At 42.2% G+C, this 71,930-nt stretch overlaps 1 protein-coding gene across 1 annotated transcript; it reads left to right on the forward strand.

Annotated features, from left to right (window-relative positions):
- Positions 1-12,568: 12,568 nt before the first annotated feature.
- On the forward strand, positions 12,569-59,254 carry AFTPH (aftiphilin). The gene is made up of 9 exons (XM_084262529.1): positions 12,569-12,605; positions 24,011-25,814; positions 37,184-37,335; positions 37,872-37,998; positions 38,321-38,377; positions 40,966-41,088; positions 46,864-46,924; positions 52,484-52,607; positions 58,026-59,254. Exons 2-9 carry the CDS (start codon positions 24,042-24,044, stop codon positions 58,168-58,170), a joined length of 2,562 nt encoding a protein of 853 aa, XP_084118655.1. The 5' UTR covers positions 12,569-12,605; positions 24,011-24,041; the 3' UTR covers positions 58,171-59,254.
- The last annotated feature ends 12,676 nt before the right edge of the window (positions 59,255-71,930 follow it).

A 71,930-nucleotide genomic window follows, 5' to 3' on the forward strand; every position in this document is an offset into this window, starting at 1 on the left:
AGCGAAGATTTGGGGCTAAAGGCTCTGATGGACTGCAAAACAGAGGGATGATGATATGCTCATCTATTTTTTTTTTTTTACCTGAAGGCTTCAGAGATACAAGACTTTTCATTTACAAGCATTTTGTATTGTTATTGGAGTTCAAGATAATAAGGCCTTTGGAGTTTCAAGATTCAGAGCCTGATTTTTTTTTTTTTTAACTTCTGCCTATTTTATACTTATCCATTTTAACACACCCCAAGGAAATGAGGGGAAACCCCTCAGAATCCTAACCAGGTTAGGGCTATACTAAACCTTACATGGGCAAAGATTTAGGCAAGGATGGTCCTATTGTGGCAGAGTTTCAGCAATACGGATATAACGGAAGTCAAAGCAGGAGATGTCAAAGCGGGACTGGGACAGTCTTCTAGGTTTTAATTGCAGCTGGCTCCTCTGTAGTATCCTCTGAAGGAATTTTGTATGTGAGTAGTCCATTCGCTCTGAAAGTCCATGTACAAAAGCCTCAGAGAAAACAATCTTCATGTAGACAAACAGTCACCAAAGAAGCAGGCACCACTTTCTTTTATATTATCCTTTGCAAGAAAAGTGTAAATACATTCAGGCAGTCACACACAGCTTTATTCCTGACTTTCAAATTGCTTTTAACACCAATGAGCCCAAAGCCTACGCTTGTGTGTTAAGTAGATACTACTGCAGCTCACTGCATTCTGCCAACAGAGCAACTTATCACCTAGAATCTCTCAGGAGGCTCCTCTTGTCTAGCAACCACTGCCTTGGTAAAACAGTGATTCTCCTTTACCAGCGCAATGTGAAATGCAAACAGGACCTTTGTGCACTGGAGAAACTCCTGTGGTGGTGATGTTTGCTTCCTGGGATGTGAAATGGGTGAATTCAACATCAAGGTGCTAAATCAGCCAAAAACACTCACAGGAATAAAACCAGCATCCAGAAGCTCGCACAAACACTGTGTGTCTTCCACATGCTAGCAATAGCTGCCACAACTACAGAGATTATTTTCTGTTCTTCACAGGATTTACCCATTCACTATCATATTTACTGTAACCAAATTATTACTTCCAAGGGAAACTTTAGAGGCTGCTACAGAATCTTACCCAGGGCCAGCATTAGACCGGGGTCCAACACAGCTCAACACAGCTCTGACCTACTGCTAACTGCCCCTTCCTATCAGCCCCAGTGCAGAGAAAGAAACCTTTGTCCTTCAGCTCAGGGTGCAAGGCCCAGCCTATCCCGCAGAAAGCCAGGTCTGCTTTCACACATGAAGCTTTCCCACAGGCAAGCAGGATCCTTGAGAAGCTGTAAAGATAAGTTTATGATGCAGCAATGACTCCTATGCAATCATAAGAGAAAAACATATCTCGGGCAGTTATGCACTGGGCCCTGGGGCGTGCTTGCAGCTGTGAGATGCTTCCAGAAAACACCATAACAAACAGAGCAATAACAAGGTGATAATTGTGAAGGGGAAGGAAACCTATCTGATTCGCTCTGGACTTGAATTAAAGGCACCACAGTAGCTTGCATATAACAGAATCTGACTCAGGAGAAACTGGTCCAGCTCTGCAAAAGCAAACCAGCCCCAAGGCAAACCTGAGCACTCAGTGACTCTTTGTCATGCTTTGTAGAGGGTTATCACCCTGGGTTGTTTAATTTTTTTAGGTAGCTCAGAGTTGTAGCTCTGTCTGCCTACAAGTCTGTCAGCTTGAGAAAGGGGGACTCTCCAGAGAAGCGACCTATCAAGCAAGGAGGAATAAACTGCCAGCCAAACCCAGAGATGTGTAAGTAACAAGGGCCTCTCTGAAGGCACAGCCTGTAGGATAATTTAAGCATGTCCTGATGGTACAGAACTGCAGAGTGGAAAAATCTTCTCAGTGTAACCTGCTGTCAAACTGCATCAGAAGAAATTTATAGGGGGAAAAAAGACCAGAAGACTCATGGCTCTGCATGAAGTGGCTACACCATCCACCCCTGACTGGCTGGTTACAAGCAAGAGAAGAATAGGTCAGTTTGCAACAGCTTCGTCAGCAGGTTCAGGCTAAATCTTACTCACCCCTGAAGCAACCTGCAAAGGGCCATCTGATATCAGTCGAGTTCCGTCAGAACAAACTCAAATGGTACCAGAAGGTACAAGCGGACGTGTGGGGTGGGGGCAGTCATGTGCTAAAATGCCTACATCATTTTTGAACAAAAGCTGGTTCACATCCCACCATCTCTTTGAAAAAGCAGAACAAGCACCTGACTGGTGAGAGATCTCTACAGTGCTCCTGAAACTTCCTCCTGTTCCACTTAATGATATGCACAGGAGCCTGCTCCTCGAAAAATCCAGGCTATTGCCAACAGGTTTTGTATCAAGAATTAGTTGCTTCTCAGAGAACTGTGAATGATCTCATAAGCTGTAACATTTTCTAAGTGAGAGAGGCTGCCAAGGAGACAGAGGTCTGATTTTCGGAGATAGCTGCATCGCTAGCAAGGGTCATACATCTCGGCTCCTTCGTAGAGGGGAATTTGTTGGAAACTCCTCCCAGTGTGGGGTGAACAGTGAGTTACAGAGGATATGCTTTCTGCCCAAGAGATTTCTTGCTGAAGGAGACAAGCCACTTTGCAGCAAAATATGGATAAATATGGATAAAATATGGATTGTGGCCAAATTTGGAAATAGTTATATCTGCTCTAGTCATGTAACATTCCACAACTGGGCAACTGGCCCAATGCCATTTCCATGCAAACTAATGGTAAGTCACCATCAGCCTTTCATTTAAGTCCACTGAACTGCTGACTGACATCTGACCTAGCAAACAGCAAATACCCCGCATTCTAAACTATAAACAATTCCATAAATGCAGGGAAATCAAGACAAAATTGCTCTTTTGAAACATCTAGCAATTAGCTTGTGTTGGGAAGATGGGTTTTTGAGTTTTTGGTGCTATTTGGAGTTGTGTTTTCAACTCACTCCACGGTGTTGGGGTAAGAACAGGGGTATGAGAATTCCTTGACACCTAGATTTGACCTCAGATCCCTCTTTGGCCAGGTCAGGGTACAGAACCCAAGTGGGTGCTCTGAAAATAGCCACATCTCAGCTATGATAGGAATTGGGGCTCCCTGCAACAAGCACTAGACCCTATGAATTGGTAGGTTTATTGTGACTATTAACTTTTTTTTTTTTCAGTTCGGTGGTTAAAAACTGAAAACTGTGAGCTAAATTCACCCCCAGTGCACAACCCTTGAGTTCAGTGAGTTTAGAGGTGGGGTGCTGAAGCTCACTGCTAAAATGCACATTATCTCCCTTGAAATGATACAGGCTGCACTGTACAGGGATATGCAGGGATCAGCAAGGGGAAATGCTCCCTGGCACAGGCTCCTGCAGAGCACATCAGTGATACCCCATCAGCCTGCTGGGATCAGATCTGGGTATGAGAACCAAGGAGCTGGCTCACAGCACCCTTTCCCAGCGCTGAAACTCAGGTAGCCACGATTTAGAGAGAGGGTTTCTAATTAGAGCCTGGTGAATTTAAACAGATTTCTCAGGCACTTGGATTTACCTAATCTCATCTTTCCTAGCTCTCCTTGTGGTAACCAAGCTGGTTCCTTTGGCTGCTCTCAACAGTTCTCTGACTGGATATTGAAGGGGTGGAGGCTGGACCTTATCTTCCCTGCTGACTCTGTGCTTGTCTGTCTCCCCTCCCTGACCAGCTCTCCACACTCCCTTCCATCTGCTCCTTACCACATTCTGCTTGTTCTTGGTACAAATGTTAAGGGCTCAGTCTCACTTCTTTCTGATTGCAAGACAACAGCAGGGGACCACATGGAGACCAACAGACTATTCTGTCTGAGGGTCTCATCCTGACTGCTGGCACAGCCAAAGGCCACAGCATGCAGGACTCCAGGGCAGCTGAGGCAGACAGCATTCAAAAACCTTTTGGCTGTCTGAGCATGGTATTTTCTCTCCAGATTCTGTCATGTTGTTTGCAGTTTACCTATGACAACAGCCCTGTCAGGTATCTGAGAACCAGATATGGCCAATCTCATGTATTTCTTGTACAAGAGCTTTACAGAAGGCAATCCCGATTTTCTGAGATCTACCCTTGCTATGTGCCTACATCCCAGATGCTTTGCATCTCAATGAATATAGATCAAGAAGGCAATCCCACTGCAGAAAAATATGACAGAGGATAAAACTGATATATGTGCTACTGAAAACAGGCATCAGATATGTCTGAAAAACAATAGGATTTTGACAAATATCTGCAAAAGGACCCACTTTCCTTGCAGTTGCATTTGAAACAGAAGTTGTCATTAACCCTGGAAAAGCCTTAGCCATTAGCAATTTCAAGTCTGGACTGAATCCTACTTCCACTTACATTTAATGGGCATTTTGCCTTTCACTGTAAGGAGTACTCACTATCTTTGGGAAAAAAATCTCAAATTATTTTTATTGATATGTATTGCTGGCGGTCCCACAATGTGGGTTTATGAGAAAAATTTGTTCAAAACATCCAAATCAGGCACCTGAATTTTACTACATTAACACATAGATTTGAAATGAACATGATATTGAAATGAACAGGATATGACAGGTCATCTTTTATTTATTTTATGTGTATATATACATAAAAACAGCCATAGAGTTAAGTTTCAGTATTCCTAAACCTCAAGACCAAATAAACAGAAAACCAAAAAAAAGCTACAAAACCCTCTGAAATGCCTCATAAATAAATAAATTTAAAAAGCCTTAAAATAGATACTACCAGAGGTTACAGGCACGTATCTTACTATCCTGAACATCTTAGTAAGCAAGAGACTACTGTATTAGTGCCCATTGCATACACAGAGTCAGTAGTTTATACCTCAGAATTTCCTACCAGGTGTAATCACAGAGAGAAGCTGATGCATGAGGGTGGATGGCTATGGAAATCAACTCACCTTAGACCAATAAATAAACCGGATCATTAGAATAATGGTCTTCAACCACTTGCAGCACTTTTCATCTCAAATGTACAAAACTCACAAGCCAGACTGCCTAAAGGCAGGGGATTGTCTTTAAATTCATAGTTTTGATTTCTTTTCTTACTGGCTTTCTGTATTTAGAGACTATATTGGAAAAAAACCCCAACCAAAGCAAACCAATTAGTCACCCTGGAAAGCTTTGCTCTGCTACTGAGAGAGCTAGAAATCTTGCTTTCCTGCTGACAGTTGAGGTACTCACACGATACCGTCTTTTAGAAGAAGGAAGTATTGTCAGACTTGGGAGGAAATAGTATGTGTTGCCTGTACATCACTTTGGCTGTCCATAGCTTGCTGGTTTGTCAGCTGTTGTTTTCCTCTCAGCTTGCCTGAGTAACACAGTTAAATTACAGCCGAAGTCAGATTGTTTTCAGCCCTCTTGCCTCTTAAAGTTTATTATAGCTCCTTCACTCCTCAACACAGTACTGCCAACAGCTTGCCTGCCTTTGCCAGCTACGTTGGTTTGTTTATTACCTCTTCTGACAAGTCTTGCTGTCATTAACATGGACAAACACTAAAATATATTTTGTACACGCCGCTGATGAGTTACATATAAAAATACGTTGAGGCCATTTGTATGCATAGTATTGCCACAGTGAAGTCATTAACCTATGAGGATGTGGTCTAGGCCATGGCAGGAAAAAATTGGGCTGTTTTGATATTCACGAGCTGGTTAATCCACTGGGTAACCCTCATATGGCAAGAATGTGAGCCTGCATGTTCATTACAGGCTCCAAATCAGCTGCAAAGGTGGTTGAGTGTCAGAAAGGAGTTCCTTAGAAGACAAAAAACCCCAAACCCAAACAAACAAACAAAAAACCAAAGAGCCCTCCCAACAAACACTGTTGAGTGTCAGCCACCCTATCCTAGCCCAAGTAAGTTCAAGCTAAAAATCAAAGAACCTGCATCCCCTTCCGATATAGGAGACAGATTCTAAGACCTGTAAAATAACTACCATTTAATCTGTTTTCACAGGGTTCTTTGTAGTTAACCCATTTAGGATTAATGACCTTTTTGAGAATTGCAGTGTCTTGCGAATCACAAGAGAATGGGCTGCTGGTAGAGCCTTCTAGCTTTCCTAACAATGACTCTAGCAAAGATAGAAAGCGACATTTGTATAATACAGTAACAATCTTGTATTCCAAACAGCAGATTTATAACTTGCATCTAAAACATGTGTTACAATGTTTTATATGTTACGCCATTGCAAGGAGAACAGATGGAGACACTTCTTGTAGGGCTAGGAAAAAACAAGACACCTTTGTCAGATTCCCAAGACAAGAGAAACCAGTGCCTGGTCATTCTGCATGCCCAGAGGTCTGTGCTAAAGGAAGCAGCAGAAGACATGGCCATTTGAGATGTTCAAAAGAGTACCTCAGTGCCTCTGAATAGAGTTGAGAGGGAGCAGGGGCCACCACACCAGGGTTATCATAATGGCTAACACCTGGCACAGGGAGGACAGGCTCAGCAAGTTCCTTTCACAGTCAGAGGAGAGACATGTGAAGACCACATGGAGAAGGAATTAATTCAGACACTTTCAGAACTGTGGGGAAGGGGGATCCTCAGCTCTTTACGCAGACAAGAGCTCTGCAGTGCCCTGTGGAAAAGCCAGGCAGCCTGTGCTGGTTCTGGATGAAGGTCAGGGCACCAACCAATGCTCAAAGAAAACAAGCATCATAGATGTGTTTTACCACATTTCAATGCTAAAGGAGAGATCAGCAGAAGAGTTGAGTAACAGTTTGTTCTCTGCTCAGCCTTGTTTGAAGTTAACTAACAGCAACCTCGCACATTTTCTTTTACTAACTGCTGCCCATTCAGAAGCCAGCAGAAAGCACGTATTGTTCCTTCAGCAGGCTTTGATAATGCCCACCTTATGAAACCACAGCCACAAGCCCTTTTCATATAAAGCTCGATGCTGATGGGTAAATTCAGTCAGACAAGCTCTTTCCGATGGATAATGTGGTAGGGGGGTTATTTCAGCTATAATGGTAGAAGATAAACACAGTTTTACTGAATTAAAAACACTTCAGAGAAATGTGCCAATTCTGTTTCATGTCAGGATGGGGAAAAGTGAAAACATTCTGTGAAGATAAATTGCAATGGTTTGGTTTCCTGTTTTCAATTTGCTTGATTTTTTAAAATATTTAATTTCCACAGGAAAAATTAAAGCAGCATTGCACAGACAATAGCACAAATTAAAGCTTTTGGCGGTAGTGAAATGAACCCATCTAGCAAGTCCAGAGACCATTTAAAATTCGTTCTATGGATAACTTCAAATCTTCAAATGGCCAACTCAGCTGTGAATTAAAAGTGAAAAAGAAAAAAGAAAAAAACAAGCATCAGAGTTTCTCAGGAAACAGACTATCTAGTTTCTGTTCAGTACCGTTGCCAGACCCAGAAGAGAGGGAAGCAAACTACCTGAAGCCTGAAGATTTTCCTCAACGTTGATTACAGCAGGTTTCTTCCCCATACACTGAGTGGGGGAGGCAGAAAAAGCTTGCACTGCAGGAGCCAGGTTGCATTGTACATATCTTGAAACAATAATCATAATAAAAAAAAACCCTAAAAAGAAAAAATAGAATAAAAAGAAAAATAGAAAGAAACTCCCCCCTGCTAGCAATTCAACATCTTTCAGAAGATACCCTTTATTACACTATACAATATATGGTACACTTTATAGTATAACTAAAAGTTATATTTGGGAACCACGTTGTAAACTCCAAAATCAGTAATAAAAAGCCAAATTGTTTCAGTATAAACACTAAGTTTTCTTGAGAATTACGACGAAGTTTTATGAAGGACGTGGATGTAGAACGTAACATCCTCAATTCCCCACCCGAGAGGAGTGTTTAAGCCTCCAGACCATGCGAGTTTTTAGGAGACAGCCTCCCTCCCCGGCTTGACACGCCTGGCTGTGGTTTTGCCATGTCGGACTCCTAGGAAGGCTGCGCCCTCTCCTGACAGTTGCGGACTCGGCAGTCGCGGCTGCTGAAGGTGCTGTGCTGCGCCCAGCAAGTCCAGGCTGGACCTCGGAGTTACCAAGGCCGGTCCCGCTTGACTTAGAACCTCTGCTGCACCATGCAGAGGAGCTTCGCGTTGAGGTGGAGATCTCTAAATCACAACGTGCTGGGTTTTTTTCACCATGCTGTAAGAAAACAAACTACTTGGAAACAGGCACTTAAAAAATGCCCCCCAAAACCCCAGAAAAGTCACCATCTATTTGAAAGTGGATAGAGAACCACTCGAGAATAAACTCCAAATAGCAAGCATCGTTTACAGCCCATTGATTCTGTAAAGAGAACTTTCATATGTTTAAAATACAACCTTGAGATTAGTGTCGCAACCCATGGGTTCCATTTCACACAACAAACACATAATATGGCTAATGCTATTATAATGAGTCAGTGTGCCTTCGTAAGCAAATGTAATCTCCTTCCACAAGCAAAGCTTACGCAGGAATGACTAAAGAAATCCCACACACCTTGTCAATCACACACACTGTGCCTAAGTGAAGATCACCTTCACTTACTTATTTTTTTTTCATGTGGAATGCTTACCTCTCAGCTGATCCTGCATTCAAGTTCAATGAATTTTACAAACTCACATCAGCAAACTGTTTAAAGCTTCTGGTTCTATTGAATACCACCAAGAAGGAAATTTCCCTCTGGCCACACTAGCAAGGACTATTTGGAGGGATTTTCTGCCTTTCTTTGTAGCTTAGGATATGAGTCAGTTCCTCAGATCACCTGGGAATTTTACTTAACAAATTTCCTTCTATTCTAGGACCTAATTACTGACACTGTTGATCTTTCTGTCTCTCTTCCTGCGGTACATGGTTGTTCTCGTGGCTTTAGTCATTTTGACCGAAGGGCTTTACAGGTTTTTTTAGGGTGCTGAGATTCAGGTTGTGATCTGGGGAGTTTATGGGCAGTATGTTTATTCCATATGCTTATTCAAATCATTGGAGCATCAGCTGTACAAAAGAAGCTGTTATTAAATGACATCATCTAATTATATTATTTATAATGTTGCCACAAGGATGATGGCAAGACTCATGGCCAGTGACCATCAGCTAAACTCAGCTGGAACGGGAAACTATTCTTCATGGACTAACATGACACACTGAGGTCTAGTTTGGGCGCCCAGAACCTAATGCCTACAGCCAGACACGGGAAGAAACTATCTAGCTTGTTTGCTTGTTGCTTTTACAGATTCTTCTCCTCACCCTTACAGTTTGTAAAACACAATGTTGACTGTTTTGTTGTACTGAAAACAGTCAAAGATCTTTGCTAAATCACCCTACCTTCCAGCTCCCTCATCACTTACTCTGTCCTGCCAGGCCAGCACAAGCTTTACACCACATCCCTGGGAAACAAAACACAAAACAAAATAAAACCAAACAGGCACTAGGCCGCAAAATGTAATACTCACACAGCCTCATTAATAGTCACCTCTGATTGTCTTCAGTTACTTTAACAGGATCCCTAACATAATAGAGACATAATAGAAGGCTAAAGGGGGGGGGGGGGGGCTTATTAATGTTTATAAATATCTGAAGTATGCGATGCAGGGGGAATTGGCCAGCCCCTTTTCAGTGCTCTGTGGAGACAGGACAAGGGGCAATGGCTGCAAGTTGGAACACAGCAAGTTCCACACCAACTTGCAGAAGAACTTTTTCACAGTGAGGGTGACAGAGCCCTGGGACAGGCTGCCCAGGGAGGTGGTGGAGTCTCCTTCTCTGGAGATTTTCAAGACCCATCTGGATGCCTATCTGTGCAATATGAGCTAGGGAGCTGCTTTGGCAGGGGGGTTGGACCCAATGATCTCTCAAGGTCCCTTCCAACCCCTATGATTCTGTGATTCTGTGATTCTGTGGTTGTACTGACAATATCATTTCCCCGTGCTTCACAAAGGCTTTACATTGCTTACTAAATGAGCAGATACTCTTAAATGCATTCGAGGCATGTTTATCCCACAAACCTGTATCAAACATGAGAAGTTCTACGAATAGCCTTGTTTTATACCTTCCACAGCCAAACTACTGTGTGTTTAAATATATGGTAAAGCCCCTGTGGGAACAAAGCTTTAATATTACACTTTGATCACTATTTTATTATTGTAATTTGCCAGCATGTTGTAACTGCTATACAGCATTTAGTTCACTGATGTCAAAGGATGAATGGCAGGCTTTGCGCATTGTTTAAAACCACGTTATGCATTTTTAAAGACCTAATGTGCCGGTAGTTCTGGCAATATCCAGCAGTATAATGTAAATAGGTATTAGAAAACAAAAAAGTAAAATTATTTGAAAACCAGAAGCATGCATGCGTTGTTATTTCTCATGACTTTAGTGGTTTTGCTGTCAATGTTCTTTCACCTATGAGGTCAAACCACCGTCTACTTGTACTCCTTAGGAAGAAAGGCAAATAAGAGCAAGAATATTTCCCTGGACACCTTTTTGACAGTGTTCCTACTCATTTTTACAGAACTCGCACACACAACAAGCAAAATCATAAAAAGCTGGTTCAGCTGAAGCCTGGTGTGACTGCTATCGTGCTTTACAACCAGCCTATGTACACACCTCCCATATGAGGTGTAGGTATGTATGAATCTCTCCAGAAGCAAGTTCGTGCCCAGCCGCTCTTTGAGGGTGGTCACTCCGTCTGCCCCTGGTGTTTAGGAGAGGAGGTTTCAGCATGATGCAGATAAGGCTTTCAGGGACTCCACCAGGACTGAGCGGTCTGGTCTGCAGACTCTGAAGCTGAAGGAACTTACTCCTTGGTCACAACGAGACATAGAGGGGGGATCAGTGCTATAGCAGCCTGTTCCAGGGGTGGGTTTGGAAACAGGGCTGCAGGACAGAGCAACCCTTTGCAGCGCTACAGGCTTGGGGAAGAGTGACTAGAAAGCTGCCTGGCAGAGAAGGACCTGGGGGTGTTGGTTGACTGCAGACTGAATATGAGCCAGCAGTGTGCCCAGGTGGCCAGGAAGGCTAATGGCATCTTGGCACGTATCAGAAACTGTGTGGCCAGCAGGTCCAAAGTGGTGATTTGCCCCTGTACTCAGCATTGGTGAGGCTGCACCTCGAGTACTGTGTTCTATTTTTGGCCCCTCAGTGTAAGAAAGACATCAAGGTCCTGGAGCATGTCCAGAGAAGGGCAACCAGGCTGGTGAAGGGGCTGGAGAGCAAACCTCACAAGGAGCAGCTGAGGGAACTGGAATTGTTCAGCCTGGAGAAGAGGAGGCTGAGGGGGAATCTTATTGCCACCTGCAAGTATCTTAAAAGAGATTGTAGAGAGGTGGGTGTTGGTCTCTTCACCCAAGTGACAGGATGAGGGGGAATGGTCTTAAGCTGCGCCAGGGCAGGTTCAGATTAGACATGAAGAAAAAGTTCTTCACCGAAAGGGCTATCAGGCACTGGCACAGGCTGCCCAGGGAGGGGGCTGAGTCACCGACCCTGGGTGTATTTAAAAGACCGGCAGATGAGGTGCTCGGGGATATGGTTTAGTAGAGGACAGGTACGGTTGGACTCGATGATCTTGAAGGTCTTTCCCAGCCCAGCGATTCTCTGATCATAGTATGGGATCAAGCTACTTTCCCCCTAAACTTCGAAGGGGTGAAACTTCGCCGTGAATAACCTGCGGTGCAGAAATGCTACCCTAACCCTCGGGACTTGCAAGCGAGACCCTCTCATCGCGCGGGCACTGCCACCGCCGTGCTCGCGGCGGGGAAGCTCCCCGGTACCACGGCGCTGCTCCCGCCGCGGAGCGCAGCCCCTCTGCCAGCTCTTCCCGCTGCCTCCCCGGGTCGCCGGCCAGCTGCCAGGAGGGGTTCGGCCCCGACACCCCATTTCTGGCTTGGATTGGTCTATTATGTCAGCGCCTCTGTGGGGGCAAACGCTGCCACCGCCCCGGCCGCCCGCAGGAGCTCCCTGACACCATCCCTGGATGGAGCGCAGGTAGCCCCGGCGCAGGGCTCCGCCTAGCGCAACTAGCACGGTACCCATGGGGCGAAATTAAAAATAATAACCAAAAAAATGCAATAAAAACACCTCGCATTGCCTACGGCAGGGCGCGCAAACCACCGCAACCTGGCGCTGCCCTCTTCCTCCCGAGCTCAACATGGCGATCGCAGCATCCCCCGCAGCATCGCCTCATCCAAGATGGCCGATATACCACGGCGCAGACGGCTTGCCAGCACTTAAGATGGCGGCCATGCGGTCTCCCTTACCCGGCGGTGGGAGATAAATATCGCCACAACGACATTAGCAGCTCCTTTATTTATTTATTTATTTATGTGCCTGCCCCGCTGTCCGCTCCTGGAAGTGACGTGCCTCCGGGGGCGGTGACGCGCTGCCTGCCGGGAGGCCAAGTGGGCGGTGGCGGGGCAGGAGGCGGTGGCCGCCGGGAGGGGGCCGGGCTGGGGCCGGGCCGCAACGACGCGGTTCCTGTCGCCGTGACATGGGTTCCCCCTCGATGGCGGTTGCTGCGGGAGGCCCCAGATAACCGGCCAAGTCCCTTCTCCCCTTCCCCCCTCCCCGCCCGCCGCCATGCCCACCCGGGCTCCACCGTGCCCCGCGCAGCCCGCAGGTAAGCGACGGTGCCGCCGCTACGGCCGAGGAGGGGGCGGCTCGCTTCCTCCGGGCCTTGCCGGGGTAGGGCACCCCCTGTCCCGCTGTGGCGGGCGGGGACCCTTCGGGGTTTCACCTGGGGGGCCTGCAGCGGCCAGGGCCTGTCAGGACATCGCGCTCTCCGACCTTCCCCCTCTATCCTCGGGGGAGGGTGGCGGGGCCGGGCCGCCCTACCAGGCAGGAAGGCTGGGTAGGGGGATGAAGCGCCGCCGCTTTTCCCCTGGCTGAGGCGCCTCTCCTTCGGCTCGTCCCGTCGCGGCTGGAGCGAAGGGACGGGCCGCGGCGCGGCCGGCCTTAGAGCCGGGCGGCTTTGTCCTTCGGCGGCGGGCCCCCGGGGGTCGGGCGGCATTGTGCCGCTCCTCGCAGCGGGCGATTTCCCGTAACGGCTCCGGGCGGGGTGGCAGCCGGCCCGCGGCCAGTGCCCGCGTTTCTGTGGGGTTCCGCAGGGCCGCAGCTGGAAGAGAGGGCTCCATGGCGTGGTACAAGTTCAGCTGCCCTGTGTGCTTGCTCTGTCCTGATAAGCTTTTTTGGTTTTGTTTTTTAAGGGGCATAAAGCATGTCAGTTGTTAAATGCATCAGAGGATGGCATGCTGAAGCAGAGTTATGATTTCATTTGATTTGTTTTTATTGAGAACTATCACCATTCTGAAATGATATGTGGTATGTAGTTGCTGAAGTGCTGCTTAGTTCCTGACACTTCAGTTTGGTATTAGAAGCGGCTGCCTGATGAACCAAAATAATTCTTTTTTTTAAGAGAAGGCAGTTCCTTGAGCTAAGGGATTCCTTCACAGCATCTGTAAGTTGGTGTCTTGATGGTGACAATCCCTTTCTTCCATCTTCAGTACATAAAGTGAAACCCTCTGAAGTTTGATGCTTCCTTTTAGAGCAAACATCTATTCGTAAAGGGAGTGAGTAGAAGAAGCATCACAGACAAGAGCTGTGCTGTGTTGGCTGTATACATTTTGTTTTCATGCAACGTTTACTGTGTGATGTATTCCATTAGAACCAACTTCTTCAGCTTCTGAGCTCATTGTAAAGGGAGTCTGATGGATACCAGTCTTTAACTGGGCTGGTCCTCCGAGGTTGAGTCAAATTAAAAGTACTTCCTCCTTGGTTTAGTCTCTGGACATATGAACTAGACGGGGAAAACCAATTAGCCTACTTTAAGCATAAAAGCATTAGGTTGTGTTGTCAGCATGCACAGCAGTTTGTATGCATGCTTGCCCAGCTGAGGTGTATGTAGTGGTTCCTCCTCCTGAAGTGGGAGCTGTACCTGGAGGAAAATAATGTTAACTGGGAGAGCTGGGGGAAGTACCTGTGGCTGCCGAGGGGTTGGTTAGTTTGATGTGTGTGTGTTGGTGTTTTTTAAGTATTCCTATTGTATCTGAAAATAAATAGCATAAATTCGTGGATACGAGAATTTAAACTTAAAATATGAATTATCTATGGAGAGACTTCAGAAAAGCCCATTTTGCTACAGTGTTTCCATTTTGCATGATGCTTGCCTAAAGTATGCATTGTATGACCTTCTAAGGTCATGTGAAAGTATGACCTCTTCTTTGTACTTCCTTAATTTGTTTATAAGTAAGCAGTTGAAGTATATCAGCTTCAATTAATCAGTTTGTGCTGTTTTTTATAAATTATTATTTGTATTTTAGTTTTGCTCAGGTCATGGTTTTGTTTAGTAAAGGATTTAATAGTCTGTGAAATTCTGAGCAACACACAGCGAATCATATTTGTTACATATTTCTGTTGAGAGTGGCAGTGTGTGACCGTACCTTTATACTTAAATATTTCTTTAGTACCTAAGTTATCACAGCATTTTAACACCCAATTTACATAAAAGTGTATTCCGAAACTTTCAGTACTTTGAAAAGACTTGTCTTTCAGAGTGGAAATAATAGAGTGGTTTAGATGGACTTCTGTCAACTCTTTGCCCTTTCCTCTTGAAATATTCATAGACCTCTCCTTGCAGATATGTAGTGGTATCAGTTGGATACCCAGCGGTAAAGAAATTGATGCTGGATCTAGTTGTTTTCTCTATGCTCAGTGTCAGAATCTTCTTTCAGATATTCATTATCTTTTTCAACAAAATATTTGGTCCTTTTTCGAGCGGTTGTACTGTGTGGCAGGTTAAACTACATCTTTGTGAATGTTTAGTGGGGATTCAAAACACATGTAACTTTCCTAGATAGTCCTCTTAAGAGAAGTGTCTTAGATCCTACTCATTGCTAGGTTTCAGAAATTGTTTCTGTTAATTTTATTTTTCCATTGTGCAGAAAACACACTGTTGAACCTGCTGTTACACACATAGAAAAGGAACTTGCGGTGTGCATTGTTTGAAAACTGGCAGAAGACTTTCTTCCCTACTTAAATCCTTTAGCAATTACAGTTTTGGATTAATACTCCAAGGGGTGTTTCTGTATCACCAGTTGCAAGGTGATGTAATGAGTCTGCTTCTGTAAGGCAAATAATTTGGGTTTCTCAAATCCAGGAGCCCTGGTTTGGAAGAACCAGGAAATCTTGTCTTTAGTACGTTTGAAAGTAGGCACCAGGGTAAGGAAATGTGAAACCTCAAGATCATATGTCTGTTGAAAAGGGATGGAAAATAGATTTTATTCCTTGGGAGTATTAGATGTTCCTCCTGTGTGTTTTTTTAGTACAAGAGTATGTCATTGGTGGCATAAATTATGAATAATGTATGTCTGTTCTTGCTGTGTGTGTTTAACTGGCTTTGGTCAGGGTGGGGGGGTTTTACTGGGGTTTTTTCCTCACCTACTAGTTCTCTGCTTGTTAAACAAAGTACTTGTTCCCTTAAAAACAAGTAAAAGTGCCCAGTAATGGAAACAGGACCTATGGTCGTTCCCTCTGTGCGACTGTTTTCTCTGACAAGTTGTGGGAGAACCTGTTGTACAAGAGTGAACCTCTGGGCAGTTGTAATCTGTGGCCTGTGTGAAGTTCGAAGGGTTTACATGCAGTGGGGAACATACTGCTCTGTAAATAAATGTGAGAACAGTTGACCTTAGGCAATCTAGTTCTACTGCTTCCTAATCAATCATCTTTTTTATCTTAATTTAGAGCAGGTTCCCAGCTAACACGTTTCAGGGTAACATCCAGAAACAAATTTCCTCGGTGTTGAATGCCATTTTAAAAGGAATTTAAGAAATGCTAAGAGTGAAAACATCCCAGTTATGTGTTACTTACGACATCTGTCTTCACACACTGTGTGGATGTGTGCTGTACATTGGACACAAATATTGTGTTCCCACAGAGACAGCTTTTAAACCTGACTGACTTTCCCAGCCAGATGCGTTTGTCTGTATGAATTAAAAACATGCTTGTTCTTACAGCATTGTCACCACTGTTTACAGATTTAGGTACAGACAGTATATTTTTTCTGCAGCTGTCAGTAATTTTGGGTTGAAACAGTACATTTATTTGCTTATAGGACCTTTATAAAACAGTCTTCTGGTTTTGAGGAAGCAGTGCTATTCTTGGTTAAAAAAGGGTTCCATGAAGTAAGCAACGTTTTAGAATTCATATTTTTCAAATGTTCCTCTGTTTCTACAGCGAAGCCTAAATTAAATGGGGAGAAACAACCAGTGAAAGAGTGTTTGATTGCTTCTTTATATAATCTAGCAAGGAAGATTTAAAGGAAGACATCTATATCCCAGATCTGTTTAAACTTCACACTGATGGGAGGAAAGAGGAGCACTGTCAAAGAGGGTTGAGCTTCGTATAGGCTGGATTGCAGAGGACAGGAAGAATGAGCTGCCTGAGATAAGTGCCTGAATCCCCATGGCAGTCTCAGGATTTTTGTTACTTCAATGTTCATTTTGCCTACAGTGCTTTCTAATAGAAGGTGTCTGGCATACTTGGTGTTTGTGGAAACCATAGTAATATACAGTGATATTGATTAATTCCAAATGAGAAATAAGGCTTAGATACATTGGCATTATTGGAACTGTAGAACATTGTTTTCCTTAACTCCTATGTCCAAGTGAGGGGAAAAAAAAGTGCTCTGAAACTCCTGCTTTGGGTAATGGACCTTCTGGCTGTAACAGCATTAGATTCAAAATCGAAAGCATTGATTTCCTGGAGGCTTTATGAAGTAAATGTTTTCTTGCTGTATTTTTTTTTGCTGGTAACGTACTGCAAAAATACAAGTAAACTTATTAAAGTAATTTAAGAACATATTGACTTCAGCCTGGACAGTGACACAGTCTCTGGAACAGCTTTGGATTGTAGCAGTGCTGTTTTAACAGACAAACTCTCCTCGTTTACAATGGCCCTTCTAGAAATAAGTTCTCAGATGCAGGAAGACTGTAAATCCGTTTTCACTTGTTCATAAGACCATGAAAAGGTGAAGTTCTAGCAGAAGCCGACAGCTTTTTCTACTGGAAGCCAACATTTTGCTGGAATGAGAAGTCTAAATCTGGCCCTTACTGCAGTATTTTGGGGATCCACTTGAGGAATTCCCTTGCAGTAAGAGTTAAGTGTTCATGGAAAGATCAGTGCTGGCAGCTAATGACTTGAATCCAAATCCTTGCCATTGCATGGTTTTTACTGCAGGGCATTTCAGTAACATGCTTGTTTCTGTCATGAAGATGTTGATCATGCCATTTCTGATTGTTATGTTTTCTCCAGGCTTTAATTGCTGGCTTGCTTAACTCAGCTTCTTGGCTTTTGGAATAATCCAGAGGGGAGAGGCCTTCCCTTGGTTTGCTAATGTTCCTCTTACCGTAAAGGGAACATTCTGCTCCACAAGGCGGTTCTTTTGAATTTACACGCCTCAAGTATTTCTTTAGAGATACTCTTTGTTTGTGGCCTCCCAGTTCTTTAGGCCTTATGTAAGAGCCAAGCATGCTATTTTTTTTGCTTTGGAAGATACACAGGAGTTATTTATACCTGCTTTTGTGTATTGTAATTGGGTTGTTCTCTTTGCTGTGTTTTTGTTAGACTGTTATTATTATTCTAGAAAAAGGTAATGAACAAGGACGTGATCCATGCATGAGGAAAGCAGGTATTGTTCCCGGTTTGCTGCAGGCAAATAATAAGATACCCTGGTTTGATAGTAAATGTTTTAGAAACCTAGTTAGTGGCTTGAGATAAAAAAAGGGTATGCATTTTGTCTTCCTGAATTCCTGCCCTCTCAAAACTCATGTCACCTACTACTCTCATCTTTCCAGTATTACTGATTTCTGTGTTCTCTCTTCCTTTCAAATTAGTCTGAGGGGCATTCTTAAATGCTTTGTGGCCTTAGAGAAAGGTTTATGCCAAGATTCTGCAGTAGGGGAGTTGAATGTGACCAAGTTAACCAACAGTGTCTGTTTTAATGACATTTTACTTTAAAGGAAAAAAATTACGTGCTTTAAGAGTACTGGTAATTTACATTTATAGCACAACATTAATAGTGGTCTTGTATTTGTGATAGTGAGTGAAAATCTTTCATAATGAATATCAAAGTATGACTCTAAGGAAGTACATGAGAGCAAGAAAGTTAATTTGTGTTTTCACATGCTAACTGGGTATTTTTATTTTGGTTTTGTTTTTTAAGCGATTTATTTGCAGATAACAGCATCTGAAAGAGATGGTTTCTTTATAAAAATGTTGGGCCAATTGCCTGCCATAAGGAATTGGTGAAAAATCCATCATCAGTCTAATATTATAAACTATTGTTTATAAAAACTTGTTGATGTGTGTCAACATAAATCTGTGCTTGTGGATAAAATAATCCAGTCCAAATATGAAGACTTAAACTCTTTCAGATTTTTCACTTCAAGGTGTCTGGTCTGCTGCACGCAGCCTGGGTTCTTTCAAATCGTGGCAATTACTCCTGTATTATGTGCAAGTGGAATCTTCTTCAAAGCAGAACGTAGCATGCTGAAAAATCAGTATTTTCCACTTGTTTAAAAGGCTTGTACTTTCAGGAGTGCTTAAATTAACAGGTAAGTGCATGTTCGCTTCATAGCTGACTTTTAAGTTTGGGAACCAATTCCCTCGAGAATATGGGAAGGATAAATAAACTGCGTATCAGTCATAGATTTGTTCCAGTTCTACCCTGAGTTAAATCATGTTTTGGGTAATTCACTTGAAATGCCATTTCAGTAATTACAAAATTATATAGCCTAATGTCATGACCAAGAACATGTATGAGTTCATGATAAAATACTACAAAGGATGAAGCCACTGTTCCAGCTCTTAGCCCCTTTTTGAGGTGCCAGACAAAGGAGGACTTAACTAAATAGATTAATGAACAGAGTTGCTTTGTGGGACCAGTGGGTTTTCACCATGTTAGTGTTCCAGTGGACGCTAATGAATTTGGTTCGATAGTTTATGGTTGGCAGGTGGAGCGCTTTTGAAAGTTGAAGAGGAGGATCATAATTAAATTCTTTCTGAAAAAAACTACATTAAAGCTAAAAATTCCCATGCTGGATTTTATATTGCAAGGAGAATTGGGATTATGCCCAAAATTATCACTAATTAGTCAGTCCAGGGGAGGGGGAATACTGGTATGACTTTTTTCCTTCTGTTTCACATATAACACAAGAATATCGTACTCGGTAAATAACAATTAAACTGTGTTAGCCCAACAACCTTCCACTCGTACACAGTACAGATTCACACATTTTGGAAATCTTTAACTCTGCCTTTTATGATGCAGCTGTCACAGCATTGGAAATAGCTACTGTTCAAAAAATACACAAGTCCACACAATTGGCTGTGCAGTTGGTCCTTACAGGTTAAGCTGATTAAATGTGTAGTAGACTGTCAAACCTACCATCAGATTTTTAAAGGCATAATTAATATTCCTTGCAGACCCTGTTTTGGCACCTGTTACTGGAACATATCTGGAGCAGAATACTGTGCTACTGGACTGCTGCTGTGCAAAGATCCCTGTGGTGTTTTAAAAACGTTTTGAAATGAAAATTCAAAGGAAATTTTTTTCTGACAGATACTGCAGGAGATAAAATTTTTAGATGGTCAGAGATCTTCATCTACATGTAAAACTGGGCTTTGGCAGTCTGCTTCACCCCCCCCATCCCCATGCAGCTTCTTCACGTTATCGTGGTCCTTTGCTGGTCCCTACTATTGTTCTTTGTCTCACTTTTTTTCATGTTAAAGGGCTCTTGTAGGTAAATTCCCTTTGTGATGCTTGCTGCTCTCATGTTACTCATTTTGTTCTGAATGCTGCATCTTCTGGATGTTTGAGGTCATCATTGCCCCTAAGGATTTTCTCAATTCTGTTGCGATTTATTTTTAGCTAAGGTTAATATAATACAGTAAATGGCCAATAAAAAATATGGGCAGAGTTGTTATGGTGGATGATATATGGAAGTCTGTCTCACACAGGTTAAGAATGAATTTCTGTTGGCATTTCTTGCATAAGATCTGATGTCAAGTGATGGAGCAGTTACTAATGCAGAATTGAACATTCTGAATGTTTCAAGTAACTCAAATGAAAACCAGCCTATACGAGCCTATAAATCTGAGGAGGCTTAAAAACAAACCCAAGCATGCAAATTTTTGGTGAAACATACAGGCAAATTTTCTTTTTAATGGAAAAGTTCACAAGTATTTTTTTAAGGCCACTGATACACAGTGTTAGGATTTGATACAGTAAAAAGAACAACCTCACAACCTTTTTAGTTAGGCTTTGTTGTTTAGTCTGAGTTTTGATGACTGCAGTTTTGTTATTTAGTTTAAATAATATTGGCCTGTGTAATGTATAAATTAGTAGGCTCATTGGCATAATCCTGCATCTAATTCCTGTCCATAAAGCTATGGTTATCCAGGTAGGCCACAGAGGTGGCAGTGGTTCTTAGTCAAGCAAGAGTTGCAGCTGATCAAAGTACTTTCCAAGGTTTTAGAAAACTTCTGGCTGCAGGAGTACAATGTGGATTTGGTTTATTACTGAATCAGCAAAACTATAAAGTCATTATGTACAGGATTGTAAGTGTATATATTGGCCAGTTGAAAACAAATTTGAGATCACTTCTGTCTTCAGCCTTTTCCTCACCTTCTTGTGACTGCTCATCAATAAAATTAAGGTTGGGAGGGATGATCTGCCTAGATTTAGTCTCCTTTTTGCTTGAATATAATTGTTATGTGACTTGATTATTCTAAAACTGTTTCAAAAGAAAAAAATCTGATCTATGTCCATTTGGAATTATTTATATATAGTATGATACTTTTGTGTTAAACCTGGTTTTTATTACTCATAGTGCATGGAAAACTTCAGGACTGGGTCTTGTCTACTTCAGAAATCTTGGTTTCATAATCAAATGTGTTAACTTCGTAGGATTAATTTGTGCCAGCATACAAGCATTTGACTTCCTTAAGCATGCAATGTTTTATGGAGTGCTTGTTTGAGAATATTGGAAATATTTAGGAATTTGAATTTGGTTTCTGCTTCAATTTTTTTGAGGGTTTTAGTTATATGACTTTCTCTTTTCAATGTAAACCAACATGATGTAGTACTGTCCTCTATTTTAAAATACTTGCTTTCTAAATGGCTTTAGAGATGCACTTTAGAGGGCTTGTACATCTCTGCCTAAAAGAATAAAGCATGTAATCATGTGGTAAAATTACTGTTGGGGTTGCAGTGGTTTCAGACATAGTACTTCATCTCTATCAAGGAGCTCCACCTTCCAGTATTATTTCCCAGAAGCAGATTAGGTGTACTTTTTTGTAGGATTCTGATTTTCACCTTCTGTCTTTCCAGCCATTTTATTGTTTCTGTTCAAGCTCCTTTTTCTTCTGGGATGATGAAGGTTTATATCCAGTCAGTGCTGTCCTTGAAGTATTGTTGAGGGTTTTTTGTTTGTTTCAAGAAATAATTTCTTGCCTTTACAGCCTCTTCAGCTTTTGTCACCTGGGGTAAGGTGATAAATATAGTGTCAAGTGAATTTTCCAAATATGTGTAACAACTCTGGTTAAAATCCAGGGGGAGTTAATAATAAAATTAGGCTACTGTCTACTGAGGTTCATCTGGAGACTTGTGAACTCTAATTTTAGTTACAAGGGATGGTTTGTTACAACCAAATAAATTCACTCTATGTAATTAGAAAAAAATACTTTCCCTTTTCCTTTCTAGGTGGTAGAGGGGAGGAGGATTGAGTCCATCCTGATTGATACCATGTTCTCTGTCCTTTCTCATTAATGCCATTTGTTACTACTGATTCATGACCTAGGAGCCACGAATTCCAGACACTGTGGCATTCCCATGTAAACCAACTCCCCGATAGCTTCAAATAGCGCGATCCCGGAGTTAAGTGCCTTGAGAAGAGCACAGCTAATACATACTAATATCTGCCTAACAGATCTTTTTCTCTTTTCCTACAAAAGAACCAGCACTTCCACCTACCAGAGCATATCTCTGTGTCTAACATATGGATCTTCCTCTGCACTAAAACATTCAGAAAGCAATTGTAGTCTGGACATACTGGGTGTTTAATCTTAATGTTGATGGCTGACTGCAGTACATCTTGGAAATCTGGATATAAGGAAGGGAAGGCTGCTCTGGTAGTTACAAAGAAGAAATTCTAGTATCGTATTTAGTGGATTGAAAACCCAGAAGCTTGGGAGGTAGACAGGTTGGAGTAATCTCAGTGGGAACTTGCGCTCTACAGACATCTTGGAAAGGATCTGTGTGTTCGTGTATGACATAAAACAGCAATTGCTAGACCTTGATGTAAAAGGGAGAGTGCTCTTGAGAGATGAGGCCTGTGAGATAAGACTAAAGCTCCACTCAAATACCTTGTCGAGCAGCTGGTGCTGAGTAAGCCTACGTGGGTGCTTGTTGACAACTTATTCTTCATTCTAAACAAAATTCCTTTGCAGGCATCTTCAGTTTGCATGTAATGTTGCAAATTGCTTCCTGGTTTCATCAGATAAGCATGATGTTCTTTTATAACTGAAAAAAATACACTTTAAAAAAATGTAGTTAGTCACCTTAAAGATGCCAGACTTTCCTGGCAAATGCCAAGAGTTGTTTGGCTCAAATGCTGTGGTGTGTTGTGCTTAAAGGAGCACAGAGCTTTTGTTTCTTCTTGTTATACCCTTTGTGTGCTGTTTAGATGCATGTACAAAGTCATTTGCTGAAGATGTTAGAGTTAAGGATTGTGTTTTGTCTTGGTTTTGGAACTAGTGTTGTAGAGTTTGTGCTTATTCTGGTGGTTAGAAATTCTAATATTTGCTAATACATATAGGCTGTTTCCACTCTTTATGCAGTGTTTCGTATGTTAAAATTTATTCATGACAAGTGTCACATGAAATGGAAAGAACTTGGCTGTAGCTTTCACTGTAAGGGCTGTGAGGTATAACTTAGTGAAGTGGTGTATACAATTGTGAATCTATAAATAGTAGTAGTTGTTGCTTCATTAATTGCACACAACATTTAAAAAAAAAAAAGAAATCAAGATCATGCTTTAGGAAAGAAAAGATCTTAACATTGCAAACCATTACAGTAACAAGGCAAGGTATGGATGGAAAGGAGTCCTTAATCTGTTTCTATGTAGGCCATGGGAACACTTTCTTCTTCCCCCCACCCCCTCTGATTTAGTGATTTGTGTTTAAATATTTCATGGGTAATCTTGCTTCGTTCTGCTTTTGAGAGTAAGCTTTTGATGGAGAAGTGTGTTTTGCTCTAGGCTTTGCTGGTGCTTATAGTGCCATCCCAGCTGGCAGTTTGTATGACACAGGCAGGCTGGCGGCAGCAGCAGTGGAGACAGTGCACATGTATCTGCAGTTAGGCAATCCCAGGAATGGGGAGACCAAACCCATACCAGTGAATCGGTGGAAAGAAACTGAAACTGGAGAGCAGCAGATCGTAGGTAGTGATTAGAACAGCAGCTCCTTCCTCCACCCTTTCAAAGCTTAAGGAAGAGTTTTCGGAGCTACAGTCTGAGGTGCCTTAAGTACTGTTGCAGCGTAGTCCATCAAGTGGCTCAGTTTCCATTGCATCGTCAGCTGAGTGCACTAAAGAACGTGGGAAGAGAAGGACTAGGGTCACTGGCTGTTTTATAAATTTTCTGGTGAATTTGAAGTAGAGAACTGATGAGTTAGAACTCAATTTAGTTGTGTTGCACAATGGCTCGTGACAAACGTGTTTCATGGTCTGGAGTTTCAGCACAGTCTGAGAATGTGATCATGTAGTAAGTAGTTTACAAGAGAGTTGACTTGTAGTTGCTCTGTGACTTCTAAAACAAGAGAAATGGTGAGAAAATGGGTTACGAGAGTGTGCCTTTCTCATATCTAATATGGATAGCAATCTATACATGCACTTCTAAAACTGTGAAACAATAAACATTTCAAAAAAGACAAGTTAGCCAGATTCTAATATACTCTTTTTTCCCTTTATAGAAATACATTAACTTTGAAGTGGAACTAAACAATGGAACCAGATATTATTCGAATGTACTCTTCATCCCCTCCACCACTAGACAATGGAGCTGATGATGACGATGATGATGAATTTGGAGAATTTGGAGGATTTTCTGGTGTAAGCACTGCTGATGTCGCTTTTGCTGATTTTGATACGCCTGACTACAGTCATCCAAAGGAGGAGTTTATACCCACCAATCACTTCATCCCACTTCATGATTATTCCGACAATGTAGCTAGCATCACAACTTTCACATCTGTTAAAAATGTTAAAGATAAAGACTGCATTGCAGAGCTTCCCACTCTTACCAAGGAACTTTCTGATATGTCAGCTACTAGTACCAGCAAAGAAAAATCTAAGTTTAGAACTTCGGGTACTGCTGTAGAAGATGGAAATAAAAGAGGAGAACAAAGAGACAACACTGGGAAATTAGAAGGTTTTTCTTCTCATGTAGTTAGAACTGGCATAGCAGGTGAGAGCCAGGATGAGCAAATAGATGCTTGTAATGGTGAGAAACTTCCATGTCTAGAGATTCTAACAAATGGATTTGCAGCATTGGACCCTGTAAATCCTCAGGGAACGGAGGATCTAGACAATATTGATGACTCAAAGGGACTGAAAACTGTTAGTGCCCATAGTACTGAGCAAAATTTAAACTCAATGCCTAGCTCAGGTGAAGACTTTGCAGATTTTGCTACATTCTCAAACAAAAAACTGGTCTGTTTGGACAGAACAGAACCTACAATATGCAGTGTTCTTAATGAAAGAGACTCTCTGAGCATTCAGGAGAACAACAGAATAAACAGAGTAACTTGTATTGAAGAAGAGGTTTGCATTTCAGAAATTAGTTGTGAACAGGGTCCCTCAGCACTGGAAGATGACGACTTTGCAGTTTCTAGTACGTTTCAAAAAACTGGAAGTTCAATATGCACTACTGAAAATGGAGAACACAGCAGGAGGAGAAGACAACATGGCACAGAGAATGGCAGAGATTTTACTAGGGCTGATGACTCTCTGGGAACAGAGGACATCAAGGTTGATGAAATCCACAGCCTAAGTAGTGATCTCGCAGGAGAGAAATTGGCTGATTCTGAAGGTCTTAAGAATGGTGGAAGTAGTACTGAAGTTGTAGCTAGCAGTGACGCACATGATGATGACTTTGGTGATTTTGGTTCAGTCAGCAGTGCATCTCCCACCTTTGTTAATCCTCAAGAATCGGTAAATGCTCTAGATTTAGAAGGAAATTCTGAACAGACCGCACATATTAGTGAACCTAATGATGGATTTGGTGAATTCAGGGACATAAGTACTGTTTCTCAGCAGCCAGCAAGGTTGGATCAAGCTGAACTAAATCAGACTGCTGACACATTAGAATGTGATACTACTAGTAAAACTTCTGGCTTAGACTTCCAGCATATTACTGAAGTAAACAGTGGTGAGAATGGTAAATTTGGAGACTTTGATTCCGTGCCAAAACCTGAAGATGAGAGTGGTGCTTTTCAGGACTCTGATGACTTTGCCGACTTCAGTTCGGCAGGTTGTAACCAGGCCACAGACTGGAATGCTTTTGAAGATGAACAAAAAGACAGCTGTTCTTGGGCTGCCTTTGGAGATGAGCAAGCTGGTGAATCTCATCACAGAAAAGAGACACGGCAGTCACATAGGACAGATGCATCTGCCAGGATTGATGGTCCAGTATTACACCAGACTGATGGTTTTGCTTTAGCATCTTTCCAAGGGACTACCAGTAAGCAATCTCAAGAGCCAGCACCTTCAGTTCAGGTAAGGGTGTCATTGACTTTGTTCAGTCTTGTTCTGCTCTTGTGCACAAAGCTCTTCCTGGTTCCTGCTTCTTCTTCAAACAACTGTTTGAATAGTCCTTGTTTGTCTTGTGGGAGAGATTTAATTTGGTGGGGGAGATAGGCCGATATGAAATAGTATGCTGTGTTTCCATCATATCTTTTGTGCTGTTACTTCCTGCAGAAAAACGAGCAGGGTATGCTGCTTTGACAATTCTATGTGGTCATTTACATAGACTGATCAAAGGAATAAACCATCATAAACATTTCAGAGTCTGTGATAGTTTTCCCTTTGTTTCATAGCTTGCTGCCTTTTGGGGGGTCACTCAGATGTTGCCTTTTTGTAAAATAGTGATGTGATTGGAAGCTGAGATTACTGGTTGCTCAAACTTTTCATCGCCATTCTCTTATGTTTTCCAAATCTGATTAAAAGTGATGGCTTGGTGTGTATGTAGTTGCACTTGCTTAGAGAACGTGATAAAATATGACCTGTGGAGGTCTGTCCCTGATATTCCAACTTGTGGGAAGTTAACTATTTAAAAGTTACTTTTAAAAAAAATCTGTCACACATTAATTGTGGGAAGTGTCATCTTATAGCAACATCAAAAATATAGGTCTGATAATTTCTTAAAGCTGCTGCTATTTCTAGTTAGGAATTTTGGGGATGGTGGAGTAGATTAGTTTATTTCTTACTCCTACAGCCTACATTTTCTACTGTAGTTGCTAAATATCTATCAGTTTCTTCCTAAGTCTTTTCACCGGTCATCTTTGAGATCTGTGCCTGTTCACACTTAGATAATTTTTTTCTAAGTCATTGATATTACTTTTACAAAATTCAGAACTACAATTTGAGTTTAATTTTTTTTTTCCGTGCTTCTTTTGAATTGTGTCACCCCAAATGAGTAGTGTAGAGTATGCTCTGTCCTTTCGGAGTATGTAGCAACACCAATAGTGGTGTGTCCAAAAACTTTGGCTCCTCTCTGGCAGTCAAAGGAAATGAGGTAAGTCTTTTCTTCCAGGATTTTGCATAGGCTTGGTGACAGCCCTGCCTCTACTCACTTCCTACTGGTGACAGTGTAATGGCTTTTCAGAAGAAGGTTGTGCCAGCCAGAGCTTTGCAAGCATCAGCAAGTGGAATGGAGATTTTGGGGCTGATCTCTTGTCATGTTAAAAGGGGTGAGCCTCAGCTCCTGATGCTTTCTCTTTGCTGTTTTGTGCAGTGACTAGCACCAAATTTCTGAGTGGCTTCACAAGCCAGAAGGGGCTCACAAGTGAATCTGCAGGTGGATTTCTGTGCCTATACAAACACCTGCTCCTCATCACCTGAATGTGGGTCTCTTTCACAAGCTGAAAGCACAAATACATTGTTACCTCTTCTGTTGGTAATTCACCCGTTAAAATTGGAGAGTACCAAGGTCATTACTGCAATTAATCTAAATTGGTCCTGTGGCCACTTGAAAGACCATCCAGAGTTTTACAAAGAAACAGGGTGGGGAGGTGATTCCAGTAAACTATCCTTTTTTCTAATTCTGATATTAAAGGATAGTCTGAAGGTTTCAAACACTTATTTTTATTTAAACTTTTCCATAATTTTATGATGGAGTTTCGGTAGAAAACTCTTCTGAATGTAGATGTTTATAAAAGCAGGACCTTCAGAGGATCTGTAACTATTCTCCCCCCACCTCACAGTGTGCCTTTAATGAAATATTAAAACCAAGTTGCAGTGGAAGTTCTTTGGTGACTGATCATGAAGTCACACAGTAGTTTAGTTAGACTGTAAAGCAAGTTTTAAGACTTAAGTTTCCTTCTCTTTGTACCGCAGCCAGTTGTGGCTGTTTGGCTATGAGATGTTCTGCCTCCCCTGCCAGCGAGGAAGTAGGACTTGGAGAGTGTCTTACACAAATAAGCTGTAGAGGAAGTTGACCTGGATATGTTTTCTCTGTTGCAATTGTTTCCTTAGCCTTGCAATGACTGTTAGTTGCTACTATTTCCTCCAGCCATTAACTCTTAAAACAATAGTTACACACTTTCAAAACTTTTTATTCTGTAGGTAATTTAAGATTTGGAAGAATCTACTGAAAACTTATATTTTTTTTTAAAAAAGCTTTGTTTTAATCGTAAGTAGTAATTGTGCTTTTTAATCTACTGAGCCCCAGTTCAGTAAATTGCAGTAGGAAACTTGAGATTAGTTGAGTCACCATGAGCCAGCAGGCAGTCCCAGTACTTTGCAGAAACTTACCAGAATTAAACTCTGATTGTGATTGGCTTCCTTACTTTCGTTTAGGAGGAGGGTGTCACCGACGCCAAACCACAAAATATAACATTTCAAAATAGTTGCTGATCTTCTCTTTCCTATATATTAAAGTTGAGTTCTGGAGCTGTACGATGCAAGAACAGAAACACTGGCATGCAAAATAAAGCTAGGGATAGGTGGGCAAACAAAGTTGTGGTTTTATATTTTTAATTACCCTGACCAAAGAAGGATAGGGAGGAGTAGATCACTTGTGTCAATGTATTGCTGGCAGATGTAAAAAGCACTTGCTGTAGCAACATAAAGAGAGCAGGCTGTGGCAGAGAGAAATAGTCTGTGTTTGTTAGACACTTGAGATGGATGTGAAAACTGAGACCTCAGCTTAGGCTAAAGGTGAACTCGGATCACTTACAGGATACTGTATACACTTAAGCTGTGATGGTGAGGCTGAAAGAGTCACTGCAATAGGGCAGTGAAATAATTTTGAATGGTGTGTAAACAGTATGACCCTAATGTAATCCTTTATTTTTCAGTTTTCTGCTTTTGGATGCTTAGACAGCAAAATTACTGTTTAAATGTGGACATGATATATACAGCAATTTCCATCTATCCAGAATGTAGCATAAAAGGAAAGTTATTTGCCAGTAGCTCAAGCTTCCTTGCCAATGGTCTCTCTGCATTTTCCTTTGTTTCCTTAGTTAGGTGTGTGGGTGACAAGAAGATTTCGTGCTTTCTGAATGTGGTCTTGGTCATAAGTTATATGCCAGGCAAGCCATTTTAAAGATTGTAAATTCAGTGTAACATTCAATTAGAAGTTGGACTTTGCTTGAATTTAAATTATTAATCCATTCTTTTTAGCAAATGACAGAATATAAAAGTAGAAAGTAAGGGGAAAAAGGTTAATATATAAGGTAATTATTGTGACATGTAGTGGCAAAAATACCATTGTGTCATTTCTCCTTTGCTTTTGGTCTCCAGCGCTGTGAATCCTGCACGCAATCTGCAATGTAGGATTTGTAATGTGCTGACCTCTTCTATTCAGTCGTGCTGCATGGAGGGGAGAAGAAAAAGGAGGTGGTATACGGTGTTCAGTTAAAGCCACTGAAAGAATGTCACTCCTTAAAATGGTTCTGGTTTCAAAGGTGGCTGGACACAGAAAGTATCTGAACCCATATTAATACTACTGTATACCTTAATCATGCAATGACTGTCTTCAGCTGAAAAATATGTAATAGTTGGTTTCAATATTAGCTGCAGGTTTGCATTAGTATAGATGTGCCTTTGTTTCTTAAAACTGATTCAGTGTGCAGAGGTGGGTGAGCTAGTTGGTGTAACAAGTTTTGGATGGACCTGCGCTGTACCATATGCATTAATTCCCTCTATGTGATCACATAGCATGCTACTAACGTATGCTTTTAAGAAATATGAGGCTTGTAGGACAGCTTTTTCCCTGAGTGCTGAATGTTAGTCAGTTGAGGGTGTTACTCTGCTGTATTGTGCTGTAAGAATATATGTAGGACTCAGGCAGCAAAGCTCAAGAGCAGTTATTGTCTATGGTAATGGTGTGGGTGGGTAATACGGCTGTGCCTAGCTGTGTTTGAGGAGCATAGGCATCTCCAGAAAAGGACAAGATGAGTAGTGGTTTGTTTGGAAGGCCAATACTCTTACCTGATTTAGCTGAAAGTTGACAAATCCCGGAAAGGGAGGAAGGGGAAATCTGAATCGTCCTAAAGTGGTTTTTAAGATCCTCTGCTTTATTATAGAGCCTGCGTGTGCAAGCTCTGTCTCATCAGATTAATCAGACAGTGTGGGTGATGTACAGTTACTAAGCCACAAGTATGCATCAAGACAAAGAAAAACCTGGATTGCTGTCACTTAGAGTGCTTTGTCTTGGGCAGTGAATGAAGTCATCCTCTTGGAAAAAAATTAAAGACTTCAGGATCCCAGATCACCAAGGTAAATTAAGATAGTGTTGGCTAAATTAAGTTCAGACAGTTGGGTAACAACTTGCAGTGTAAATCACAGAATCATAGGGGTTGGAAGGGACCTCCAGAGATGGAGACTTCACCACCTCCCTGGGCAGCCTGTCCCAGGGCTCTGTCACCCTCACTGTGAAAAAGTTCTTCCGCATGTTGGTGTGGAACTTGCTGTGCTCCAACTTGCAGCCATTGCCCCTTGTCCTGTCCCCACAGACACTGAAAAGGGGCTGGCCAATTCCCCCTGCATCCCCTGCTTCAGATATTTATAAACATTAATTAGGTCCCCCCTTAGTCTTCTTTTCTCTAGGCTGAACAGTCCCAGCTCATTCAGCCTTTCCTCATAGGGGAGATGCTCCAGGCCCTTAATAATCTTTGTAGCCCTTCTCTGGACTCTCTCAAGGAGATCCCTGTCCTTTTTATACCAAGGAGCCCAGAACTGGACAGAATACTCCAGGTGGGGCCTGACCAGGGCAGAGCAGAGGGGGAGGATCACCTCCTTTGACCTGCTGGCTACACTCCTCCAGAAGCACCCCAGGATCCCATTGGCTCTCTTAGCCACCAGGGCACACTGCTGGCTCATGGCCAACCTGTCATCAACCAGGACCCCCAGGTCCTTGTCCACAGAGCTCTTCTCCAGCAGGTCATCCTCCAGCCTGTACTGATACAGATGGTTATTCCTCCCCAGGTGCAAGACTTTACATTTGCTTTTGTTGAATTTCATTAGGTTTCTCCCTGCCCAGCTCTCCAGCCTGTCCAGGTCTCACTGGATGGCAGCGCAGTGTTCCTGCGTGTCAGCCACTCCTCCCAGCTTTGTATCATCGGCACTTGCTGAGGGTGGATGCTATTCCCTCATCAAGGTCATCAATGAAGATATTAAACAGGACTGGACCCAACACTGAGCCCTGGGGAACACCCCTAGTCACAGGTCTCCAGTCATTCATATATATATATATATATATATATATATCTGTCTGCAAAGGGGTTTTTTGTTGTTTGGTTTTTAGTGGGTTGTTTAGGTCCCTAACGCAGTTCTTAAGTATGTGCAGCTGAAGAACAATAGAAACCAGACAATTAAGAGTAGCCCATAATTGCTGTATTTCAGAACAGGCTGGCTATGGGGACCTTACAAAAGAAAATTATTTGTGAGGGAGGGTTGTTTTCTGTTTAAATGTCACAGAACAAAATTATTTTCCATTTTGTACACGTAAGTTTGGTCGATTATACTTCCTCTCAGAGCCTGGGTGACAAGTTAGTACAACACCACAAGATAATAACAACGTGACCAACTGAAATGGGAAGTAAATTGTATATGGTAAATAAAATAACTGCTACACTTCACTTTGCCTGCATGAAAGATGCAAGTTTTGATACATCTTTCAACAAGGGAGAATAAATGTCCCAAGTCTTACAGCAAGGAGGAGGGAGGAACAGACCTTCACATTTCTACACTGAGCTTCACTGCTGCTTATAACTTATACCTCAAGCAGTAAAAATAGTTGAGAAGTCTTGTTTTTCCTTTTCACACCACTAAATTTTCAGGTTTTCTTTCCAGTTAAGCCCAAGACCTTTAAAGTTACTATTCTGGGACGTATCTAGAACTATCAGTGCCTTCTTAACTCATTAAATTATTTCTTTTTATTTCTCATCTGTGAGGGCTTTTAGCTCTTGTGGCATTATACTTGACTGTATAACTAAATAGCATCCTCTTGCTGGCTTGTAGATCTCAGTTTAGGACCAATGTGTCCATAGTAAATTATCCATGGTAATAAAAATTGAACGGTTCACTTATCTACCTCTAAGAAACCTAAGGCTCCATTGTAGATTTAGTTGCTTTTCAAGGCAGGTGGAGAAGTCATCACATTTGGATCATGAGAAGTTAAACTAAGGTTCTTTGTAGGCTTTGCTACACTCATATCTTCTTAGAGAACTTTTTGGGAAGCTCCTGTCTGCTAAGCAGACATGCACATCAGAGAAAAAAATTGTTGCTGTGTGGAAGGTAAACTGATTCTTCATTTAACCAGTCTGTTACCCTTTCCAAAGAAAAACTTGCCCCCCTTTAACTAGGAACTTAGCAATTTGTTTAAGTGAGTTTAGTGAAGTGTTCAGCTTTGTTTAATGCTTGAGCCCAGAAGATTGAGACCTACTGAAGTTGATTGGTGTCTTTCCATGGTGAGTTACATCCATTGAAATGAGTTTCTCAGCTCTCCTGTGTTAACTGCATGGTCATGTAGTTTAGGTTTTAAAGACAAAAAAAAAAAGAGGGTTGAATAAATAATTAAACCCACCCAAAATACCACCCCTGAAGTCCCACATATGCTGAAGGTGTAGGAGTAGTAGGAGTATATGGTGTCTTAGCTCCATGGAGGCAAAGGTATTGCTGGAAAATATGGTTTGGTTGTTAGAAAATCCAGCAAAGGGAATTTCTTTTTAACCTCTGCTTTATTTTAGCATGGCCAAATACCTAGGTTAGGCACTTTCCAGAGCAGCGGGTTCAGGATTTAAAATAAATAGAATTTCTCAGGCTGGTCAGTTTATTTTCTTGACTTCTGGCTCCTGAGCTTTGTTGAGCTGGGGTTTGATTTCTTTTTTTTTTTGAGCCTTCTCTTGACTTCTGAATTCTAACTAGGAGCTGATCATGTAATACCAACTTTATTCCTTTCCTAAATTACACACTTAGCATCTTTGATCCTTCACATGCTCATTTGTCTACATTCTTTTTAAAATCATGTAAGACTTGAGTATTGAAATATTCTTAAGAATTTAACTATTACACTGGTTTCATTTGTTCTTAAGTTGTCAGGTTTGTGTTTAATAGGTGCAGGCAGCTCAGAGCTTGTGCTGCTTCTTGCAAGAGCAGCTTTTAGTTTCCAGTGCAAGAAGATCACTGGACAAGCTCTTGTGTCTTCTCTGCAACTTATGTGTGATTGAGACTGTGGAGAGAAGCAAGATCACTGTTTTGGTTTGGGGGGTTGTGTGTGGAGTTTAATGTTTTTCCCACCCCCCCTTATAGACAGGGTTCCATGAAACTTCACCCAAAGGAGTGTTAGAGCTGTTAGATGGTGAAAACTGCAGTTCATATCAACTGTTTCAGTAGTGTGTCCCAGGTATCATAAAATGCCTTGGGTTGGAAGGGACCTCAAAGATTGTCTAGTTCCAGCCCCCTGCCATGGGCAGGAACACCCTCACCAGACCAGGCTGCCCAAAGCCCCATCCAACCTGGCCTTAAATGCCTCCAGGGATGGGGCTTCCACAATCTCTTTGGGAAACCTGTGCCAGTATGTTGTCTTTATGACAAATTTTATTGTCTTTTCATAGCTCTGAAGAAAGGCAGCATGCTGGAGGCAACTTCATGTGGAGTTTGCTGGGAGGATTTGGTGTGCTGGGTAGCCACAGGAGTTTTGCTCTGTTGAAGGAGTTCATAGACTTCTTTTTTTTATAGTCGTGTGGTGGAGAAGAGAAACAAATTCTGTAAACCAAGGCCAAACTTTGTCCATTTAGCTCTGAGAGCTGGATCTTGTCCCCTGCTTAACTGCCAAGGAGATAGATTCTGATCCTGTGGTTATCACTTTTATTTGAAACTCTTTTACATCTGTGATTGTTTCAGGTAGTGGTGCTTACCACATATCTTGAAAGTGTCTATCAAAAACTTATGTGCAGTCACAGAAACTGTGGGGCTTTGGGGTTTGTCAGTGTTGGAGAATCACAGTTGATGTTCAGAATGGCAGCCCATAGCCTTTGTTCACATCTTCAGTAAGTGCCTTTTGGAATCTTCTCAAATGGCAGGGAGAGCATTTTGGGTATCAAATGCTTCAATGACATGAAAAGAGGAGAAAATTTCTTGTTTTCTGACTTCTTTTTTCTAGAATTTTTCTTGCTGAAAGACATGATGTGACTGTGTATGACGAGTAATGTTTTCTTACAGTCTGTTTTATGCAAATACTACATTGAGGTTTATAGAAAATGTCCATTTACACTGATTTCAAGCTAGGTATGAAGGGTAATCCCCTTCATACCTGGGAGCTGTGACCACAGGATTTCATTACCAATTAGAAGAACAAGTTTACCTGCTTCCATTAAGAACATTGCCACAGTCTGGGAGAGGTGTGTTTGTACACTCATCCTGCTGTCCGTTTGCACATTTAGAATTAATTCCTCTGGCTTGCTATGGAAACCATTCTTCTCTATCCTGTAAAATAAGGGCTAAGCATTTCTGGAAATTCAGAAAAGAGGAAAGGAAGTGTAAAGACTGCTATAATTAAAGTGTTCCTGAAATTTTGGCACTGTTAAGATCAAATTTGAAACTGGGTGCTGACTGCTATGCTGCTGGAGTTTTATAGGCCTTCTGTTAATTCATTACTTAAGCAAGCATATTCTTAGTCACTAACATGTTCTGAAATGCTGATCCTCTTCAAGAAACGTGCTGCCTTCATGATACAGTGCCTTTCATCTGCCTCTTCCTGGTAGCATGTACTCCTGGTGTATCAAAGAAATGAAATAAGCATCACTTCCTCATGGAATACTGTTTAGTTTTACTACTTAAAAATGCAGATTAATATCTTAGTTCTGGTCGACAAACATGAAACAGCCTACAAGTATCATACCTTCCTGTATGGCCAGAACGATTTGGCATGAAGAGATGATTAAGAGGAAAACTATATACTGTAGAACATGACTCATTATGGTCAAAATACACCAATAAGGTAATGAAGAGGAGAAGAAATAAATGTGAGTAAAGTATGATCCATACTTCAATTCCTTTGATGGTGTAATAATTATGACGTTTTTGATGTTACAGTTTACAAATAACTGAACCTGGTGGCTGTCCCTGAGGGGCGTTTCTTTCATGGCTACATAGCAAAGCTGCAGAGCTGACGTTCTAAGGAAGTTCACTTTCCTGCCTTTTGAAGCTAGCACTTAAATAGGGAAAACAGACTGAGCAGACTTGGTTCCTGTTCCCAACTCATCCTCCTGATTCCAGTGCAGAATCATGATAGGCCGATATCCTGACAAATGTGGTCTCTCCTCTGTGCTCTCTTGATTGTAATGCACAGCCTCTGGGGTTGATGTTTGTAAATTCCAACGTTGCTGCTGGAATATGCTGCATCTCCACAGGAGGGCTCTGCTGGCATAGCCATACCAGCACATGCCGTGGGACGCTTGTGGGATTGGGATTTTCGCCTACTCAGTTTATTTTCGATTTCCCCAGTAGCAAAGCTGGATGCTGCCCTGTGTGCAGTGCAGTAGAGCTTCAGAAACGTGGCTGCTGAGGAAAGGTAGCCTAGGAAGATAGCAGTGCTGCTTTTGTGCCAGGCTTACGTGCCCTTCTCCTAGCAAGAAGAGATTTGAGTCCTGCTGTTGAAAACAAGTACATTCAAAAAAAGTCTTTAATTTTGGTTTTATGACCTTGCCTTGCAGCTGGTACTTTTTAATAACACATAAGAGATTGCCAGTTACCTGTTCTTAGCGGGTTGAACTGGGGGGAAAAATATGTTCCTGTCAGTAGTACATCCGAAGTCTGAGACCAGTTAATAGACCTAGAACAAAATTCAAGTTCTGTGTCTATGTGGAAATACTAGTGAGATAGAAGGAAAAAAAACCCCACCATACGATACTTGCCCCAAAAAAGGGGAGGGGGGGATTTTTTTGTTTTCTTGGAGTGTGAGGTTATTTGAGGGTTTTTTTGTTTAAATATTAAATCAGCCTTCCAAGGTCCAAGTGACAAGAGTTGGAGCATTCTCCAATGCATGCTGTGGAATGAAAATGCCTGGAAACCATTGGTACCAATATGTTTTGTTTATATATTCGAGACCTTATCCTAGCCAGCGGTGGTGGTGGTCCTGGTGGAGAAGAAAGCAGGAGATGTGTGCTATTATGAAACTTAACCTTGTCTGCCTTAGATGCTGGTTACCTTTCTCCCAAGGAGAAGTGACAGCAGCATCACAACACAGTTGCAACTACTGTGACAAGCAGGGAATCCTGCCCTGTCTCTCAAACCCAGAGTAAATAGATCCACAGTCCCCCCTGCAAAACTGAGTATTTGTATGTGCATACTCTTGATTTGAGTTTATAGTGTAAGACGGCAGAAAGGAAGTCAGACACGAGTAATGTACATAAAGTTGTGATTATGCAAACCATGCTGCTATCTAGCTGGCTTCTCATGCAGCTGAAATAAAACTTACTGGGCATTTTTTAAGTTAGTAAGTTAGGATAGAAACACTGCCAAGGTTGACTTTTAATCCCTGCAGGATCACAGCATTCAGCATCAACTGTTTGAATCGTGAATGGGAGGAAAGGGAAATTGTTTGGGGGAAAAGAATTATTTTATTTAAATTAAACAGACTTTAATGTGTATAAAAAAACCAAATAAGTTTTAGGGAAGAAATCAAAGTATTAAGTAATTGTTCACCTTTTTTTGGTATGGAGAAGTACAAAAAAACCTTATAACTACTTTTTGATAAACAGTATGTTTAAATGGCTTAGTCTTGGCCCATCTGTGTGATACCTGACTATCATGTGAACAGTAACAAATGATGCTGGGGATTACAGTTTTCCACGTTCGACTCATACTAACATCTTTTTAGGAAGCATACAGTCTTTGGTCAATAAATAGTTTTTCCTTACTAGTTTCAAATTTACTATCAACACCATGAGTGTGTTGCACCTCAGGCTGTTTTGTGAGACCTTAAACTGCCTGCATCCTCTAAGAAGGGATGCTGCCTCCTGAATCCACGTTTTGTCCCGAGTTTGGATTGAAGTCCCTAACAATGCTATTTTCGGTTCGTATTTCAGATAACATTGAATACCAAGCTTGCTGGAAAAAACCTTCAGCACACAATGTATAAATTGGAGTCTTTAACACGTTTTAAGTACACATAACTCTATATTCATTGCACATCTTTTCTGCTAATTTATCATAAAGAATGACTCTGGTGAGAACTACTCCATACTGTTCTGTATGAATTTCTTACTGTTTCTCAGTAGCTAGCAGGCTGTGTTTCATGTTTAGGACAGTTAGGGACCTTGTGATAAGTGAAACTTTAGCATTGATGTATTATTTTCCATCTTAACATCATTTTTAAAGCGGTTAACAAAATGACATAAATGCTTTTCTCTTTGATATAGACAACGTTGTTAAGTCGTCTGGAACGAATATTTGAAGCCTGTTTTCCTTCTATACCTGTTCTTGAAATTGAAGAGGAAATAAGTTCCTTGAATCATTTGTTGGAGGCAGGTGAAAAGCAGGTGACAACTGAGGAGACATTAACAAGTACTCGGTAAGAAGCCACAGTGCCACCAACTTAAAATGGCATAGAAACCTGTCCTCTTCGGGAACTTAAAACCTGTAGCAGTAATTCAAGTGAGCAGTTTGCTTCAAGCGTTTTGAAAAGCTGTTGAGTAAAAATTAGCTATCTAGCAGAAAGCTTGTTTCGGGTGACTACGTGTACCAGGAGTGTTTCACTGAGCATATCAACTTTATCAGCAGCATATCATCTTCTTTTAAGTGATGTCTCTAAGTTAGTCAGAATGCATTATTAGTTACACTTGATATAAATTGCTATATTTATTCGTGTGATGATCAAGTCTAAGTAGGCCTTGTCCTGCCTGCTGTGGACATCATTTTCTAATAATAAGTGTGAACTATAATTGTTTTGAGAACACTGTGCAGTTTTTAGTTCCCCTGGGTGCTTTGCTTGGGCGTAAGTTTAATTGGAACCTATAAGAAGTCACTTGCATTAAAAACTAAAATACATATTCAATGCTGCTAAACTGTTAATCCTGTTGATAACTTCATTTATGCTGTGTTGCATAGGGAACTGATGGACGTGTGGACAGAGCTGCAGGATATCCATGATGCATATGGACTGAGATACCAGTGGGGCGGCTCCCACAGCAACAAAAAGCTTTTGTGCTCCTTGGGAATTGACACGAGAAATATTGTGAGTCTGTCAATAAAACTTGCTTTCTAAATAATGGAGCTGCTCCAAATGTAGAATCAGGTGAAAGTCTTTTTGTATGAATGCTTGTCTTTTAATGGCATAGCTGCAGTGAACGTGACTTTTTCATGATGGACCGTCTGACAGCTCAACTTTTTATAAGCCCTATTAATATTAAGTTGCATTAGTTGTTAAATTTGCATTACATTTAGTATAGTATTTATTCTCTGGTATTATTCTTATACAAGTTACTTAGTGTTGAAAAAATATTATCATCACTGACACAGAAACTCCCTAATATGATTTTTTGTTGTTGTTTTATCAGCTCTTTACAGGCAACAAGAAACAGCCTGTTATAGTGCCCATGTATGCAGCAGGACTGGTAAGCTTTTTTTAGGGTTATTTTTTGTTATAGCTCCAACAATGTTATATAATGAAATATATAAAACAATGTTAAGCTCTGACTATGCTGAAAGATATTTTTGTAAGTACAGTTATGGCTTAGGCATCACTTGAAATGCTAGGAAAGAGTAATGAAATACTCAATTTCATTATGTTTGCAAGCAGATACTTTACTTCAAATGAGAAAAGTAGTGACTATTTCACAAAGCAAGCTGTCTTCTCTAATAAAATGGGCTAGCTAGTCCATGCTCAGTTTGAGACAGGTTCTAAAAAAATTGATTGAAGTAATGTGTATGCAGCAGTAAAAAGCTGTTCTTGTTGAATTTTAACTATTAAATATGAGGTATAGATATAGAAAAGCCTACTACAACTTGACACAACAAACTAGATGGTTAAATAGTTGTCAAAAATGATAAAGAACCAGATAGTTATGGTATTCCATTAAAAGTGTGTAGGAAGCTTTCTCAGTGCTCTTAAGCATTGCTCTTTGTGCAACTGTTTCTCTGATGGACTGTTTATTAATTACTTGGTTGCATCTCAGTGTCCCTAGCTCAAGACATGTGCATGATAATGCTTTGCAGTGTTATTGGCATTTTAATAAAGGACCCACATTATATATATGCACATATATAATATGTGTAACATATAGAGTAATATATTTATGCATACAAGAAGCATTGTATAGCCAATACTGTGATTGCTCCAAGTGACAGATAAAATTAGCAAGTGTAAGTTAGATGTCTTGAAGAAAACTCAAGTAGCCTAGTGCAGTAAAATCAACTGTTTCCCTTAGGCCAATACTCTGGCCTTCCAGACTGTGCAATGTCTGTAGTACTAAAAACATTCAGAAGATGAAGTTTGGCATTTTTGCTAGTCTGAGCAGAGCAAATATGGGTTTTGTTGGGGTGTTTTTCTGGAAACATATATACACACATATATATGCGTTTTATATTGTCATTCACAAATGGAGTATAGAAGGATTACAGTTGTCTTTTGTATATACTAAGCTACCTTAATCTGTAGGTTAATTTTATATTTTATAACTTTATACAGTCAGTTTCTAGAGCTTTTGTTTTCTAATGCATCAGGGTCAGCTCATGCACTTCTGTAATACTTCTGATATAAGGGTGGTATTCTGATACGGAGAGAGATTACAATTCACAGCAATTGCTGTTCTCTAACACATTTCTGAGCAAGACTACGTATGCAACATGGGCAGTTATGTCTTGCACCTCACCTTGCTGAGGTGATCAAGGGGCTGGAGTGGCTTTCCTATGAAGACAGGCTGAGAGAGTTGGGCTTGTTCAGCCTGGAGAGGAGAAGGCTCCGGGGTGACCTACATGCAGTGTACCAATACTTAAAGGGGTCCTACAGGAAAGTGGGAGAGGGACTGTTCACCAGAGAGTGTACTGATAGGACAAGAAGCAGTGGCTTCAAGCTGAAAGAAGGGAGGTTTAGGTTAAGTGTTAGAAGAAATTCTTTACTCTGAAGCTGGTGAGGCCCTGGCACAGGCTGCCCAGAGAGGTTGTGGAAGCCCCTGCCTTGGAGGCATTTAAGGCCAGGCTGGATGGGGCTTTGGGCAGCCTGGTCTAGCGAGGGTGTCCCTGCCAATGGCAGGGGGCTGGAACTAATAGATAGGCTTTGAGGTCCCTTCCAACCCGAAGCATTCTATGATTCTATTAATTATCTGCTACACTTTTAAAATACATATAAGTTGGATACAGATGGTGGTAGGAGTGAAGTGTCTTTCTGCTTCCTGTTGCCACACTGCTTCATGTGTTTCTCTGCTGCCCAAAAGAATTGACGTAACAGTGGTTAAATTCTATGTCCCTAGCATAGTGTAAGGTCAGCTGTGGGACAGCTTACCTTAGTGCCTGAATTCCTGAAATTATTTTAAAATAATATGCAAGTTGGAAATCCCATGGTTTGATTTGGTGGTTTCTTTTCTCATACCTCATTGGTCTGAGGTGGTTTTACTGTCTCAGTGAAAACTTTGGTCTTTCTGTAAATTGTTCTCACCCTGAACTTTGTCCAGGACCACCTGTTTCTTCAAACAGTTTGTTTAAAATCTTAGTGCTTTTTAATGCATTTATTTCCATGTCAATAATTCTTGCTAACGCTCTGTAAACTGATAATTTGACTTGTTTCTTAATTACTTAAATTTTGAAATGGAATTAATGCACCTTGTACCTTTCTGATGGGCCACTTGATATTTCCGGAATAGTCTACAGGCAGTTGGGAGGAGAAGATGTTGCCTTACCTTCCCCCAGCTTAAATTACAATATTGAAAGTTGAAAGCAAGCTGCAGCTAAGTACTTGGGTATCAGTTACTGGGTGTAAAATGTTTCTGAGGTCTAAGGATCCAAGATAATTCTCTCCCCTGCCCCATAACCTTCTGTGTCCCCGTTGCCGAAAGTGTCACTGAGATGTATGCTTGCCCCCAAGCCCCTACTTGAGGCTGCTGTTGCCTACTAGTGTGGTTTTGTTTTTTTTATCTCCAGTTCTTGGAATATATATAAGTGTGTGTGTCTGTGTGCATGTGACTTTCAAAATTATTTCTTTATATAGGGTATGTTAGAGCCTACCAAGGAACCTTTGAAACCAATATCTGCAGCAGAAAAAATAGCTTCAATAGGACAGACACCTCCTGTATCACCAGAGATGAACACGTGTACATCTGATCAGTTCCAGGTAAAAAAGCCCAGATAGATAAGGGGCAAGAAAGGAAAAGAAAGAGTGAGGGAAATAATGAGGTGCCTTACCTCTTCCTTCATACTTAAAATATCTATATGGTGTGATCAGAGACCTGTATGTGAAGGGCAGGTTCTCCTTGTGTCAGATTGAAGTCCTGCTCTTGGATCTACTTTTCATGTGTGGCTGGAGGGGAGTCCCTATGATAAGACTGTGGCAGTTGGTGGTCAGCATTTAAAAGTCCTGATGGATGTTTCCTGCTATACAACAACCTGCTCCAAAAGGGGGGAAGTTGCTTCCACAAATTTTAGACAGAATTTTCCAGTTGTCTTTCCTCTAGCTAATATTTTTCATCTTTTGCTTTTTCTGAGGCTTATTGTAGGAGTCTGATAGAAAATGAGGTCAGAGGAGTTTAGAAGTGAGCTTTAGAATTCAATTATAATACAGTTTTGGTGGTGGTGGTTTTGACGTGGTATTAGAAGACCACTTAAATGCCAAGCCTGTTGCATTGTGTGTGGAGGGTAACTAGCTCATGGACATGCAGAGATGTTTCATTTTCAGTGTCGCTGCAGTGGTACTTGGCATACATTCAGTGCCAGCTGTGTCCCTCCTTAGTGCAGGTCTTGTTTAATCTGCCCAGCATTTTCAGTTAATGTGCTCTGCTTGTGACTTCCGATTGAAGGCATTCCACAATCCTTGTGATAGACCTAACCTTAACACCAGGGAATACTGAATATAGTGATTTCCTTGCACTCTTTGCTCTGCCGTACTGCAGAGTTCTACCTCTGCTGTGCTAGTCCCAGAGGAGAACTGGTTTTTATATTGTGGCATAGCACATGTCTGTGGGCTCAGAGCTGAGATGGTTTCATGTAGTAATGTACACATTTGGTGATGCTTCCTATGCCACTTCTCATAAATACTAAAGTGGAGCTGCCGACCTTGGTATTGTAAAGGCAGCAATAATGATTATTGCAGCCAGTCTGAGCTGAAGGAATCACTCTTGTGACTTCTGTATTTGATTAAAGTAGGAAAAAATCAGTGCCTTTCTGTAGCAATCTGAGTACTTTCTTACAGAGGGGACAACCCATGCACTACACAGAGCCTACAGAACTACAAGAAGGAAGATCTGAGTGGGAGCTCTAAGCACTTAGAATGCTTAACAGGCCATAGCGAAGTGACATTGAGAAAGGTTCAGGGCATGAACGATGAGTTCTTCACCTTAGAGACCTTGTTTCTTTCTTGGCCTCGCTTTATGTTAAGTGTTTGGTGTCTTCTGTGTGCGTTAGGGAAGAAAATCCAGCTTCACTTTGCAATATGCAGACTGCCTCTTGTAAATACACCAGACTGTAGTGGTGTTGAGATGATGTGCCCAAACTTTGGTAAACATTTCATTCTAAATTCCTCCATTTTTAGACAGCAGTGATGATTGGTCACCCATATATTCAGAAATTTCAGCATATTGGCTTTCTTCTTGACAAGAGAGGTTCTGGTTAAGAGTCCTATGCTCTGCTTAAGGAACGAAGAAGAATTCTCCTTTGAAAACCTGGTGTTTATGGGACTTGTATACACGTCAGTGTCTGTGTGTGTACGACTTCCTGCTAGGGGAATAAGATTATGAAATAAACACTCTGATGTGAAAGTGGGAGTGGAAAGAACAAAACCACAGAAGTGTCTCCTTAGTTTTTTTGGCTGTAAGCAAATGGAGGAAAGCATGTAGAGTTTTAACATAGAGAGCATTAGTAATCAAAAGAATGAGAGGGCAAAAAGTACCAAATGAGATGCAATAATTTTTCCTAGTTATCTTATAAATTCTGTATGCTTTGGCCTCCTTCCTTGCAGAAGGCTCTGGAAGCACAATGGACAAATTTCTGTCTGAGCAATTTAAGCTGTAAGAACAAAACTTTGAAAATTTTGATCTCTCAAGCTAACTTACTGCCTAATCTATCCCAGTAGTTTATTGTATAGAGATACCTTTTGTAGATGTGTTGTTTTACATTTGAAGGTAGTGTCTAAATTATTCTTAGGTCTGTTTGTCTTGACAGTTGAGGGCTTTATTTCTCTCTTCCTCTCTGCCACAAGTGTAAGGCAGTAAACAGAATATCCTGAATAATCCCTGATTGTTGTTGCCTCTAAGCATGGTGTCTCAAAGACTTGACTGGCCTGAAGTAAAAGGCTTTGTCAAGGCACATCATGTGCAAGAGAATAGCTGCTCAATCAGGCAACCTTTGATTTTAAAACGTGAGACAGGTACCCCTCTTATAACGTTTTCTGTAGCTTGTTTTACACCATGGCCAAGTCTTCAGGCAGTGCCATTAAAATATGTTCCAGTGCTTATTAAAAAGGTCACTGCCTGAATTTAATGTCTTGATTTGATGCTGTTCTCTGGTTTAATGTTGCTTTAAACTGTATTTATCAGCTTCTCTTTGCCTTTCTCGCAAAAAAGTAATATAGATGTTTCTGCACCTTAGGTATTGCTTCAGAGCATCCTCTTCTTTCTATTTGGGACTGTTTCATTGTCCTAGCATACAGGATATATTTTGTTACCCTCCTGGTTTTGCGTAGTATGTTTTATATTGGATAGAAATCTACAGTGATGCAGAGCTTTCTAGAAGAAAATTAGTGGTAATTCTTTACTGCAGGTGCCCATTACAGCATGCCTGCATGCATGCAATTCACTGAATTAGGGATCAGTTATAATAGAAATATGTATCTTACACTTGTTGGCTATGAGGGACTGAGCCTTAATTAAACCCCACGGGGTGACAGTCTTTAAAAACACATTTAATTACATAAGGGACCATCAGGACTTCTAACAATGACAGATGCAAATGACCATATTATTGGCCACCAGCCAATGGTTCAATTATGGAACTGCTCTCCAGTTATACATAGAAGAAAGATCCAAGAAGATATGTAGCTTTGACAGAGTAAAAGAAAGATTTGCAGGTAAGAGATACTACAGAACTTGCTAATCTGTCAGATGTAAGAGCCTTTTAAAGGTGCTGTCTGGGAGAAAGCATATTCAGTACTGTTGTAATGTTGCCATTGAATGCACACAATAAAATGTATTAATTACTTCACTGTAAACCTATTTCTGAAATGTTTTTGATGCTTATTTGTGGGATCCCTCCAAATATTTACACTGTATTTGTATTGCAAGCCCTTCTATTTTCCCCCCAGCTTTAAGACAGCAAAATACTTTTTTCTTTCTTTGTTTAATTTTCTTTGGGTAATTATTGGCACAGAGACAAACATTTACATTTTACTCCTCTGGATTATAAAAGCTCTTATGTAATACCATTCTAAAATTACTGTGTGAAAGCATCTCTCACTTTGATAAAAGTGAAACATGATGCAGTAAAACCAGCAGGCATCTTAGTTTCGTGTTTCTCACTTCCTTACCGCTCAGAGTCGTGCTCTGACAGCCGAGTGTGCTGCTTCATTTTCTTACTGTGTCCTGTAATCGGAGATGGAAGGAGGAGCAAGAGCAGTTTGCTCCGGTTCTCGGGATTCTTTGGGATTTTCCTGAAAGCATGTTATTAAAATAGTGGCTGTAAATGCCCTAGTCTAGCAACCTGCTGATCTCTGAAAGACAAAACATTGTATTCCCGTTTGCTGGGCATGTTCTCACTGTCTGAGGTGTCAGTGCTGTGTTTGGGTGCCCTGGTGTGCTTGCTTATCACAGGGCTGAGGCTGCTAGAAACAAAACTTTTGCTTTCTGTTTGAATTGGCTTTTGCCTCTGCCTTTTTTTTTTCAGTTTGCTTGCAGTTGTGTAGACCTGGGCTTGCCAGTGCCCTGTAGAGATGGGGTCTGCTTTACTTGCCACCCCACTTCTTTTGCAAGCGGTAGAATTCAGCAGAAAGGTCTCATTCTGCAGAGTAGGCCAATATCCGTAGTATACTCTTACTGGTTGGGAGTCAGATTCTTCCCCCCCCCCACGCCCCATCTTAGGGAGAATACATCACATCCTTTATCCTCTCTGTGGCAAACTTGAGAATCTAGTCCTCATTAGTGGGAAAATCTCAGCCAGCCATTGGTACTACCTTTCCTATACAGTTCTGTCACACTCATTAGTCCTGACTCAGTCTTTTGACACAAACTGTAGTGGGTGTTTTCCTCAGTAAGTGAGAGTTAGTAGGAAGCTACTTTGTTTCAATTTGAGTTCATTTTCCTCAGGGCAGAAAGCCACTATATTATCATAATCAACTGCTTTTTTAAATTATTTTTTTAAAATTCAAACTCCTTTTAACATTAACATCTTTTAGGTGTGACTTTTTAAACAAGCTACTGATGATAGTGATCATTGTTACTTCATCAGGTGTAGCTTCCAGACTGCTAACGCTGTGTTTCCATGCAAATCATTTCAACACCAGTAATTTCATTACCAATGTAAAGTAAAAAGTGTGGCATCAGCTCCTTAAGCTCCATGGAGAGTACTGTCCTAGTTGTGCTCAGTACTGAAAATATTTCCAAGTCATTAGGTGGGAAAGATTTTTCTAGGCAAGGCACTTACTATGAGTAAACACAGAAATCTCCAGCTCCCTTCATTTTTCTTTCTATAAACATCTATCACCTGGCAAAAAACCTCCAACTGTTAGCTTAGTTGCATAAAGCTAGCTCACATTGCTACAGTCTTGATTTGTGAATCTGCATATGTTTGTTACTGTTGGATATTAGAAAGTTTTAAAAGTTTTTTTTAAAAAAATAATAAATTCCAACTCTGACTTTCTACAAAAGCAAAGAGAAGTTACGTCTCTGCCACTGGAGGAGACAAATGCATTTTGAATAATGCTGTAGAGTACTTCCACTTGTTTTTCTTTTCCCAAAGTCTGATTGTCCTGTTAGAAGTTAAAGGCACATCCTTCCCCAGGACTTCTTGGTAGTTGATCCTCACTGGGGAGAGAGCAGAAATGTAACACTCAGAAATAGAAAGATCATCTTATTTCAGACACTGTCTGATACTGTCCTGTGGGTTTTGTCCTGAGAATGCAGGAGGGCAGCAGTTGCAAGTTACACTGCACCCAAACACATTTGCCCTGTAAAGCATGGTCCCTGCTGCTTCCTTGGTTACCTGTGTGTGCTCAAAAGACTTAGCAAGAGGGAAGGAAGAGGCAAGGATGCACTCCCTTCAGGAGGAGTCAATGTTTCCACACTCCTCTTGTTTAAGTGTTGTTACCAGTGGGTTAATTCTTACAGGACAAGAAGTCACAGGATTTATTTTTGTTTGTAAAGGGGGTGGAGTTGAGAGGGTGTTGATAGTTTCCTCCCTCACATATAGGGATTATTTCTCTTGGAAGCAAAACAAACTGAAAGAATTATGGGGTATTTGATGGTAAATAACTGATTTTATATATAGTCAGGACAAAGCATGGATGTACAGGCAGCTTTCACTAATAAACATATAATTGTGTATACATAACTCTTTATGCAAAATGTCTCATCTTCCATGAAAGTAACAGTAGTTTAATGTTCAACTATGCCTTATGGGGTTTTTTTATTCCATTCATATGTTTTAGTTAATTTGCAAATCCTACTTGAGTTAGAAGTTAAGTAATCTGTACTGTTGAGAATTTACTGAGACTTCCTGCGGTACAACAAATCTGCTTTGAATTTTTAGTGCATATTGTGAAAATACACACCTCCTGAAATTTGGGGCTTGCTTGTTTAGTTGTCTTTTTAGTATTTAGTTGCTAAAGAATCTGTTGTTTGAACTGCTTTGCATTGTTATAACCTGAACTGACTATAAAATCTGATTTCTGACTTTTCAACTCTAGGAATCTCTACCACCTGTCCAGTTTGACTGGAGTAGCAGTGGCCTTACTAACCCTTTAGATGGTACGTCTCTCCGTAGAGCCTCTAGCACCAGAGCTAGAGATAAGAAAGCTACAAAGTTCAGACAAACATCTATCTGCTGATTATTTTTTTAAAATATACACACACACATATATATATAAAAAATATAATATTTATTTCTTACTCCTAACTTTGGAAATTCAGGCTTTCTTTCTGATTAACTGTGCCCCTATGTGAAGTACCATGTAGTCTGGAAAACACTAAGTTGAGTAATATTTTAGGTTCCTGTCATAAGCTAATGACACAGTGGCAATATTAACACTTCATTATATACATAACTGCTAATTATAATGAGACTCTGAACAAATGAGCATTAATGAGTTTTACTACTTAAAAGTATTTTTCACCAGTAAACTATCTCTTTAGACATCCTTTGAATGACAAACTCGTGTATAGTGGCTACTTCAAAGCACAACATTTTAACCACAAACTGTTTGCAAATAATACACTTGAGCTGAAAGTTTTCAGACTTACAGATAATTTTATATTTCAAAAATGTGACTTTGTGTGTTATCACTTTTGCTGACACTCAAGTGCAAATTACAGCTAATAAATTAAAGAGGTAGCTGCAAACTTATTTGTATCTGTAAATGTGTATAGTTACCACATAAGACCCCTCACCTATGTCTGTTTTCATAGCAAAGTGAGTTGTGCCACTGCCTCCCATCTCAGAAATCCAAGTGTTTGCAAGGGAAGTACAACAAGTTTCCGGAACTTGTTTGACACACTAGAAACCTGTAAAGAAACAGATACCTTTATGAGGAGCCTGCTAAAAGCAATTCATTCTTGAAACACAAGTTGTTCAAAAGCAGGCTGAAACAAACTGCACCTCTTACTGCACTGGTGTTGCCTCACAGTGTTGTTTCAGAGTATGTGGGATGTTAAGAGTTTGGATAGCAATATCATGGTGCTGAAGGAAAGCCTGGATGGACCCTTTTGCTGTTGTCTGGTGTCTTATTACTTCAGTCAATCATCATGCTTTCTTTTTAACAAACTTCTTTAAAATGTATCTTGGTTTGATTTCTGTTTTAGTACTAAAGGGGAACAGTATAACTTACCAGTAAGCCACTGGATATGGGAGTGGCATTTGTTATGCTGTGTTCACACTGCTTTAAAATAATAATTAATAGCTTAAAGCTGCCGAACAAAACTCTACAGCATCTTGGTTTTTTTAGTCTTTGCTCTTTGGCGGTCTGCTAAGTCTTCCCAATGAAAGAATGGCTTTCAGTTTCAGCGAGGGGAGAAAAAGCCTGCTGTATTCTAACTATCAATTGACCTATATATTGTTTCCCTTTAACTGATCACATCTTTCTCTCTGGGTCGTGCTGGTTCTCTTTCATTTTTAGATTGAAATAAATATATCTATTTTAAAGTTACTAGTGTTGATTTCCTTGCTGCATTGTACATGAGGAAATGTGCACTGAATTAAGTTGTTAACATTTTAGAAGGTACAAACTAATACTGTAAGCATTGTTTTCATGTCAATTTTTAAATTGCGTACTGAGTACTAATTATAACTTGCATGTTCAAGTGTGTGTCTTACCCCTTTTTACACATAAACCCCTCCCTTGGCTTACCTTCTATATGGCTGCCTACCAACACGGTCACTGAATTTCAAGCTAGTGGAGGTTCCACTCTTCTGAACCTTGATTTCTTTGGGCCCGTGGATGACAGTAGCTCTAGCAGCACCACCACAATCCCAGGTCAGCAGAGTGTTAAAACCACAACTGTAATATTTATAACGACTTACTAAAAGCATGAGCACATCACTTGACTTTCCTATAAACAAGGAGAAATTTTACGTTGCCTTTTCTAAAATGTCTTTCTACTGCATTTCTTTTTCCTTTAATCTTTGTTCTGTTTTCTGATGTTTTGTATCGAGTGCAAGTATTTAAAAGGTACTGTCAGCTCTACTTGTTGCCTGCTGAAGGAATGAATGGCTCTTACGCTCTTGCAAACGTTATGTTAAAACACTTGTTTCAAAGGAGACCTTTAGGAAGTTAACTTTTCTGAGCATGTAAGAAAAAATGGAGAAATGCTGTGGATGTGGCAACTCCTGAAAAATGAGGCTTGCTCTCTATTCTGAGTGAGCGTCTCCAAATTGCAGGATTATGGTGTTACTTGGAAGTTATGTATGAACATAAAGTTATGGTGCTTAATGTATCACAAGCCTGGTTGGTGTTTTCTGCTACCAGGAGGTGGTATAATTTTCTCTGTGTGAACTGCTAATACTAATTAAAAAAGTGAAAAAAGTGTTTTAACAATATTCATAATAGAAAATAAGGATATTTGCATGTTTGTGGGACATCAGAAGTTCATGAATGTTAATTATAAAACCAAAGCACTTTATCCAGAACTTACTCCTGTATAAGGAGATGAAAATACCACTCTCCCTGTTGAATAATCACAGAATCATAGAATGGCATGGGTTGGAAGGGACCCCAAGGACCATAGAGTTCCAACCCCCCTCCGCCATAGGCAGGGGCACCAACTTCCCGGCCTGGATCTACACAAAAGTAACTGAATTTATGGTGTGGTTTTGACACTATTGAATATTTTGCATGAGCTGGTGAAAACCTACACTTTAAACTAATTTCTGCAGGATTTTAAGGCAAAATTTTTGGGATTTATCCCAGTGCATAGGTTAAGTAGATAAGTCAAAGATTCTTTCAGTACAGTTCCTGAAGCCATGATAATCACTTTCTTCACAGGAAGAATGTGGGGTTTTTTCCTCTTAGTGACTTTAATTTTTTTTAAATACAATTTTTAAGAGGCTTGGAGTTTTCCCACATTTAAAAGTGCTTAAGTTTGTTTTTTTTTTAAAAAAACCCCTGTTTTTTTAGTTTTGCCATCTGCTCATGGAAGGCAGCCTTACGATATCTCATTCCAAACGTATTTTTGTTCTGCCCTTGAGAAATGTCGTTATCAGATGAAAGGTGGTGGGTTTGTCATGGAAGTGATAGTAGCAAACTCAAGATACGTGAGTCTTACAGATTCTTCTGTAAGGGTGTGCAAGTCTTACCTACGAGGAGTCGTCAGTACCTGGTAGATGTACTGCTTGTGCAAATGGGTACCTTCTTGAGCCCTGATGGCAGGCACACTTGAAGGGGTTACTGGAGGGATACTCCTTTTACTGCATTTTTTTATGTTGTTGTTGTCATTTCATCAAGTTACAGGTATTACCACCTTCCCTGGTATGCCCTATAGTGCTTTTTTGTTTTGGCTTTTCTTTCCTCCTGACTTGTTTCTGGGAAAGTCATTTGTTTCTTGGCTTGCAGCTCGTGTGTCTGCGTGTGTGTTTAGGAGCTTTGTGTGGGGTTTGGTTGGCTAACTTTCCTTCAATATCTCATTAAGGTTTTGCAGTGCTTTCCTTAAATATTCCCTGATCATTTGAATAAAAAGAAGAATATGCAACTCTTAACAATAACTAAAACAATTGAAAGACAAATTGTTAGGTGTTTTGGCTTAAAGAAGAAACTTTTATCAGTAATAGAAGTTTGTTCTTTCTCTGAAGACCTTAATTTCACTTACTGTGAATCTGTGCTGTGTTCTTCTCAGTCTGTCTTCATCAGTAGCCAAAATCACTTTTTATTAAAATTTGCATTCTATGTCATGAACAGGGAATTACTCACTTCCAGTATGTTCCCATAGTGTATTATTTTTCATGTTGATACTTAAGTGTAAATGTAGCTGAGTAAGAGGTGCCTAAAGAATGGTAAATTGAGCAGCGACATCGCGCTACAATGAAAATTAATTCAGGACCATAAATGTGAATATCTGAATGATATAACTTACAAGGTTGCATTTAATGTTTGTTGCAGAGTTGCATGTCAGAGGACTGACTCTTTGTTTCAATTAGTCTTACGAGTTGTACCTTAATGGGATTTCGCAGGCTTCTGCAAGTCAAAGTCTATTTCGAGTCTCTTCTCCCTGTTTGAAAGTGAATATCTTAAGGGAATAGCTGGGCTCTTTCCTATTTCCAAGTTCTGTAAACATCTGACAATACTTAAAGTCTTGGTATACTGGTCTCGGGACAATCGGTATTTTGATGTTTTGCAGGAAACTGGATGAAATTAACTTTGGAAGTCCAGACTTTAAAAATCTAGGTTGAAAGGAGAACAAATTAATTTCTTAGCAACCCATGTTAAATAGAGCACGGCTCCTGCAGCTTAACCAGATGATTCTCTTAATTTTACTTTCTGGTCAGCTTAGTTGCCTAACAGTGAAAAGCGTACATCACGTACACAGAAGTGATGAATGGTTGAGACACTTGAGTTGGGGAGAGTTTGTGCAGAGCAGGCATGAGGATTATTAACCTCCTCATCTGCTCATGTAGCACTGTAATTACTGTGTGGAAAAGGCTTTTTTTTTTCTAATTTAGTAATCACCTGGTATTTCAGGAGTACTTCTACAAGTATCTTTATCCAGGGAAATAAACTGGGTAAAATCATCAGCACATCAGTTTATAAATCCTAGTTTTATATGGGGTAGCTGCCTGGGACCATCAAGTATTGGTGCTGGTGTAACACTTGTTTACAGTGCAGGGTTGTCTAAACCACGATGCTTCTGCACAAAAGCTCGATGTTCGTTTTGATAAAACACTTTTAATTGTGGATGGCACAAATGAACATGTCGATTAAACCCATGAACCATAAAGTAGCTGAAACTGTAACTAGAGGAATATCACCAGTTCAAATTGCTTCTGAGCAACAAAATGTGTTTTAACAGTCTTTCCTTCTGATTTATTTTTATAACTCTAATTCTTGGAGAATTTTTTAAGAAAACCTTTATAATATTTGAAAACTGTAGAGTTACTTTCTACAGAGATGTGATGCTTGGTATTAAACAAGTAGCATTTCACCCATACATTTGTAATTTTTTGGATGCAGGTTGAAATTGTTTGCATTGTTTTCAGAATGACCTCTAATTAAAATTTGAAATCCACTTGCAGCATGTGTGATGTCAGACTGCAAGTTTTGGTGGCATTATGCATATTAGTATGTAACTTGTTTTGAATGCCATTCCACTTTTATGTACCACAAAAGCTTCTTTTCCTCACTTAAATTTTTAAGACAACCTCTTGTGAAATGCAAGATACCAAGTGGCCTCTAATGCACACCAGTGGTGTGTGTAATCTCCTGTTAAAGAGTTCATCCCCGCTAACGTGCAGCGCTCTTAATGCACAGTTGAGTTGAAGTAACTGAAGCAATCCATTTTGACTCAGCTGACGTTTTTATGGGTGTTTCACTCTAAAAAAAGTAAATCAAATTTGTTTTGTTTAGTCCTAGACTGAGACCTTGTATGCCAGACTTGATCCAACGTGTGTGTGTTTTGTAGTACAGTAATAAAAGCTACTGAAAAAGGGAGGGGAGAGGACAATGTTTCAGAAACACAGACGTGTTTTGTCATGTTCTTTTCACGTATCTTGAAATTATAAATGATTCAGATGTTTACAGAAAATAGTCTCTAGCAAGTTGGTCTGTGGCTAATGATGGCTATACTTGCCTCCAACCATCACTGATTATCATTTTATACTGTAAGGTGTGGATCCTGAGTTGTATGAATTGACAACCTCAAAACTGGAAACTTCTAATGCAAGCAACAGAGTGACTGATGCATTTGCAAGACTCATGTCCACAGTGGAGAAGGCAAGCACGTCCACAAGGTAAATATTCTTTGTGCTTTTTTTAAAATTCTTTTTCAAAGGGTGGCATGAAATGAAAGGAGTGAATGTGTACTGTTGTAGGTCAGAAGTTCTTGAATTATCCGAAGACTTTTCAATTTCATAATTAAATAAGAAATTCATAGTACTGTAACTCATATATCAAATTATCATGGAACTCTAAAACAAGATGGAAAACAGTTCATGAGCTGAAAGATGATCACCAGGATGCAAGTTGAAAAGCTAGAGCTAAAGACTGAACTGGAGGGAGCAACTTCCTGAAGAACAGAGCTTATTCATAAAACTGGAAGGGTACACTGAACCATGCAGTTCAGTGACTCTCCTCAGTCCACTGTGTAATTTATAGATACATAACATTCCCCAAGTAACATAAAACTGACTAACAATTGTGACAATGTTTGTCCCTTCTCCCATATATTCCTAGCACCTATCAAAATGTCAGTGACAAAACATCAGATTAATTTTGCTGTTGGAAGTTAAGGTACAAGCTTGTAGTTGGTTTATGATGTCTTCTCTGCAACATGGATCACATGTGAAGTTCTTCGGTACTTTTTTTATCAGTAAAAGCTATATAAAGGCTTTAGGTGTCTGTCAGAAGTCCTTGAAGTCTGGCCTGTTGAATGGGTCAGAATAGTCTCTCCACTTCTAAGCCTGTATTCCTTGGATTTATTGTTTGAACATGTATCTTAGCAGTAGGATCCTGGACTGTCTTAACATGTAATTAGTGTCTGTACCCATTAAAGAATCGCTGAGTGATGTTTACCAAATAAAAATGTTTCTATTGTTGGGGAAGCCTCAACATACAACAAATATTAGTTGCTTTTCAACTAGCAGATGACATAACCACACTCAGGAGTGAACTTTAGGGTTTATTCAGCCCTCTAAAAGTAGATAGATGGGTTTCCATGCAGCACGGTGCTTGGAGAGGAGGCACAGTTGAATAGTTGCAGCAAAGATAGTGTTTTGAAACTGGACATAGCTGGCTGTCTTTACATGACTAAACCTGTAGTTCTCAAGAGCTCTTCCGAAACACACTTTTTCACTGTGAAAGCTGTCTTGCTAGTTTTCCTGCTGCTATCTTGCAAGTGAAAACAATTCAAAGTCAGCACTGACTGGAAAAAAAAAAAGGGACCAACAAGCCATGAAATTTCAAGGGAGAACCGGCAGAGGGAACTCCACACTTCAGTGCTGATTTCTGCGTCTGCTTTCGGATTGCCTATTTTTGTATCCGTGCAGTTCATATACTCTTTCTGAACATCCATTAGTGGGAAAGTTTGACTTTCACTAATTAGAAAACATAGTTGAAATGGTTGAAGTATTTTTTGTGATGTAGTCTATGTCCAAATATATTTAAGTCTAAATTTAAAAGCAATGATGCATTCACAGCAGGACTTAGAAACTCCAAATGTATTGTTAATTATTTTATCTCCATTCATGCATTTGTACCTACTTCTTGCTCTTTTAAATTTTTTTATTCAGATGTCAAAGTTCTTTCCCTGTTTTTGTGAGCATTGCTTATGGATAGGAAGAGGTTCTAGATCTGTGTGGTAGAGAGGCTGGGGACCTGAGACTTGGCAGTTCAGTTCAGACACACACAGGGATTAGCTGGTTTAGCTGTACATTTTGTAATTTTTTTGTCAACTCTGAATTTTTAAATTGCAAGTGTTGTTTTCTCTTTTCTGATTTCATGTTTTCTGAAAGAAAAGCACTCTATACGATGTTTTTCAAACTAGAAACCTTGAGATAGAAGAAGCTCTTATCTCAGAAGTATGCCTGGTATGTTGCAGTATGGTCACTTTTTCTATTAAAAGTGGTTTTCTCTTGAATTTTTTAGAATTTTTTATAATAGGAGTGGCTGGGTACAGCCAGCTCGAGAAGGATGACATTCATGTCATATCAGCTTGGAAAGGGACACTGGTGATAACTGATCAGGGGAGATGTGGCCAGTGGCTTAACACCACTTTGATGGCAACATCAGCTGTGCTAAGGCTGTCCCACATCTGTAACTCTTCTGATCTTCAGGGTAAAGTTTAGCGTGGAAATTCCGTGTGTGAAGTTGCTTTTGTCTGAAATACCCCCATTTTTTTGTTGACAAACTGATCTCTTGATGCTGGAAAGTCAGTTTCTCAGAAGGAAAAAGTTGGGAGAGGAGGAGAAACATCCCCCCTGCCCCCAACTTGAGCCTCAAGGCTTGGTGGCAGCAGTAAGTGTTGAAGGTCAGGGATCCAGTGCAGCATTCCTCTGAGAGAGACTCTGCGGCCTTGCCCACTTCCACAGAATTGGCAGAGATCAAAAGTTTATCTGCTGCCTTTTTGAAGGAAAGCAGAGCGCTGATGCCTTTCCAAGGAATGGCCCAAACACACTTTTAAACTAGAAATACTTTTGCAAACACGAGACAACCCAAATCATGAAAGACTGAACATTGCAGGAAGAGGTTGGAATGCAGAACGGAACAGTGAGGTGTGAGTGACACATCAGCAAAGCATTCCCTATTTCTTGCTAAATTTTCTTCCAACAACTTTCATGTCCATGGGTCTGGCTAATTTTCTTGCAGCTTAGTCTTAACATGTTTTTAAAAAGGAACCCTCATACCAACAGGTAGAAGGACTTGCTGTTGTTGGTTTTGGTAAGGGCATCCCCTCTGTCCTGGGAGCAGCTGTTACCCAGCGTATGAGAAGAGATGGGTGGGGGCAAAGTGCTCTACAAAAGGTAACTTTGATACCTGAATAGACAGAGACCCTCTTTTGAGCCTCGCTGGGTCTTTCAGTGTTTAGTTAGGAAAAGATCTATTTCCCAAGCAGACAGGGTTAGTAGAGCTGCCACTGACAATCCACTTTCTCAGGTGGCTGTTCTGTAAGCCAGGGTAGCCAGAAATTAAGTGTGTAAGTAGCTCTGCAATACTCTCCCCCCACCTCCCCCAGGGTTTAGCAAAAGAGCTTCTTGACAGTGGGAACAAAAGTGGTGACAGGAATTACCACACCTGATGTGGAGTGTTAGGCAGTTTAAATTTACCAGTAGGTAAATTTTAAGGTTAAAAACAGTCTGCAGTGATGATGCTACTTTATCTTTCATAAGAGTTAGTGAGTAATTCTGTAGGGTTTGCCCTGGTGATACTGGCTACTAAATGTGCTGTTACCCAGAAAGGATATCTGCAGTGTCCAGTTTTATTGTCTTCTGGAGGAACTTGCCCCTCTCCATTGAGACCATCTCATCCCTCTCTGCACAGAGATGATTTAAATCAAGGTTTTGAGCCTTATTACCATGTGGTTGTGTCTATAGATGTAACTTGGTCATAGTTAAATAGCATTTGCTCTGTGCATTAGGTTGTCCTTCTTTTATAGCCGCTTTTTACCGAGCTCATTAAGTAGCTAAATTATTGCACAGGGCCTCCAGCCAGGAGGGAAGCGTTCAGCGATCGGCGAGACTCACATCTCGCTGTGCTTGCTGGTGTGCTTCTTCCACAGTGATGTTGTGGAGACCAGGTAGTACAGCAAGAGCAATAGCACCGTCCTGTGATAAAGGTCCTCTGCATGATCACCAAATAAAGCACAGCGCTGCCTCTGGGACCCATCAGTGCCTTTCTTAGCATGCCACAGTTGAGCAGAGGAGGAAGAGGCATATAAATAGCAAGGAGTGTGTGAGCTCCATCTGGGTGCCTGATTAACAATTACAGGAACTCCTTTTAATGCAGATCTGAGTCAGCCCTCTTCCTTCAGCGTCCTGTCAAACGCTCCTTTGTTAGCTGTAAGTCCTTGATCACCAGGAGTTTGTACCTTTAAGAGGCTTGTGGTAAGTGATTACTAATAGTGGCACCAGATACTGATAACGCAGTGGTGGGTGACAACCACATTTCAACAGCTCAGAGATAGTCCTTCCAGCGCAAACGGAGGTGACTGAAGTTGTTGGAGAAAGCATGTACTGGCTCTCTGCTTCTTCCTTCAGTAAAACCAGCACATAGCTTTGTTTATCCTCCAGAATTTGGTAATCTGCCTAGTCAGTGGCTCATGAAATTCCACTGCAGCAGAGAAAAGAAAATACTGCTATTCTGGTGAGGGAAATTTGGATTTAGTATCTAGGCGGCCTCATCTAGAGATCTTTCATCAAGTGGAGATCTCAAGTAGCAAACAGAAGTGATAGTACAGTGTCAACACAATGATCAGTGATGTCAAGGATGAGTTTGACTTGGATCTCTTTTCTCCTCCTAGCTAAGGCATTCTGAGGCTGCTGCTGAAGCAAACGTGTAGCATCTTGATTTCCTCTGATCTCTGAGCAGTTCAGGAAACAATCCTGATGGCTGCTGACAAAAGAAAATAAAAGTACACACTGCTTCGTGATCAGAGTGGTGATCGCCCTCTCCTGGGGTCAGTTTAAACTTAATGGCTAAGGCAAGATAGAGAAAGAAGATTTCTGAAGTGTTCTAGGGAAAGGCAGTTTGTTTGGTTCAGGTCTTTTGTCTCAGCTTTTTGCTCCAGAGGTGGGGCAGCTTATTTAGAATTTCTGATGTCGTTACAGGGTGTAGCAGGTGCCTTTCTTGGAACTGGAATAATTTTCGATGGAGAAGAGAGTGATAGGCAGCATCTTCACAGATAACCCAGACACCTGTAAAGCATGTTCTTCTGTAGCAGGCTGGGCCAAGCTTTGTTTTAGGGAGAAAATGTGAAGACGTGGGATTCAGGCCCCTCTCTCTATTTGCACTCAGTAATTGTTTGAATAATGCAAAAGGCAAAGTAAACTCTAGTGATTCCCAAACTGCTGTATGGATCCGTACGCTTACTACTGCACTTCAAAGCGATCAGCTCCAAGTTGTGAGCGCCTTTTGCTGCTGCTCCGGAACCCTGGGGGGGAGAAGGGTTTGTGGGTTACGATGTAGAGCGGTATGATGTCTAATCCGAGTATGTTCCTGTTGGAAACACAGCATCAGTACCTTCTTTTCTTTCAAAAGTATTAGGAAGTAAATTAGGCATTTCTTAGTGTCCTTTCAATATTATTTTTTTTCCATTTTATTTTGAATTGGTATACTGGATTTGGGTAGTTTAGAACTAATCCTCCTATTGTCTTATCCCTAGAATATGGGCATGGTTGCTTCAAGTGAGTAGTCCCAGAATGACGTGCTGGAATCTAACAAAAAAGATAAATATATTTAAAATTAACATATGAATAGGAAATCTTTTTTTCCTCCTTATTGTAACAATATTCAGGAACATTTTGCTGACTTCCTATGTTAACATTTTGTTGGTAGGCAGGTAGGTATTATAACATCAGACTACCTTCAAGTAGCTTACAGAAGTGCCTGTCAATGGGAGACAAACTGCAGAACATTGCTTCAATCAGTGGTTCTTTCAGTGATCCAAGGGGTATAAGGTACTAGATTAATGCACTTTGTTCTTTTCTTCTCAACAGGAAGCCTAAAAAGGAAGAACATCTTAGTGAAGAGGCTGCCAAGGTGATTTCTAGCCTTCCTGACTTAACTTTCATGCATGCCAAGGTGTTGATGTTCCCAGCCACATTAACACCTTCAACAAGCTGCCAAGAAAAGGTAGACTAAAGTGATGTGAATTGGACATATTCTATTGATTTTATTTTTTTTCCTTCCCTCTGTGGGTCGTAAAAAGCAATCTTGCTTTAATTAAAAAAATAAAGTTCAGATGATTTGTTGGTAAGCAGCACTAGAAAGGTATACATAGTAATGTATATTTATTTACATACTGGAATCCTAAATTTATATTAGAGAAAAATGTAAATAATTGGGGGTAAATCTTTTTGAAGATCTATTCTTTTTGTTGTGCTGGGGTGTATACATTTATGTCTTTGTGAAATACACTGGTGGTGTCCTTCTTACAAAACTTTAAAAAGTTTAAAAAAAAAAAAGAAAATCCTAGAAACCCATAATGAAAACTTCAATCTTCACGATCTGTGAAGTCCCCCTTAAATTTTTTCAGATTGCATTGAGCATCTTTTTCTTTCCTGCATATATTAAAATATGTGTTGCTGGCAAAACCCCAAGAGGTTACATTGTCCCTTTGCGGGTTTTCAGTTATTGTTGTTTCTTTAAAAGCCAGTAATTTCTTTTGTGTTTTAGCAAGCTTGAGATGTGGGGGTTTTTCCTTTTCTCCTCCATCCCCTCCCCTGTTTGGTTGGCTTATCAAATTTTATGTTCTTAAACTTGAATAGTATGGTTCTGTCACTATATAGCCTTTTGAAAGGTATGCTGTCAGTAACTACTTGTTCCAGTTATGGATCACTGTCTAAACACTTGATTTTTCTTTTGGGGGGGTGTGTCATTAGAAGATTGTCTGCTTTTAATCAGTTTGATTTGGAAAAGAAGGACCAAAACTATATGAATGTCTTACAATGAAATTTACCTGTTTAAGATTTTTTTTAAGCTCTGTTGTACCACTATTCCTGTTTGATTTTTTTGCACAGTGTAAAATGACATAATCATAGATTGCTATGGTTTTAGGCTGTATATACAGTAAAAAACTACGGGTTGTAAATGTCTGGGGAAATTCCTATGGAAAAAAGAGAGCTATGTAGAAGAACCTCTAAAAAGGTCAATGTGCATGCCCAAGGTCTTTTGAGATTTAAGTGTGTAAATTTCCTTTTAGCTTACACAAAATAAAATAATTTAAAAGATACATATGTATATAGTCTGCTATCTTTTTATACTGAGCATATACGTTATTCACGTTTCTTTTGATGGTCAAATCGATGCGCTGCGTAACAGTAGCACCTTCTCATTCCTGTTGCACAGTCCCACAAAACACACCTGTCAGGGACCTGCAGAAGGAAAAGCAGACTTATCTGTAATTGGTGTGTCTCCCTTCGAACGTGCTGTGATGTGGTCTTATTTCTGTTTCCAGCTTCTCTTCTGACTTGTAGGGCAATGTGGCTCAAGACATGAGAGTATTTTGGGTTTGAGACTTCAAAGTATTTGACAATACTCAACTGTAAGGAACACAATTTCTGGTGAGGTGAGAAAGGACACCTGGGTTTGCCTGTTTCTCAGCTAGAAATAAAAATGTTAAACGTAGCACCCACTTAAGTTTCCTAGCATGTTAAGTGCACTGTAGCTCTTTCAGCAACATCTCTTTGGGGGTATCAGTGGACTGTCTGCAGGTAAGGCATGCTCTGGGGCTATGCTTTCCATGGGCATAGACTTGCCCACCTTTACTCTGTGTGTAGTTCTTTAAGTGCTCCCTAGTCGCCACCAGTTCATGGCTTAACATCTACTTCTGAGAAATCGCCAATGCATTTTCTGAACTCTTCTAGGAATTCTTTATCATCTCGCAGCACTTGGGTCAGAGAAGTTAAAGTTTGAGTTTGGTGTCATAAGCTGGTAAGCTGAAACGTCCTTACAAAAGGAAGCTTTTTTTCTTTCTAGGGAGTCGACTTGAAATGTCCTCAAGAGATGAGTGCTAGAGTTCCACCTTTGGGAACCTAGGAGCTTCAGTTGAGTGGTGGCCACTCAGAAATGAGGGAGCAGCTCCTGCACTGGTGATAAAGCTAGTTTGTAAAGGCTAAACTGACTCCTTTGCCCTCCAATTAGTGCTTCAGCGCACAGTGCTGTGGCATTAAACTGCCCCTTGTAGCTGAAAAGATTTATGCAAAGGCCATCTGCTTTACCTTGCATCCCCAAACCACTTCTATTTGCTCCTCCTGCAGATTTCCTTTACAGCCCTGACTTAATGCCTGTTTCACGTCAAAATTCTCGTTACTAATCTCACGGGGTCAGTGTAGTATTCTTATTGCCTGCATATTATATCGTTCTGTTCTGGTGTTGGGCTGCTGTAGGTTAAAATCAGCCCTTTTGTTGTCATAGCCGTGGTGTGTCCCTTGGAGCCAGCGTAGCCGTATAGCTGCAGCAGAGAGCTGTAGCCATTGTTCCAGGCGAATGTGTTTGGGAGCTGACTCATGATCCTTGTCTGGCAGCAAGTGGACTGAAGTATTAAGGAGAGGTGGGGGTTGGAAGTGCCAGCTGCAAGTTGATCTTTAGTCTCCTCACAATTGCCTCTAGAGGCAGCTGCCCGTTTGTTTTCCAGGCTCCAAGTGCAGTACTGCTGGCCGGCTGTAGATTGGGGGAGGGGCAAGAAATGGCAGGGTGGAGGGAGAGGAGATTTCTGTTGTAACTGATGTACCAATCTGAAACTTAGTGAAACCTGCTACTACCTAGAGTGTATTTATGGGAGGTTATGTTCTTTCTGCCCTCAAAAAAAAAAAAAAAAAAACCCACAACCAAAACCAACTGCATCCCACAGACGTTCACAGCACTGAGACACACAGGACTATTCCATCCAAATTCAGCCTTTTGAGGCAGATGCTGCTTGCCTTAAACTGCAGTGTTGCTATTTTGTCTCCGGGCTCAAGCTTCTTGTCAACCATGGGATGGACAGAGGGGATTCTCTACCTCTATTCTCCTGTCTTGTACATGCAGCCTTGTTCTTGTACAGAAAGTTTTTGGGGTTGTCCTTCCCTGCTGTCCCATCGACAGGGTGTACCTTACCCAGTGTAATCTTGCTGGTAGGTTTGTGGGCAGGGTGGTAATCGATGCTTTCTGCACATAGGTGTTGCTGCACATTGTCATCAGGCATGTCAACGTGTATCCCGTTTGCTCGAGAACTGGTGTCGTTTAATCGTGAGGCGCTCGTGTGCTCATCCAGCAGAAGCAGCGGAGAACACTGAGTTCAGATGCAGTTGCCTGAGTTGGAACGTGGCCATGAAGCAAAGTCCAAAGCTCCTACTGTGAAGCAAGCAGCAGGCCCCTGAATGACTGCTAAGAGGAGCTGGATTCTGCTTGTATTATCCGAAAAGATTGCACTCTGACTCTCGGAGGTTCTGCACTGACTTATCGGGAGCGTTACCACCTGCGGCAGGTGTTAGCAGTGCTGCACTTCCCACAGCACTTGAAACGTTAACACCTTCTCACAGTATCATTAGCTTGACAGACTCATTTTTCAGATGTCAAAAGTAAAGCCCAGCAAATAATGTATGTGGATGCCCTCAGATGCCATTAGCATGTCCTGACCTTAATCCTTCATCACACTGAATTGTTGGGCAGAATTCTACCTGGCAGGGAAATCGGCATGTGGAAAGTTTTGGTGTTGGACTGCGGTACTGCTGCGCTTGGGCTCAGTATCTAGTGCAAGGTATTGATGGGGTGCTGAGTAGTGATGGGGGGGCGAGGGAGACTTAGTTCAGGGCATGTAAGACTGATCAGTCATCTTTGGCCCAACCACTTACACCTGGGTGCAACTTCTCGGGGCCAGTTCTGCACCTCTGTGTAATTATAACTGCAGAGAAGTCTGAAAATACAAAACAGTTACAAAATACACTTGAAAGATTTACAAAAGCATATGGCATCTAATAATGGCACAGCAACTGCTAGGAGCGTCCGCTACAAAAGCAGAGTTTTTTCCCAGTGTGGTCTCTGTGCTGAAGAGCACAGACCCTGAAGCAGCAAACAGCCTGGTCTGTTCCCTTAGGTGAACCTGGAGTGTGAAAGGATGTGGGGAGAAACAACCCATTCAAATTTGGAGGGCTACAAACAGGGTAAGGAGGAGCCAGGAGAAGAAAACTGCAAAGCTAGAGCTCAGGAGAAACTCTGAGTAGGGGAAATAAGAAGATGAAGGAGGACTCAGAGTGTAGGCAGCTGGGATAGCTATAGGAAGAGCAGGTGGTGGAGAAAGTGGGATACGAGCTTGAGGAGCAGGGGCATTTGGAGAGGAGAGAAAGCTGGGAAGGGATTACAGGCGCACACACACAGTGCCTGTGGCTGCTTTTCTCCAAGATCAGAAACTGAACCTCAGAGACCCCGGTCTGTCCTGGTGTTACTGTACTGCAGAGAAAATGTGTCAAACCCACTGGGTGAGTGCAAGTTGCATGTGTCATGACAGCCTGCTATTGCTATCAGTTATTTTTGGTAGAGAGCTGGACTCAGTGGTAAGACGTGTAAATGCAGCTGCTGATGCATGTTTTAGTGTTGATGCAAGTCCAGATGTTAGAAGACTTTTTTTTTAAAATCCTCAGAAAATCAAATCCTCGTGAGCTCAGCTCCAGTGCTGTGATTTGGAACTGCAGCTTCAGTCCTGTCGTGCATCTGCAATGTGTCAGTCCTTGCTGAGGTGTCATCCTGTCTTCACCCAGTCCTTGTCCTGGACAGAATCATCCTCTGAATCAACGTAGTGCGGCGCAACTCTTCTCTGCAGGGTCCCTGCTTCATATAGCCAGAGAGAAAGGGTGGCCTTGTGTGGAAACTGCCGAAAAGGCAGGGTGAAGTGCCATGCTCTCCTGTCCTGGAGCAGCTGGCCGTGGTGGGTTTTTTGCCGGAGGTCACTGGTGTGTTTGTGTCATTTGGTGCCCAGCAGGAGTCGCCTGATTGGGATGTGCAGAAAGGCCAACTGCTCTGGGACGCAGCTTAAGCCGTTAGGAGCTTTGCTTGTTTGATATATAATCGGGGCTCTGCAACACCAGGAGTCAGGTGCATGTGCTAAGCACCCAAAGCTGCTGGAGCTCTTGTTTTCATCTTGTCAACCTGGTCTTAAACTTGTAATATATGTCACTATCCCTGCATTACCACAAAGTTGCAGGGATCAGCTCTGTTTGTCAGCGACATCCGAGAAGGACTCGGCTTACAAGTACACGTCTCAAAGGGTAGGGGAATGCTCGCTGTCTTATGTCTGGATTTATTATATGGACACTGAGGAAAGTCACATTCTTGCTTTAGGGGCTCTGAATTTTCCTCTGCAGATGCACTGGTTTTTGTCATGAGCCTGCTCAACACTATAGTACATACCTGTGGAGGTTCCTAATACTATATTCTGTATGGGAATTGGATTGTTTGCCTTAAATAAGGCTTGATACTACTGGAAGAACATGAAGGGGCAAAAACCATTCATTGTGCTAAAAGAGATTATGGTCCCGTGGAAAACAGACTCTAAGTGAAGACTAAGTAAGGTATCACAGATACTTTTGAATGTTTGCTTAAGCAGACTTAATGATCCCTTTAACATGGGTTTCCATGTGCTTAATGATCCATCTGGCATGGTTTTGTACATTTTGAGTCTATACCCACATGTGCAATAAACCAAACTGAGGCATCGAAATGAAGCTGCCCCTCCTGGCCTGTGTGCTTGAAGGCTCTCTGCTGGCCTTCCACCCACGTCCTCACTGCATGTGTGACCAAGGTGGCACTGGCAGCCAACCTGCTAGACCTGTAGTAACGCTGGCGGATCAGCTGTTGTGACTGATCCTTGCTCGTTAGGGCTGGACCATTGGGGGTTTATTAGTACACATGTGTGCAAAGTCCCATGCTGCAAGCATCTGCGTGGTTGATGCCAGGTCTGGCAATCAAATCCCCTTGGAATACAAGTAGGTTTCCTACTGGGACTGTTATCATAGTGTTTTCCTTGCCTCCCACGTTTATTAAATGGGGAGGGAGGGGAAGCAGAAGGGCAGTTTCAGCTCAGTAGCCTTGTCTGTGCCTTTGTCTCTGCTTTCCTCATGAAATGCCTCACTTGTTTTTAAATCTTGAAATGATAAAACATTTGGTGTTTGCTTCCCTCAGACAGCAAAGAGCAGTGAGGGCTGCTTGCTGAAGCAAGGTGTGGATTTCAAGACTGCCCTTATAGGTGGTAGAAAGTCGTGTCTCACTTCAGCTGGTCTTCAGAAGGGGAGGAAAGCAAGTTCTTCCGAGCAGACCTTAGTCTGACCTTCAGCTGCCTTGTGGGACAAGGACTTGTCTGGCATTCCTCAAGTAGTTGTGGCCCTTTGCAACAGAGAGCACTGCAAACCTCACTGCTGTATAGACCCTGAGGACCTGCGTGGTGTTCAGCTCCATCCTAGTGAGCCGTACTGTGCAAGAGCTGCCCTGGCTCTGCAGAGAGAGGGGTAAAAGCCTTTTGGAGCCCTATATTGTACCCTGGGGAGAACCAGCCCTCACATCCCGTGCCAGCTGCTGTTGGCAGCACTGTCACAGCACCTTGTGCCTCTGCAACAGCCTCCAGCTCCAGTAGTAAAGAAACAGACAAATTGGCTTCTTCAGCGCTAGACATGGTGATATTTCTAATTGTTCGCTGCAGCCTGTCCATATAAATATCCAAAAGAACTTGTCAGTCAGGGTCTGCCCTGTTGCTTGGCACAGCCTTGGCCACAGCAACTCAGAGAAACAGAGCATAGTCCTGCTGCTCCCGCCACACAGTTTACCCCAGCGTGGTTTTCTGAAGTCAGTGAGCAGCTACGTGGTTAGAAGAGCAGGCTGATGTACAGTGGGTTGTGCAGAAGACAGAACCAATTCTGCTGTGACCCCACACCCCTGTATCTTGTGTCTATTCTGGCGTCTCATTGGACTGTCACTCAGCTCTGCGGAGCTGTGATACTGACTGAATTTTCAGTTTTGCTGTGGTTGGAGCTGGTTTTTCAGGTCTTTTTCAGCTGGGAAGAAGAAGGGTGTGAGGAGGCTGCTTGGGTGAATGCTGGCAGCTGTGTGCAGACACTCCACAAGTAGTTGGACCTCTGCTTTCATTTTTTACTCCTTTATGCTCCACAGTCCAAGGAGGCTATAGAAGACAAAGCAACAAGTTTTGTTGGATCTCTTCCCTTCAACTCCTTGGAGCAGCCTTGGAGAAGAGTCCGGGAGCAGCTTCCTCGGGAGTTCAGAGTGGAGTGGAAAATAATCTGACAGGCTCTTTCAAACACGCAAGCGCTGGCCCAGGGACTGTAAGGCCTTTTCTGATCACATTTTGGCTTTTAAACTGCAGGGAGCCTTAGTGTGGCTGTTCTGGAAACAAACTGAAAGCAGACAGGAAGCTTCTAACACATACACATGCACCCCCCTTCAAATCCTGCCTTTCCTCTCCCTCCCCAGCTCCGAGTCTCATCAAATGTCTTGTCCTGAGCTTGGCAGCTTGGACCTGCAACCTGTTTGCATGTCAATTCTGCTGCCATGAGGGGTGGGGGGTTTTATGGCTGTGTTATTTACCCCAGTGCAGGGGCTGTGTTTTCATTCACAGCACTAAAGCCTTTTGTCACTTGGTTAATGCTGAATCAACATGCAGCTGGTGACAGATGTTTTGCAGCTGTTGGGACTATTGCAGGTTACTCCACTTTCACCTGGACTGAGCTGCTGCCCTCTGACAACGGTGAAATGAGCAGTTGCGGGGCTGCTTTGTGCTCCTTTTCCATTTTGAAGGGGTATTCTCCCTTTCTTTCTATCCTTGTCCACCTGAAGTCCGTTCTGGCAACTTTCCTTCTCTCTTGGCTGGGGAGGAAGAAGCAGAGTGGAAAGGGAGGAACAAACAGCTGTCCTTTAGGTTTCAAATCAATGCAGCTCCTTAGCAGGCTGGCAGCACGAGCTTAGGCGTCAGGAAAGCTGCTCTTTCATTCAGGAGGTGGCCTGAGCCAATTCTCCCCCAGCCCAGGACCGAAGAGGTAGGGAGTTTGATCCTTTCCAGCTTGTAGGACCATTGCAGCTGGCACAGGCTCCTCTTGCCAGCGTTTCATTCCTGCAGCGCGTGAAGGGCCGTATTGGCGCTTTCAAGGTTAGTCTGTCTCAGGAAACTACTGGAATGTTGGAGCGTGTGTGCTTGAATTGCCATCTTGTCGTGAAAGCCACCTTCCCCCGAGGTTGGGAGTGGATGTAGGAAGGACATCTGGATTTTTTCAGTTGAGCCCTGCTCAGGTTAAAGCCCTGAGCCAAGCGGGTTTTAAGCAAACAGGTTGGATGGGGGTCAGCCCCTCGGATGCCGTTAGCACTGCAGTGCTAATTAGTACTGCTGTGTGCAGGCAGGGCGCATACCTGAAGCTCACTGAGCGATTTCTGCAGGACTTGCAGGTCTTACCTCAGCCCTGGCGAGGAAGGTGATGTTTGCCTTCGCCTTCCAAACCGTGCACTGCTCCCCTTCCAATTCTTCCTGCCATCTGTGTGTGGATCGTGGCTCCGCTGGGCTGGCCTGTCGCACGCTGCATTGTTGTGTCACTTGGATATGCTGGAAAAGATGCTGAGCCCCCAGGAGAAGACGGTCAGACCCGAGGTAGCCTGATGTATGCTCAGGCTCAGCCCTGACTAGCGCTGGTGAGGCTCGGTGCTGCCCAGCCTCATGGCACCGCAGCGCTCAGGGAGCTAGTTTGGGACTGGCTGTCGAGCTGCCTCTGAGCTTTCTGCTGTCTGACGTGTGTTTTGATCCCAGGGATGGGAGCAGGGAAGATCACAGCTCAAGTCTCCTTAGCAAATACGAGGCCTTGTGTGCAGAAATCTGCCTCGCTGGCGTCTGGTTCTTACTCAGCTCCTCGAGCGGACCTGAGAACTCATGCTGGTTGTGCAAGTGCGAACACCATGTCGTTGCCCTGGCTTACAAGTGACAGGGGAGACAGCCACGTTACGCAGTGGGGGGGGGGCTAGCATGTTTTACAGGAGGCACGCTACGGATTTCCCAGTGTTGCTGCTTGGAGCTCATTTTTTGAGGGATACGGGAAGTGCCGTCTCTAGCTCTGAGATCTGAAAGATAAATATGCCTGTCACGAGGCAGCGGCTCTCATTTAGCTGCAGAAGGGCTGGTTAGCGGAAAAAGTTCTTCTCTCTCAGGTGCTCTGTTGTTTTCTCTGTGAACTGGGGGGTCTGCTCCCCTTCTGCCACTTGGCATACTGCTAAGCAGTCCCTAAATCAGTCATGGTCCGCCAAGCTGAGAGCTTGCAGGGTGATGACATCACTGCTGGCAACAAAAGAAAAAAGAAATCATGCAGTGGCATACTCTGCTGCACCAAAGGAAATATTTCCACCTTCAGAAGAGTAGACCTACTCTCCAAATTTCCAAATTTTAGATAAGCCTTTCAAGACGCTGTTATGCTGTAGCCTGGGACATATTTGCAGTGTGTTCAAACGACATGAGGCAAGTGAGGAACTCTAGATCACACCTTGGCACACACATCCCGGATGCAGGAGGGTAGGCTCTACAGCCATGGGATTAACTAGAATAAATCACAGAATGTATCGGGTTGGAAGGGACTTTAGAGGCCATCTAGTCCTATCCCCTGCAGTAAGCAGGGACATCTTCACTAGATCAGGTTGCTCAGAGCCCCATCAAGCCTGACCTTGAATATCACCAGGGATAGGGCCTCCACTATGTCTCTGAACGACCTGTTCCAGTGATCCACCACCTTCATAGTGAAGAATTTTACCCTAATATCCAACCTAAGTCTTCCATTTGCTAGTTTTAAATGGTTACCCCTTGTCCTATTGCTACCTGCCCTCGTGAACAGTTCTTTCCCAGCTTGCTTCCTCAGCACCTTTCAGGTACTGGAAGGCTGCTATAATAAGGTCCCCCTGGAGTCTTCTCTTCTCCAGGCTGAACAAGCCCAACTCTCTCAGCCTGTATTCATAGAGAAGTGCTCCAGGCTTTTTATCATTTTTGTGGCCTTCTCTGGATGTGCTCCAACAGGTCCATGTCCTTCTTAAGTAGAGGACTCCGAAGCTGGACACAGCACTCCAGGTGGGGTCTCACCAGAGCAGAGCAGAGGGGCAGAATCCCCTCTCTCGATCTGCTGGCCGCACTTTTTGATGCAGCCCAGGATGCAGTTGGCCACCTGGGCTGCAGGTGCACATCATGCTATACATGTGCACGTGATTTCTGTCCCTCTAAATCTTCCCAGTCTTCCATGTCTGGGAAAGTTAATGCTGCTAGAAGACAAATACCAGTGGTGCCATCTGCTCCAGGTAGGCTTTCTGGGAAGGGGCAGATGCTGAGATGAACAGGGTGGTTCTGATTGCAAGGGACTCCACTGGTTTTTAAAAAGAAAGAGGGCAAGGAAAGGGGAGATGCTGGGGTTTTTTGCTTTGTAAGGGCCACGTTGGTTCTGCAGTGACAACAGTGTGAGAGGCAGGCTACCCCAAACCTACGCTAAGGGTCTCTCTCAGCCGGCTTCCCTGCAGTGGGCCTAGTGCTGACTTCCTTGGAGCAGAAGCATTAGGATAAAGCCGAAGGTGGGAGGTGGGGGAAGACCTGATTTATGCACTTGTAGGGTCTGTCCAATCTCTGCTCTGCCTTTTTTCTCTTCTTTTCTGTCTGCATTACTGATTCCTGTCTCCCTGGGTACTTGTCCCCAGACTTCTTAGCTCGTTTGCGTTTAATCTTCCCGGTCTGTGTAGGGCCCGGGTTGCTCTGATCCCAGCAGGTCACTGTGCCGCTGGCATGTTTGTTACTGCCTGGCTGTTTGCTGGGATCAGCACATTTGATCGCGGTTGTATTTACATCAAAGGAACACCTGACAAAGAGGCAGGTCTGATAATGGGCTCTAGTTTCTTCTCAGCAACCCAAACAGGTACAGGCGGCCGAGGGAACGCTGGCAGGATCACAGGGGAGTCCATGCTCTACTTTCAACGTGGTGTGCTTTCTTCCTCCTGCCTGACGGAGTGCTGCAGATCCCGCTGCTGCCATAGGTTCCCCAAAAATAGAGCTGCCACCAGAAAAAGAGGAGAACAAGACCAAGGTAGGCCTTGAAAAACAAACCTGCACTTGGGAAATTAACTCGAGAGGGGGAAGAAAAGGTTCCACTGCAGTTATCGTTGCAGCAGCACAGCTCACAAATTCCAGGTCCCCTTTCCCCTTGAGGAGAGCTGGCTAAACTGCTGGGGTCTAGGGAAATGCCATGGTTTCAGTGTGATTGTCTCCTGCTTTGACAGAGAAGAGGCAGATAAATTCAGGGTTGGCTTCTCTAGAAAACATTTCAAAAGTGTCCAAACAGGGATTTTTCATTTGCTTTTCTTTGTATAACTTCTGCTGCCCAGGCCCTTTTCCCTGTCAGGGTTTGTTTTTTGGAGGGCAAATCATATGAGGAGTGGTTGAGGGAGCTGGGGTTGTTCAGCCTGGAGACGAGGAGGCTGAGGGGGGAGCTTATCACCACCTACAACTACCTGACAGGAGGGTGTAGAGAGGTGGGGGTAGGTCTCTTCACCCAAGTGACAGGAGATAGGACAAGGGGAAATGGCACAAAGCTGGGCCAGGGCAGGGTCAGATTAGACATTATGAAAAAAATATTCACTGAAAGAGTTGTCAGGGCCTGGAACAGGCTGCCCAGGGAGGGGGGTCACCTCCCCTGGATGTGTTTAAAAAAAGGGTAGATGAGGTACTTAGGGATATAGTTTAGCATAGGACAGGAACAGTTGGACTTGATGATCTTAAAGGTCGTTTCCAACCTGGTGATTCTGTGCTGTTGGGAGCTGATTCTATATGAGGGTCATTTATAGTGATACAGGGTTATACACGCACGGTGATGGCTGCACGGAGAGAGATAAATGTGACATTTGGTGCCATCAGGAGTATTCTGGGAGCTACTGGATGCTCTTTAGGTGAGTGCCAGGTTCCAGCAGAGGTGTGTCTCACGAGTGCGCTGCTCAGGGTTTTGCAGCACGTGGGCAACACTCACCTTTGATGTTGAAATGGAGTTTGGGGCACTTACCAAACCTCTGCTCTTTCCTCTCTGCCGAAAGGAAAACCAGGGGCACCACGTCACATCTGTGGGTTTCACCTCCTGGTGTTGAGCAGCTCCTGCTCCTGAGGAGTGCAGGAACCACAGCTCCACACACAGAGTTAAGCCTTTTTCTGCTTTCCTTTAGCTCACAAGCCACCTGGGTGTTGTGTGGGGTGCTGTGAACTGGAGGGGGGGACGGGTGAGATCCTGTGGTCTTTGCCCAGAACAGTGGTAGCTGGAGCTATGTGCTGCCAGAGCTCCCCTGGGCTTCCCTGAGTGCACAGGGCTACAAGCAGTAAAAATTGGAGGGAGGGATCTCTAGCTTCTTCCATTTGGAGCGGGGTGAGAGATGTCCCATTTCTTCCTGATGCAGGTGTTGTTTCCCAGGGGGCTGAGGATGGATAAGTGGGACAGCCCTTTGCATGCTGGAAACGCTGTAGACTCCTAGACCAGAGATGCTGTGCTGCCCAGCCACTTGCCTCCACCCCTGCTGTAGTGCTGACAGCTGTCTGTTTGGGGATCAAATGTGCTATTTAAAATAATAATAATAATAATAATAATAAATTAATTAATTAAATCTGCCTGCAGTGTTATGTAGGGGCACTAGTGTTCAAATGGACTCACGATAAACAGAGGTACTGGCTCATTTAATACTGCTCTGGAGTTGGTCCTTGAAGGCTACACGTCCGTGGGGCACTTGAGGTGGTTCAAGTTCTGCTAATTAATATTTTTTTTCTTCCAATAGTTCTCTGGGTCCAAAGCTGCACACCATTGTGAGCTGTTAAAACAATTCCCAGCAAACAGTCCCTGTGCCACCTTCTGTGTTTATGGAATAGGAAAACCACCATTTATTTTGTTCTCTACTGTTCGAAAACCAACCTTGGGTGTGACGTTTGGAACATCTGCTCGTTGCTTTCTAGCTTCTCTGGTGAGGAGAGTGGTGGGATGCCTGGAAGCTGCAAATTACCAAGGCAGGCTGTGCTAAAGCCCAGCTTAACTTAAAAATACAGCAGCATCTCCTTGCTCACACTTCTTCCCTGGCACGTGAAGCGATCATATTCCAAATGAAAATGTGGATGAATCTAGGTAAATCCCATCCATTCCTCTGGGCTCACAGGAAGGGCACAGCTCCTGTCCTGGCCTGCCATCCCTGTTTGAGGCATCAGAGCCATTGAACAGTCTGTATTAAACTCAGCAAAAGGCAAAACAGGAGAAGGCAAGGGGGGCGAATGTGATGCCATCCCGACTTCTGGAAGCACATATGCACCGATGCCTTTTCTTCTGCATCCCAGGGATTTAACTCCTTGCTGCCCTGGGCCTCTGCCTGCTGCGTAGGTCGGTGCAACTACAGAGCACGAACAAGCGGAGACGCAAATGAACCGAATCAGGAACCGAAACGTGACTTCTCCCTGTGGCCTGGGGTTAAATCCCAAAACTGCCTCGGTCCCTCTGGAAAGCCAGAAACTTGCACCCCAAGATTGAATTCCAACGCCGCCCTCACGAGAGGGGCGAGAATGCCCACTGGTTGTCGGCCGGCGGGAGAAAGCCAGAAACACGCCAAAAAATTGGCTCCCAAGGGCGGCTGCCGTGTTGTAATCTCCTGGTTCCTTTCTTACCTCGCTAATAAGAACTAAGACTAATTTAATTTTTACAGCGTCCCAAATCTGTGGCTGTAAGATTCAGGGACTTAATAAGATTCTCCCGCCGAGCCAAGGAGAGCTTAGTGGTTTTTAGCTGACTTTCTTCTTCTGGGTTTCAGTTTCGGGGCGTTCGTGTACCAGCTCAGACTCCTTTTCTGTAAGGAACAAGCTGGTATTTCGTCAGGATTGATACCGGCTCCGTTCAAGT

The sequence above is a fragment of the Gallinula chloropus genome (assembly GCF_964237585.1).
Source record: "Gallinula chloropus genome assembly, chromosome: 3".
NCBI classification, from domain to species: Eukaryota; Metazoa; Chordata; class Aves; order Gruiformes; family Rallidae; genus Gallinula; species Gallinula chloropus.

What these genes read in the sequence shown, in the direction of transcription:
- AFTPH (XM_084262529.1), top strand. Translation starts at nt 24,042, where the DNA reads ATGGAACCAGATATTATTCGAATGTACTCTTCATCCCCTCCACCACTA. An exon ending in GAATTGACACGAGAAATATT is followed by an intron (nt 37,999 to 38,320) that starts GTGAGTCTGTCA and finishes TTGTTTTATCAG; the next exon opens with CTCTTTACAGGCAACAAGAA. An exon ending in CCATGTATGCAGCAGGACTG is followed by an intron (nt 38,378 to 40,965) that starts GTAAGCTTTTTT and finishes TTCTTTATATAG; the next exon opens with GGTATGTTAGAGCCTACCAA.